Source organism: Sminthopsis crassicaudata, chromosome 3 (genome assembly GCF_048593235.1).
Source record: "Sminthopsis crassicaudata isolate SCR6 chromosome 3, ASM4859323v1, whole genome shotgun sequence".
In the NCBI taxonomy this organism is placed as follows: domain Eukaryota; kingdom Metazoa; phylum Chordata; class Mammalia; order Dasyuromorphia; family Dasyuridae; genus Sminthopsis; species Sminthopsis crassicaudata.
This window is the reverse complement of record NC_133619.1, coordinates 450,239,731-450,311,819: the sequence shown is the minus strand read 5'-3', so window position 1 is coordinate 450,311,819 and position 72,089 is coordinate 450,239,731.

Genomic DNA, 72,089 nt, shown 5'->3' with positions numbered 1-72,089 from the left:
GGGGGCTTTGGCTATAAGCTGAAGGGGCTTGTAGGTGGAGTCCTAGATTGGCTCTGGGCTGGGTTTCAGCCAGGGTTAGAACTTAAATTGAATTCAATGGGTTTCAGGACTGAGGCGACCCCACTCAGATTACAAAGATGAAACTGTGCTTAGGGTAGAGTCCCCTCCTTGAGGCAGAGTCCAAAGAGGTTTTCTCCTTTAAGGATTTTTCAGAGTTTTGGGGTTTCCTCTTCATGGAGAAGGCATGATTTGGAGGAAGATTCAACAAAAGAGAAAGAAAAGAAGTGATAAAAAACAAGTAAAGAATGATGTCCTGAAAAATCTAGAGAGAAGAGAGTATCAATGATAAAAAAGTGAACAACAGTGTCAAAAGCTGCAGACAGATCAAGAAGAATGAGGATTGAGGAACGGCCATTGTTTCTGGCAACTAAGATATCATTAGTAACTTTGAAGGGAATAGTTTTGGTTAAATGGTAAGAACAGAAGCCAGATTGTAGGGATTTAAGAAGAGAATGAGAGGAGAAAAAGGGGAGGAGACATGTAGTATAACTAACCATTTTAAGGAGTTTAGCTACAAAGGGAAGAAGACTTAAGGGATGATTGTTAACAAGGATAGAAGAATCAAGTGAGCATTATTGTATTGTTTATGTTTCTCAAAATAGGAGACAGTTGAGTTTTTAGGCAGTAGAAAATGAGACAGTAATCATGGAGATATTGAAAAGAAGTGTGAGCAGGAATGGCAAAGGAAATAATTATTTGTCAAGGGATTGGAGGTCACCGTGCTATGAAGAATAAGATTATTTAAGGAAAGGAAAAGGTGATAAAGGGATTTCAGAATTCTTGAACATCAAGATGGGGCATTTGTGGGTGGGTGATAAGCTCAAAGATGTGACTCTTTTTGTGTATAGCTGAGATGGTATAGAGGAATAGCTCAGGGAAATAAATAAATTGGGGAATTGAGTGGTTAGGATGTTTGAAGGAGAATATATATATATATATATATATATATATACATATATATATATATATATATATATATATATATATATATGTATATATATATATACATATATATATATATATACACACATATATCTCAATGTAATATAATTTTTATATTGAACTCTACCAGTATGAGGTCAAGTGTTGGGAATGAGAGTAAAATTATTAGCCAAGTTTTGAACTCATTGAGGAAGGAAGGGGAATGAATGTAATAATCAGGTGCAATAACATAAGAGAAAGAAGAAAAGAGAACCTAGGATAGAATCTTGAGACATATGATGAAAGGGCATGATTTGGAGGAGGATTCAATAAAAGAGAAAGAAAAGGAGTGATCAAAAAACTGGAAAAGAATGATGTCCTGAAAACCTAGAGAGAAGAGAGTATTAAGGAGAAAAGAGTGATTAACAGTGTTAAAGGCTGCAGAGAGATCAAGAAGAATGAGGATCAAGGAAAGCCATTGGAATTGGCATCTAAGACATCATTAATAACTTTGAAAGTTTGTTGAGTGATGGAAGGAGGGAAAGAACTTGGAAGTAGCAATGAGGAAAAAGGAATATTTTAAACTTTCTTCCCTTTGCCAAGAAGGCAAGTATTTTGAGTCATAGTTCAGTCCGTACTTGAAAGTGTATCTGAGGAGGCTGTGTCATCAAGGGAAACCAGGTTTCAGTAAAAGCTAATAGATAAAAAGAGTGAGAGATAAATAGATTTTACATGAAAGAAAGTTTGTTGTCTGTGAAATAAGAATTCTACAGAGTACAGCATGTAAAAGGCTGAAACTCTTAAAAGGTGTGTTTGAATCAGACAGCCAAACACTTAAGGCTAATTACCTATTGGACAATAACTCTGTTAGCATATGTTTGGAATTTCTCTTCTCACGGTTGGGGTTAAGAGAATTGTAGGTAAGGATTAGGGGGTGGAGTGAGAGAAGCAGAGAACTTCACTTGCCTCAGGACCAGGAGGAGAAAAGTGTGGAGATTCATGGAGATTCTGAACTCTAGAATCAAGGAAGGATCTTTGGCAAAACTCCCAGCAGTTCTTCACTTCTCCCTCTAAAGACCCTGGCTGATTCTGAGGCCTCCATGGAGCTAGCCTGGACTTCACAACAGCAAAAGAACTGGGTGAAGTTATCATGATACTTGAATAGGTTGGTTGAAGGAGATGGAAAAGAGGAATCAGATGGAAGATAGTGTGGATGATGATTTGGATGATGATCTATATGAGTCCCTGGGTTGTAAAGGGAATGATAATGTACGAGACTGTTCATTACTAATTGGAGGAAACTAATCATCTACTCTCAAAGGACAATGCAGGAGAAGATAAGAGAACTGCAATTAAAATCGAAGGCTCTTCTTTCTGTTGGCGATTATTCATGTCTAAATTGTAAGATTGAACTGACAGTAAGAGTAAAAGATGCCTTGTACTGGTACAGAGAGAAATGGTTGCTTTGCGGTATATGGTAGATGCCCAATCTGAGCTCTAGCAATATTTCCTCAAAGAACAAGTGGCATCTACCAGGAGATGGAAGGTTTAAGACAGTAGTGATTAAAGGTAATCTCACCTGAAAAAGCTAATTATAATATACCAGAAGAAAGTGGTAAACTTGAGAAGATATTGAATATCAAAAGCTGAATCAATATGTGTGGTGATAAGATTTCAGATGAGACCACTTTATTCTGGGGGTGGCATGATGTTCATTGGAATGAAAACGAGAGCTACCGAAAGTTAAGCATTATTTGTAAAGTTTGGAACCCTATGAAGGAGAAACCCTTGTTTCTCTTTCCAACCCTCCAAATAGAAGGTATTGTCAGCTGAGGGAAATGCCTCAAGATTGCTTTGGACAGAAAAAAAGGAATAATCCAAGAAGAAATCCAGGAAGTAACCAATGCAATGGTTAAATCGCTGGACTCAATATCAGGAAGATCTGATTTCAAATACTGTCTCACAAGTCTTTGTTAAATCACTTAACTTTTCTTGGACTCAGTTTCTTCAGCTGTAATATGAGAAGAGTTGGATTAGATGACCTCTAAGGTCCTTTCATGCTTTAAATCAATGATCCTATGAAACAAACAACAACAAAAAAAAGATTCTGATATGAAAAAGTGAAATCAAAATAAGTGCAGAGATTGGTTAGTGAAAAGACATGATAAAGAATAAAAGCAGACACTCAGAAGAAGCACTTTAATTCACACAATACTAAATAAAATAAAGGATCTTTAGAAAGAAAAAATGTATAACATTATGTTTGTTGATTTTCTACTAACAGGTGCACAGAGAGATGTTTGTAGAAACTTACATTATCAGGACAATATTGTCTTTCTGGAATGTGAGTACAAGATATGCTAGACAATTTATTGACAAACAAGCCCACTATTAACCATTTTCACCAATTTATACAAGAACAAAGATGCTCTGGAAAATAACTGGAGAGTGCTTCTATTGGCTTTGAAATCTTAGGTAGAAAAGAAAAGAAATAACAGAGTTATTTTAATTTCTTCTTCTAATTGAAAATGTTAAGTTTGGGAAGAAAAAAATTCTATGCAAAGTGAAAATTTTGATAACATAAAAGATATCAGAGAATATACTTTGGTTTTCTTGATAGTGGTTTAAAAAGTGTTTTTTTTTTTCTGAGGATAGTATGCATCTCATATGCCCAACAAGGAATATATCTCACTGGAGACTTCTTGATCTGATTAAAAAAGATTTAAGCTAAAAATAGGAGGGAAAGAAGAAAAATACCCTGATGAAATGATTGAACCAGATACTATGGAGATGAACAATTGTGATAGAAAGAAGAATAACAATGAACATAGCATACTGCAAATTACAGTAGAAACTATTGGGAAGTTTTTTCACAATGATATGTGTGGATTCAGATGTCTCCATACCAATAAACTGAGTATTATCACATTAAAGAATTTAAGTGCAGCTGAGCAATGGGATGGGCAGGCAGCAGCAATGAGTAATGAGGACTGCTGTAATTTCTCTTTCACTTTTAGGCTTACTTGTTGGCACTAGAATAAAAGCAAGGAGAGCCAAAATCTCTAGGATGATGTGTTAGGCTGGGTTTTCTTGCTTTGAGAATACAGAGAAAAGAAAGGAAATGGGAAAGAGATAAAGAAACCTCTTTATGATAGAATGCTATAGCTTTGATGGTTGGTGTTCTTGAGTAGCTTTTATTGTGTTTGTTTTCTCCAGTTGTGAGTGATCTTAGAGAAGTCTTAGATGATATTTGACTAAAGTCTTGGGCACAGAAACAATAAAGCATTTAGGCAAAGATGAATTTTTAGGATGATTACAATGCTTGATCCAAAGAAATTACTTAATAAATGCTTTCTATTCATTTGTTCAGTCATTCATTCATTCCTGAGATCAGTAATAGCTGTTTCCTTTGCAATACCTTAGTGTTCTTCCTGTGCTCTCAGAGTTGTTAATATGAAAGATCAAAGAATCTTGGCAATTTAAAGGTTTCTCATGAAAGATAAACATGAAGCAAATGAACTGTTGTAGGAACTATTTGGGAAGAAGGTTATTGCTTGGCATATGGTGCAACATAAATGCTCCATACAGGAAACCATGGCAGCTCTACAAGCACTTGCCATGTAAGCTTGCCTTCTTTTTCTACCCACATTATAAGAGTAGCAGAAGCAGAGATTGTTTTTTTCTGTGAATAAAATATAGACTGGTGGATAAAGTGCTGCACATGGAATAAGAGAAATCTGAGTTTCAATTCTGTCTTTCATAGGTACTTGCCGTGTATGTGTGTATGTGTATGTGAGGCTCTAAAGAGCCTCCTCATGTGCACAATGAGCATCTATCTAACAAGATTGTTGTGAGGCTCAAACAAGATCATATGGAAAGTATATATGTGTAAATGTATGTATGTAAAAAAGTGAGGATAATAAATGTTATCTCTGTACCAAAAGGGACATTTTGCATTAGACAGTTCCTTTGGAGAATGACTGTTGTTTGAAAGCTAAATTGCTGGTACTATATAGTTACTCAGGAAATTTGGTGTTGCTTTATTAATATTAGATAAATAACAGAGAAGGAGATTATTACTTACACAGATATATAAATAGATGCATGATTTTACTAGCAGAAAACAATTTTAGTGTGGTGTTAATCTTTTTTAATAAGGATTTTAAAATTTTGTACAATATTTCACAATTATATTGTTATACAATTGAAAAGAAATTCATTTATGCATATTACTTCAGATATAAATCATGGTTGAATAATACTTGCCATCCTGTACTTTTTACATCATAAGGCCTAATTCCTTACATTTAATGGAATTGAATTCAGCCCAAATTAATGTAATTTTTCAGCATTGTGAATAAACACGTAAGTCCTAAAAGGGTAAAATTATTTTAAATTAATTAATTTATTTTTAATATACAATATTTAATGAATCATATTAGGAGAGAAAAATCAGAAAGAAAGGGAAAAACCATGAGAGATTAAAAAAGAAAAAAGAATTGAGCATAGCATGTGTTGATTTACATTTGATCTCTGTAGTTCTTTTTCTGGTTTTAGATGGCATTTTCTGTTCAAAATCTATTGAGATTGCTTTGGATCACTGAACCACTGAGGAGAATCAAGTCTTTCACAGTTGATCATCACACATTCTTGCAGTTATTGTGTGCATGGTATTCCTGGTTCTGCTTGTTTTGCTCAGCATCAGTTCATATAAATCTTCCTAGGCCTTTCTAAAATTAGCTTGTTCATCATTTTATAGAAAATTTCATATGTATAGCTTATTCCCCCATTCCTGAACTGATGATCATCTATTCATTTTCTAGTTCTTTGTTACCAAAAAAAGAGCTGCTACAAACATTTTTGCACATTTGAGTCCTTTTCTCTCCATAATTTCCTTAGGATACAGACCCAGTAGTGATACAGCCGGGTCAAAGGGTATGCCCAGTTTTATAGCCCTTTGGGCATAGTTACATATTGCTCTTCATAATGGTTGAACCATTTTACAACTCCCTCAACAATATTTTAGTGACCTGATTTTTCACATCCCCTTGAACATTTATCATTGTCTTTTCCTGTCATCTTAGCCAATTTGATAGGTGTGAGGTAGTACCTCAAAGTCGTTTTAATTTGTATTTTTCTAATCAGTAATGATTTAGAGCACTTTTTCATATGACTATAGATGACTTTAATTTCATCATCTGAAAATTGTTTCTTCATATCCTTTGACCATTTATTAGTTGGGGAATGACTTGTATTCTTATAAATTTGACACAGTTTTTTTATGTATTTTAGAAATGTTCCTTTATCAAGAACACTGGCTTTAAGATTTTTTTCCAGCTTTGTACTTCCTTTTTAATTTTGTTTCTGTTGTTTCTATTTATGCAAAAACTTTTAAATTTAATATAATCAAAGATATCCATTTTGCTTTTTATAATAATCTCTAGTGCTTCTTTGATCATAAATGCATCCCTTCTCCAAAGATCTGATAAGTAAATTATCCTTTGCTCTCCTATTTTGTTTATGGTATCTTCCTTTATGTAAAATAATGTTCCCATTTTGATCTTATTTTGGTATAGAGTGTGAGATGTAGGTCTATGCTGAGTTTCTGACATTATTTTCCAGTTTTATCAGCAATTTTAGTTAAATAGTGAATTCTTATTCCAGAAGCTGAGGTAGTAAAAAGATTTTAAAAATAAAATGAAAATTAATTTTCATAAATTCCTTCAAATAGAGACTTTAATCCACTATGATACTCACTCTTAGAAATGGGGCTACTTTGTGTTTGTTTTTTCATTAACCAATTCAGTCACTCATAATGTTTACATATACTTTTGTTCACTATTTAATGTAGTCATGTTTCAGCTATACTTTTTCCTACCTATTGATCCAGGTTGTTCCATCACAGAAATAATTTTATAACTAAAGTGCTGAAGGACTACTAAGTTATTAGTGCCTACCAACTGTAGAAACTTTAATGAGTTCTTAATTGTAGGAAAAAACAAAACAGAAAAGTTTACAACAAACTTAATGCTGTGGATCTTCAAGAAAGGGTTAACTGTGGAAGTCCAAGACTGTTGTCAGGAAATTTTTTCCAAATGATCTGATGAATATCGTTGTCCAGTTGAAAACTGACTTGAAGACCAGGAAAAAAGATAAGCTTAGGACCAAAAGCAATGCAGATTGCCAAAAGACAAACCCACATACTTAAATGCCAATTGGCAATGAATGAACTTTCTGGATTAGCAATACTGAGATCAACATTACCTGTGATTTAAGTAGGGGAAATTATTATTATCTGGTGTGACACTACTGGTAAATACATGGTAGAAAAAGCAGATGGGACCCTTATAGGAAAACAGGAGAGGATTGGGACAAGACTTATAGAAATGAGCCAGGAAGCACAGCTCAGCACAGCTGCTGCTGCTGCTTGTAGAAAAAAACAAAACAAAACAAAACAAAAAAAAAAAAAAAAAAAAAAAAAAAAAACTTAGATAATCTCTTTTGCTGTAAAAGCAGATCTCAACTTTAAAAACAATGAGTAAATAAGCAAAATGAACCCTGACCATGGATAGTTTTTATGGTGAAAGAGAAGAACAGATTTCAAACCCTTAGAAGAACCTCTCCAGATGAAGGCCCAAAGGGTGATATAAATTGGTCCCTATCACACAAAGCTCTCCTAGAAGAAATGTAAAAAGTCTTAAAAGAGAGATAGAAGAAAAAAATGGGGAAAGGAAATGAAAACTTTGAAAGAGGGTTTAGAAAAGGCAACACAGAAATTATTTGAAGAAAATTCACTACAAAATAGACTTAGTGAAATGGGAAAATCATATAACTTATTAAAAGATAGATTTGATAAAATGTAAAAAGAAAACAACCCCCTGAAAAACAGAATTTGTGAAATGGAAAAAAAAATCCATAGAACAAAATAAACTCATTTAAAAATTTAATTGGAGAAATACACAAAGAAGTAAAAAAAAAAAATAAATAAAAAAAAAAAAAGGTAAATGAAGAAAATAGTTCACTAAAACTCGGAACTGAAGAAATGGAAATAAATAGCTCAATGAGAAATCAAGAATCAGTCAAGTAAAACAAAACAAAAAAACAAACAAACAAAAAAAAACCATAGAAGAAAATGTAAAATACCTACTTGGGAAAACAACTAATCTCGGAAATAGATCTAGGAGAGATAACCTAAGGGGTTATTGAATTTCCTGAAAATCATGATAAAAAAAGAGCCCAGACTCTATTTTTCAGGAAATCATCAAAGAAAACTGCACTGATATCATAGAATCAGAAGGTAAAATAGCCATTGAAAGAATTCACCGAATACCTCCTGACAGAGCCCCCAAAATTAAAACTCCAAGGAATATTGTAACTAAATTTCAGAACTAGTAGACCAAGGGAAAATATTACAAACATTCAGGAAAAAAAAACCAAAAAAACAATTCAAATACCAAGGAGCCACAATAAAGATTGCTCAGGACCTAGCAGCTTCCACATTAAAGAATCAAAGGGCCTGGAATCTAACATTTTAAAATGCAAAGAAACATGGAATTCAGTCAAGAATAAACTACTCCACTCAACTGAGCACTTTCTTTCAGGGAAAAAGATATAAATTCAACAAAAGAGGTGAATTCCATTTATTTCTGATGAAAAGACCAGAACTAAACAAAAAAATTTGACCTCCAAATATAGAACTCAAGAGAAGCATAGAAAAGTAAAAAGAAAAAAAACTCATGAGAATTGTATTTCTGTTAAGGGCATACATAGAGAGTGCATGTATAATTTGATTTTACTGTTATAATATACAAAAAAGTAGGATAAAAAGGGGATTGTATTGGAAAAAGGGGAAAGTAGAGATAGAACGAGGGAAATTACATCTCATGAAGAGGCAAAGAAAACATTATAATTGAGGGAAAGAAGGAAGGAGGGTGAGCATTGTGTGAATCTTACTCTCATCAGATTCAACTCAAAGAAAGAATATTAAACATATTTGGTTTCACAGACAAACTTCTCTCACTTTATAGAAAAGTGGAAGGGAAAGAGGAAAAAGGAAGAGATAGGCTAAATAGAAGGGAAAACAGAAATAGGAGAGGAAAGGTATAAGAAAGGGAAAGGGACACTAAACGGGGAGGGCTGCTTGAGCAAGTGGTGCTCCTAAGTGAAATTCTAGGGAGGAGAAAAAGGGAAAAAGGAAAGAGAAAAGTATAATTTGGAGTAAATAAGATGGCAGGAAACACAAAATTAGGACTTTTAAACATATATGTGAATCGGGTGGATAGCAGATTGGATTAAAAGCCAGAATCCTGCATTATATTGTTTACAAGAAACACATTTTAAAAAGAGTGATACATACAGAGTAAAGGTAAAAGGCTGGAGCAGAATCTATTACACTTCAGATGAAGTAAAAAAAGTAGGAGTAGCCATCTTGCTCTCAATCAAACAAAAGCAAAAATTGATCTAATTAAAAGATATAAAGAAGGAAACTATAGCTTGGTAAAGCAATATTAATATTAAACTTATGCACCATATGGTATAGCATCCAAATTTCTAAAGAAGTTACGAGAGCTACAAGGAGAAATAGACAGCAAAACTATCATAGTGGGAAATATCAACCTTGCTCTCTCAGAGCTAGATAAATCAAATTACGAAATAAATAAGAAAAAAGTTAAGAAGATAAATAGAATACTAGAAAAGTTAGGTATGATAGATCTTTGGGGAAAATTGAATAGAGACAGAAAGGAGTATACTTTCTTCTTGGCAGTTCATGAAACCTATATGAAAATTGACTATATATTAGGACATAAAGACCTCAAAATCAAATGCATCAAAGCAGAAATACCAAGTGCTTCTTTAAAAGATCATAATGAAATAAAAAATTACACTCAATAAAAGGCCAGGGGAAAATAGACCAAAAAGTAATTGGAAACTAAATAATCTCATCCTAAAGAATGAATGGGTAAAACAGCAAATCATAGACACAATTAATAATTTCATCCGGGAGAATGACAATAATGAGACAACATACCAAAATTTGTGGGATGCAGCCAAAGCGGTAACAGGGGGGGAATTTTATATCTGTTGGATGCTTACTTGCATAAAATAGAGAAAGAGAAGATCAACGAATTCGGCTTGCAACTAAAACATCTAGAAAAAGAACAAATTAAAAAACTCCAATCAAACACCAAACTTGAAATTCTAAAAATAAAAGGAGAGATTAATAAAATTGAAAGTAAAAAAAAAAACAACTATTGAATTCATAAATAAAACTAATAGTTGGTTTTATGAAAAAAAACCAAAATAGATAAACCTTTACTTAATTTGATAAGAAAAAGAAAAGATGAAAATCAAATTGTTAGGCTCAAAATGAAAAAAGAGAACTTTCCACCAAGAGGAAATTAGAGCAATTAATAGGGATTACTTTGCCCATGTTTATGCCAATAAATTTGATAACCTAAGAGAAATGGAGGAATACTTACAAAAATACAGATTACCCAGATTGACAGAAGAATAAATAAATTATTTAAATAGTCCCATTTTAGAAAAAGAAAGAGAACAAGCTATTAATCGACTCCCTAAGGAAAAAAAAAATCTCCAGGGCCAGATGGATTTAAATATAAATTCTACCAAACATTTAAAGAACAATTAACTCCAATACTATATAAACTATTTGAAAAAAATAAAGAAAGAAGGACTCCTACAAAATTCCTTTTATGACACAGACATGGTATTGATACCTAAACTAGGTAGGATGAAAACAGAGGAAAAAAAATTATTGACCAATTTCCCTAATGAACATTGATACAAAAATCTTAAGCAAAATATTAGCAAAGAGATTACAGAAAGTCATCCCCAGAATAATACACTATGACCAAGTAGGATTTATACCAGAAATGAAGAGCTGGTTCAATATTAGGAAAATTATTAGCAAAATTGACTATATCAATAACTAAATTAACAAAAACCATATGATTATCTCAATAGATGCAGAAAAAGCATTTGATAAAATCCAATATCCATTCCTATTAAAAACAGTAGACAGTATAGTAATAAATGGATTTTTTCTTAAAATAGTCAGTAGTACCTATTTAAAACCAAGCATCATATATAATAGAGATAAACTGGAACCATTCCAAATAAGATCAGAGGTGATACAAGGTTACCCACTATCACCATTACTATTCAGTATTTTATTAGAATTGTTAGCTTTGGCAATAAGAGAAAAAAAGAGATGAAAGGGATTAGAATAGGTAATAAGGAAATCAAAATGTCATTATTTGCAGATGATGTGATGGTATATTTAGAGAATTCTAGAGAATCAACTAAAACACTATTAGAAATAATTCACAATTTTAGCAAAGTTGCAGGATACAAAATAAAACCATGTAAATCATCAGCATTTTTATACATCACTATCAAAATCCAACAGCAAGAGACACAAAGAGAAATTCCATTAAAAATAATTGTCAGTGGTATAAAATATTTGGGAATCTACCTATCAAGGAAAAGTCAGGAACTATATGAGCAAAACTAGGAAACACTTTCCACACAAATAAAATCAGATCTAAGTAATTGGAAAAAATATTAAGTGCTCTTGGATAGGTCAAGTAAATATAATAAAGATTAGAATACTTCCTAAACTAATCTATTTATTTAGTGCTATACCAATTAAACTCCCAAGAAACTATTTTACTGACCTAGAAAAAATAAGAACAAAATTCATCTGGAAGAACAAAAGGTCAACAATTTCAAGGGACTTAATTAAAAAAAAAAAAAAAAAAAAAAATGAAGGTGGCCTAGCTGTACCAGATCTAAAACTATATTGTAAAGCAGTTGTCATCAAAACCATTTAGTCTGGCTAAAAAAGTTGATCAGTGGAATAGGTTAGTTTCACAGAACAAAATAGTCAATGACTAGAGCAATGTAGTGTTTGAGAAACTCAAAGACCCCAGCTTTTGGGATAAGAATTCACTATTTGTGGGAAAATTAGAAACTAATATAACAGAAATTAGACATTGACCCACACCTAACACTGTATACCAAGATAAGGTCGAAATGGGTTCATGATTTAGACATAAATAATGATATTATAAACAAATTAGAAGAACATAGGATAGTTTATCTCTCATATTTGTGGAGGAGGAAGGAATTTGTGACCAAAGAAGAACTAGAGATCATTATTGATCACAAAATAGATAATTTTGATTATATTAAGTTAAAAAGTTCTTGTACAAACAAAACTAATGCAAACAAGATCAGAAAGGAAGCAACAAACTGGGAAAACATTCGAAAGTTCTGATAAAGGCTTCATTTCTAAAATATATAGAGAATTGACTCAAATTTATAAGAATCCAAGCCATTCTCCAATTGATAAATATTCAAAAGATATGAACAGACAATTTTCAGAAATTGAAAAGGTGCTCTAAATCACTATTGATCACAGAAATGCAAATTAAGACAACTCTGAGATACCACTACACACCTCTCAGAATGGCTAAAATGACAGGAAAAGATAATGATGAATGTTGGAGGGAATGCAGGAAAACCGGGACATCAATACATTGTTGGTGGAGTTGTGAATGGATCCAATCATTCTGGAGAGCAATTTGGAATTATGTTCAAAAAGTTATCAAACTGTACATACCCTTTCATCCAGCAATGTGTCTATTGGGCTTATATCCCAAAGAGATCTTAAAGGAAGGAAAGGGACCCCCTTATGCAAAAATGTTTGTGGTAGCCCTTTTTGTAGTGGCAAAAAACTGGAAAATGAATGGATGCCCATCAGTTGGAGAAAGGCTGAATCAATTATGGTTATAAGAATATTATGGAATATTATTGTTCTATAAGGAATGAACAACAGGATGATTTCATAGAGGCCTGGAGAGACTTACATGAACTAATGTTAAGGGAAATAAGCAGAACCAGGAGATCATTATACACGGCAACAACAAGAATATACAATGATCAATTCTGATAGACATGGTTCTCTTCAACAATGAGATGATTCAAACCAGTTCTAATTGTTCAATGATGAAGAGAACCCTATACACCCATAGAGAGGGTGAATGTGGTTCACAACACAGAATTTTCACTCTTTTTTGTTGTTACTTGCTTTCATTTTATTTTGCTTCTATTTTTTTTTTTTTTTTTGCTGGTTAGACTTGATTCTTTTTGTGCAGCACAATAATTGTATAAATGGGTATGAATATCTTAGATTTGACATATATTTCTACCATGTTTAGCACATATTGGATTACTTGCTTGACATCTGGGGGAGTGCGTGGGAGAAGGAAAGGAAACTTGGAATACAAGGTTTTACAAGGGCTAATGTTGAAGAATTGTCCACATATATGTTTTGAAAAATAAAAAGCTTTAATAAAATAAAATGTATTTTTATAACTCTAAAAAAAAAAAAAGAAAGTACAAAGAAAGATTGAGTTATCAAAGTAGCTCTTATCACCACTCAGCCCTGTGAGAAAAAGGGAGTAAGGAAAATTTACTGATAAGATTTTGATACTACTGGACAGGAAAGCTGAGACAGCTCATACAGACTTATTTATATGAAACTGCTGGCCCTAGAAAAGAAAGCTGAACAGTAAAAGCCCATTGTAGCTATCAAAGGAGAGACCTTTGCAGTTGGAAGCATATTGTCTGTCAAGATGCCTCTGCCCCTCTAGGAAGAATCCCCACCATTCTCTAGACCTTAGGAGATAGGGACTTAAAGGGAGAATAGGGACTGGCTCATACTGTTGTCACATTAAGAGTATAAGGCATCTGACATATGGTTCAGGGAGAGATGAATTATAAGCTATGTACTCCAGTAGTCCAGAGGACTATTCTCACTTTTCTCCTATTCTGAACCTGGCTAGCCCTGAAAGCAGCAGATAAAAATAGGGAATGTCAGAACCAGAGTTGATATTCTGACTTGGACATTATCTTGTCAATTTGATTATCCTGGGGAAAATGAGAAAGAATAAGCCAAGTGAAGTTTGTCCATGGACGAGTATAGCTCTGGAGAATTTTTGTTCCCAGATATATTTATTTATGTGCCTCAGAATAATATATGTTTATTAAATTGAATTGAATTTGGCTTGGCTCAAGTGGGGGATAGAACTAGGATAGATGGGAGAGGAGTGGAATTATAAATTATAAAAAGGCAATTTAAGATAGCCCAAACTAGAATGTAATGCCTTGGAAGAAAGTAGTTTGCCTCTCACTAGGAGTCTTCCTACAAAGTGGTATCCTAATATATGAGTTTGGTGAGATGATCTCTCAAGATTCTTGCAGCTCTTTCTCTGTGTCTCTTGAAATCTACTACTTTTCTGTTAATACAATTATTTAATGTATTTTATATCATTTTCCATGTAGAATCCATCTTAAGTATGTCAACATGAGACATTATTTTCACTTTCTTATTTTCACTTTCTTCCACTTAACTAAAAATTTAGATAATTTTGATATTATGGTGTTTCATAACTCATAGTTGAATAACATCAGTAGAAGAATGTTGGTGCTAAAAAAGTCTTTGAAGTAATGAACCACTTGAAATCATTAAAAGAACTACATAATGAATGTTTCACAAATGAAACCCAGCCTAGTCCCCTAGTCTTATCCAAATCTCAGTATGGTTCCTTGTCTATCTGTAGTATCCATTCAAGATCTATGTTGTTCATTCATTTTAGTAATTTTCAACTCTTTGTGACCAGTTGGCAAGGATACTGTGGTGGCTTGCCATTTCCTTCTCCAGCTCATTTTACAGATGAGGAAACTGAGGCAAACAGAGTTAAGAGACTTGCCCAGGATCACATAGCTAGTAAGTATCTGATGTCAAATTAAAATTCAGGAAGATGAGTCTTCCTGATTCAAAGCCTAGCATTAGATATATTATGCCATCTAGCTGTCCCTCCCAGATCTAAATGCTAATGAACTAATTCCGTGGTCTGCCTTCCCAATTACATGGTATTATTTGGACAGTATGCATTTTTCATTCACTTTTTACCCCCACTATGGACAGTTAAACTAATCTCTTTTGAATGACTATGGATTTCATTGATGTGGCTTCATTGACAAGGATTTCATTGAGTGCTCCAGGGTTTATTGCAATTAATACAATGTCATCCTCAAGTAGAATCATTTCAGGAAACTTGTTTTTGATAGAATGTCCTATTTATACTATTTATAAGACATAGGATGCTAGAATCTTATATTTGGAAGGGATCTCAGAGCCATATCTGAATATGAATATATATCAAGTAGTTTTTGGTAACAACCATCAGTGAGGAAGAAACCACTATCTCCTGAGGTAATTAAATCCATTTTTAAAACTCATATATGTGTGTGTATCCATATATAAATATTTATTTATGTCTATATAACATCTACCTATCTATCAATCTATCCATCTACACATATATATGTATCTATGTCATAATGGTTATCTTCAAACAAGGAGGACAACAACCAACCTTTGGAGTTAAGTAGTTTAATACCCCCCTTTGTGACAGTCTTTCAAGACATAGCTCAGTGATACAGTAGATAGAACCATGGACTTGAAGTAGAAAAGATACTCAAGTCCAAATATGACCTCAGATACTTACATGGCCCCTTAACCTTTGTTTGCCTCAGTTTTTTTATGTGCAAAATAGAGATTGAAAATAGAAATTTCTTCACAGAATTTTTGTAAGGATCAAATAAAATAATAATTATAACTCATTTAACATATTGCCTGATATAGTAAACATTAAACAAATGTTATTATGTTATTAACATATATTGAGGTACTATCATATCCTTCTAAGCTATAACTCCTAAGTATAATTCTTGGTTTTGCACAATTTATAAATAATGTCATTTATGGGTCTTATCTAAATAAAAATTTTAAACCATCAAAGTCAATCACAGTTTCTGCAACCTCCGTGAAGTTCTTCTTACAAGTTGACATCTAAACATTAATGGCTCTGCTTTGGGCCTGGATATCTGAAAACACCTATTATCATCTGTTTTCTATAAGGATCGCATGAAGCTGCATCATCTGCTTTAATAAAATCTACATAAATTTCATCTATAAGATTTCCTTGATTTATCAATTGGACAACCCTATTGAAAAAAATTTAGTCCAATATGGTACTATCTGTTGGTAAAGAAGGCATATTGGGGTTGCCACTACTTTTCCTAGATGTTCATTGATCATCTAGCTAATAATAATATATTTTGGAGTTGTTTGAGGAATCAAAGTAAAAATAGCTTGCAGATGGCACTCTATTCCTTAACAAAAATAAAAGAATACATTTCTTTCTCCAATCCTGCAGCGTATCTCTATCATTTCATGGTCTTTTAAAAATGTATTAACTATTTTAAATAATTTGTTTTGTTTATAGATTATTTCATTTTTTATGTGTTTTCATCTCCCTTTCATCCCTAAAAAAACTATTTCTTATAACAAAAAAGGAAATTACACATACACACACACATATACACATGTATGTATAGTTCTAAAAATCTTGCACACTCAGGCTTCATCTTGAAAAAGAACGTGAAATTCATTTTTATATCTCTTTCTGTGCCATGCTTAGTTATAATGCTTACACAATTTGGAACTGTTTTTATTTGCATTGTTGTAGTAATTGAATACTTGTGCACATTGTTTTACTGGTTGTGGTTTGTATTGCTTAGTAAAAGTTTTCTCATGGTTCATTGTATTTCTCATATTTATTTACAATATAATAGGCTCATAGTAGTAGATATTCATAATTGGAAGGGATTTTAAAGATCAAGTCTAGAGGCAACTGAGGCAAAAGATTTTAAGTGACTTAACCAGTATCATACAAATAGTATCTGCAGCTGGATTTGACTTCAGATCTTCTATGCTGCCTCTTCTGTTGTCCATTCATTGAGTTGTGTCCAAATCTTCATGACCCCATGGACCACAGCACACAAGCCTTCTTAACATAATTTCAAATTATTTTCTCAAATGGCTGGACAATTTCACACAGTATATTAATATCCCTGTCTCCCCACAGTCCCTCTAACTTTACTTATACATTTCCATCATTTATTACCCTTACCATTTTGCTATGCAAGATAAAATCTCAAAATTGTTTCAGTATGCTTTCTTTTATTATTAATGACAGGAATCTATATCTGACATAATTATTAATATTTGGCAGTTATAATGAAATTTATTTTAGGAGTACATACTTAAGTGTACCTTGACTCTAGGATAGCAATTCTCTGGGGATATATATCTCTAAGTGCAAATTAGATAAGAAGGTATTCTCCAGAGAGTGCTTTACAATTTTTCATGTATATTCTCAGAGATATGCTTTTCATATGAAGATTGTCTTTCACATTCTAGAATTTTAATATATAGTCTTATCATTATCATTCTTTTTCACATAGTTATACATTGATTATGTGATTTTTTTCCTTGAATCAATTCATTGTGTAGGACATGATTTTAAAGTCTCTATTTAGACCAATATAATCTATTTGTTTTTCCAGTGTTGAGTACTATTTTTATTTATTGTTCTCTATAAATATAAGGTTAATATTTCTCCTTTTTTGTCCTTTGATTATAATTTTTTGCATCTTTGAACAAGTACTATTTTTGTATATATACCATATAATGCTGAAAAATATCCTTTTACATTCCCATTCAGAAGATGCCATAAATCATTTATCTTTAACAGTGTTATTTTGTATATTTTTGTATTGCATTGTATATTTTCTTTTAAATCTTTCTGTTAGATTTGTCTTCTTCTGAGAGAAGAACATTAAAGTCTCCCACAATTGTTGTATTAGTATGTCATTTTACAATTCAATTAGGTTTTCCCACTTTTTTGAATTGAAATGATATCATTTTGGGTGAATCAATTTAGTGCTGATAATGGTTTATTGTCTATGGATCCACCAAAAAATGTAATTTTCCTGTTCATTTCACTAATAATTTAAAAAAATTTTCCTTCATATGATGGAATCATTATTCGTCTGCTTTTTTAAAAATCCATATGATGCATAATAAATTATAACCTCTATTTTTATTCATTTGGGTATGTTGACATTTTTGAATATTTTTATGAAACAAATTGTTGAGTTTTCTTTCTTCATCTATTCTATTTCTATCCTTTATCTTATGAAGCTATACAATATATTTGTATTTAAAATTACGTACTTAAAATTGTACTTAGATTTTTATTTTCCCCATTTGTACTTTTTATTTTAATATGCTGGATTCCCTAACCATTTTAAATTGATGCTTGTCCCTGTAATTAGTTTTATTTCTATTACTTTCATGAAAGTCTACTTATATAAACTCACTCCTCTTCTCCAATCCAATTTATGTACCACATCACATTCTTTACATTTATTTGTTAATTGTTTCTCTTTTTTATTTAGGAATCCTCCTTTTTTCTCTCTCTCTCTCTTTATCCAAATAAGTGAATAATTTGAAATCTTCTTTCCTGAAATTTCCCTTCTCACTTCTTATTTTTGGCAATTTTTTTCACTGTGCCCTTTTCTTTAAAATTTTTTCTTTGCATTGTTCTCCTCCTGATTCTTATTCCCTTCCAGTCTATTCTTAATTTTATTTGCTACATTCTTATTTCTTTTTCTTCTTTATTCTCTTTTTATCCTACATGGAGGTTAGCTATTGTCCTGTTATAATACCTTTTTATTTGTTTTGCTTCAATTATAGAAATATCAATTAATAAGAGAAATGACATCAGTAAGCAGTGTAGCGTGATAGAATTTACCCTTTGCCTCAAATCAGGTAACCTGACTTTCTCCTTTCTATGATCCTTTTTCATTTTGAAAGCTTCCTCTACCTTTAAATTGTATCTAACTTGTTCAGTCCTAATAGATCCTGGGAACTCATTCATTTCTTCATTTGAGGTCAGAAAACTAGCCATTGTAGCACATTCTTCTGAATAAAGAGGCATCAAATGCACAAAATTTTCTCCAATTCCATGCTAAGAACTCCATCTTTCATCAAAGAATCACATATATTTTCTTATGGGAATGTTTCTGATATTTCAAATAACAACATTTAAATTCAAAAAAGGAAAAAAAAAGCTAACAGAAATACAAAATGGCAAAAATAAAACAATAATTGTAGGAGATTTTAATGTTTCTCTCTGAGAAGAGGACAAAAATAACAAAAAATTAAAAAGAAAATATAAAACTAAGTAAACTGTTAGGTGGTTAAATGATATCCCTATCCATCTGGAATAATATTTTCAGGGATTGTTTCTTTTTTTCTTGTTTTTAATTTATATTTTCATTTCTTAGAATAATGATTGGTACATAGTAAATATTTAACAAATGCTTATTCACTTGACTTGGAGATCTATGGCTCATCATTTCCATATGCCAGTTCTTTCTTACTCTATGATTCAGTTCATTTGGGCCAGGGGAATTGTGATTATCTAGGGCAGTAAATGATCGTTTACTATCTACTTGTTTCTCTTAACCATTAACTTCTTAATAGACTTTTGTTGTTGTTTTGTCCTTTTCAAAGATCCAAGATCATCTTCCTTTTTTAAAAGTTTTTCATTACTTTAATAATTATAATTTTTTGACAATACATATGTATGGGTAATTTTTTATAACATTATCCCTTGTACTCACTTCTGTTCTGAATTTTCCCCTCCTTCCCTCCACCCCCTTCCCTAGATGACAGGCAGACCCATACATGTTAAATGTGTTATAGTATATCCTAGATACAATATATGTGTGCAGAATCGAATTTCTTGTTGCACAGGAAGAATTGGATTCAAAAGGTAAAAATAACCTGGGAAGAATTACAAAAATGCAAACAGTTTACACTCATTTCCCAGTGTTCCTTCTTTGGGTGTAGCTGATTCTGTCCATCATTGATCAATTGGAACTGAATTAGATCTTCTCTTTGTTGAAGATATCCACTTCCACCAGAATACATCCTCATACAGTATCATTGTTGAAGTGTATAATGATCTGGTTCTGCTCATTTCACTCAGCAGCAGTTCATGTAAGTCTCTCCAAGCCTCTCTATATTCATCCTGCTGATCATTTCTTACAGAACAATAATATTCCATAACATTCATATGCCACAATTTACCCAACCATTCTCCAATTGATGGACATCCATTCATTTTCCGGTTTCTAGCCACTACAAAAAGGGCTGCCACAAACATTTTGGTACATACAGGTCCCTTTCCCTTCAAGATCATCTTCCTTAACAAAACTACAAGCAAAGTAATAGTTAAGTAACAAAACTTTCTTATTCTTATTCTTGCTTTTGTATTCCTTCTTTGAGCTTCCTTTTTAAAAAAATGAATATGGCTTTACTTAAAAAGCCCTTCTTTGTCTTTCACTTTCTTTATCTTCAGCACATTAACTTTTGTGATTTTAGTAATATAAAAATCCTCTGCTTTTAGAGGCCTTCTGATTTTTGTAACTATAATAACAATAACTAGCATTTATTTAGCACTCACTGTGTTCCAGACTCTGTGTTAAGAACGTTACAAATAATGTCTCATTTGATAAGATGGTCTTTAAATATCTCCTCTCCTTGATAGCCTTTAGCTCTCACCTGCCTTTTTACTGGACAGCTCTTACCTTAAATTTTACAAACTTTTATGTTCCATTCAGCATTGTTAATTGGTATTGTTCTGCTCTTGAGGGTCAGATTTGATTAATTTGCTATACTTGTGGCAAGCAAAAGACATGATTTTTTACTTGTGGGAACAACTTTCATTCAGGCAGATCACAAACTGGAAGTAAGTTTAACCTTAGAGAGCTGCTTGAATCTTGTCCTTGTTCAGACAGGTAATATTAAAGGTGGAATTTGAATACAGGTCTTAACTCCAAATTCAGCTGTTCCCCTGCTATACTCACACTGCCTTATTACTACCACATTTCATATACAAATTCACAAAGGATCCATGATTAAGTCAGTGTATAAAACTCCAGATGTGGAAACTCCTTCCAACAACACAGAGTTCAAATCGTTAATGATTTAGTAAACAAATCTTTGGGAGTTTTCTTGAGGGATATTGAAGTTATTCAATTTGTGCAATCAGTAAATAACTAAGGTGGAATTTAAACTAAAGTTTTTTCTGACCTAGAGTCCATCATTTTGTCAATTCTGTCATGAGTCCCCTACAATGACCATATTTTAATTTCGTGTAGTTTTTTTTTCTTTCTGTTCAACAATGAGCTCTTAAAAGGAATTCAAGTTTAACATGCTAAAATAAAAGACGAAGGAAGCTTTCATGGCATTTATCCCTCTGAGGCCTTCACAGTACTGTTAGTTTCTTATAAGCACCAAATTCAAAAATGTAAGAAAATTAAAAATAAATTATACTGTATCACACACTTTATTATATTTTTTACAGCAGCACTATCTTTGAGTGTTCCCAAAAGGGGGTATACAGGGTCAGTCTGCACATAAGCAGCAAGGTTGGAACACTATTTCAGTTTTGTTGCAATCTTCCCTTTATGGGAAAGCTAGCATCCCAATATTATTAAAAATGCAAACCAATAAGACATAAAATGGCTTGCTTATTGCTAACATTCATGCAAAACCACTTAAAATGTTCAAAATATTAATCTCCTTTGCTATCTAGCAATTAATGCTGTGCTGATGTTGACCACAAGAATAGCTTCTTCCACCGGAAAATCACCAGCAATCCACATTCTCCTACAATACTTAATTAACACAACAAAATATTTCTTTTTCTTCAAAGTCACAGGAAACTGGCATAATTGCCTAGGTGAGTTTAACTAGTCTCCAATGATGAACAGACTTGCTAAAATAAATGCAAGTAATCTGAAGTATTTTTTTTCTTCCAGAAATATATGCATTCATATTTCTGGTGCAGTACACAGTGGTCTAGAGGTCAAGGGAAGAGAATAAGAATTTTAGAATTTCTGGTCCTCCTACTGGTTTCCAATTTTCTTAATATCAGCTAGGAAAAATTCCATACCTGTCAAATGTGCAAGGAATTATGGAGATAACATTGCAACATAAGGAAATGACAATTAGAATTTGGATTCTGTTAAATGTATACTGAATTGAGACAAGATCAGGGTAAGGTTTTTGTTTTCTATGATAGACCTGAAAATCTTTGAAGGCAAAGAAGGATTGCAGTAGAAGGAATGAATAAATATGAGGATAGGAAGAATAAAAGTGAGAGAAAATAGAGTAAAATCTTTTTTTAGTTAATTATCACTAAATCTAAAGAAAATGAAATAATCAAGCTGCCTAATTTATTGTTAGTTGTCTACATATACTATGCTCTCATGAATGGATTCTGTTAAACTAGAAATACCAGCCCCTCCAGATAGTTCAACAAGAGGACATCTTAGAAGGAATTAGATCTATCAATTCTAAAATTTTCTATCCAATAGAAAAATAATATGAAAATGGTGAATAAATAAAAAGATACATTTTTGGGGTTTTGGAATTGGAAAATAGAAAAAGGGGTATGACTCAGTCAGAAATATGAAAGAGGAAAGAATGGGAGACTAATAGCATAGGAAGTTCAAGGGTGAGAGTTTTTAAAAGCTTTTAATGGAAGCTATTTTCTTTTTGAAAAACATTCTTTCAAAATACCCAGCCAAAGAAGAGCAAAAACATGGGAAAGGGATAGATTCAGACCTGGGATAGATATTGATGGGATAGATAGAAAAGATAAAGGCACAAAAAAGAATAAGCAAAGGAAATGGAGTTAAAGATACATCTTTTTGATTCAAGATTCCTTTTGCGCATGAGACCGAGATAATATCAGGGCAATATAGGGGTCAAAGTTAGGAAGGAATTAATGCCTCCCCGCCAAAAAAAGTCATTTTGAACTGAATAATCATTCTTATTCTTTTTTTTAATTCCTTATCTCTTCTTGTATTTGGTCATAAGCTTTTCAGTATTATGAACTATCCATTGTTGTCTTTGTCATCTTAAAATTTTGATAATTAAAAAACCCATCCACTGTATACTAAAGTACAATTGTAGATGACATAAAGTAAAAAAATTTTTTTTGCAAACATACTATGTCTGAGGTGCCATATTAGTTCTAATATTAGAGAACCAAAGAAAGGAAGGAAGGGAGGAAGGAAGAAAGGAAGGTAAGAAGGCAGGAAGACAGGAAGAAAGGCAGGAAGGCAGGAAGGCAGGGAGGAAGGGAGGAAGGAAGGGAGGAAGGAAGGGAGGGAGGAAGGGAAGGAGAGAGGGAGGGAGGAAAGAAAGAAGAAAAACAGAGAAAAAAATAAGAAAAAAAGGGGAGTAACTGTAGATCTTATATTTAGCAATTTAACCTCTATCAATCTTAGTTTTCTCATCTCTCAGATAAGAGTATATGTAATACATAACTCACAAATTATAGGGAAGATGCTCTGTAAATCTGTGAGTTTTGTCATTAATGATAATAACAAAGCTCTATGTTAAAGCCTACCCATAATTAATAGACAGGCTGTATTACAGTGGCCTATCTTCTTAACAAATGTTTGTTAACTTAAATTTAACTAATTTGAGTTTAATTAAATCCTCATGTGTTATCCATCAACATTGGGAGTGTTTGACTAAAGAAAAAAATTATTTAGGAATGGAAACAATTTTTAACATTGAATTGATCTCAAATTGTGAAACATTTCCCATATAATATTTAGAAAATTTGATAAGGAATGTCAGACAACAATTCAGATATCCATATGCTATTTAAAAGAATTTCAGTCTCTTTTTCAATGTGAATGACTGACTTAGAGTCTGTGAATGGAAACTTTAGGTTTTATAACTTTGCAGGCCAGATTGGGCCAGATAACATTGAAGAGTACCACAAATACATAACTTTTTCTTTTCCTCTTTCCCAAGGAATCCTAGCAAAAGTTCATGTTTTCATCAAGAGAAACTCAACTTTTTTTTTTTCCTTCTTTAAGCCCACTCAGTTAGCTGCCCACATTGGTATTAAATACAAACCACTTCTTGCAACTCTTGCCAGAAGCAAACTAGCTTACAATATTACTCCCCCATAATGAAATCATTTAAAATTATGACTTATTCTGTGGTCCAAGGCAAATAACAGTGCACTATTTTTAGCGATACCAATAGCTTTTGACATGGACATATTCGTGTGAATGGTTGTCATTCTAAATTTGTTCTTCAGAATTATATTGGAATCATATACCTAATAATTGGCATTTGTTTACCTTAATTACTAAAAATATTCCAATGGATGGAAATAAATTTTTTCTCCATACTAATGTATATTAGAATATATCATGAATGGAGAAATTCATACACAACAAGAATTTGCCCAGGGTACTTGCTTTTTTTTTTTATCATATATTTGAAAGGTTCCACTGTGGCTAATGAACCCTGGGACACCATAAATTCACCTCATTGAATTTCAAACATATTACATATATAAGGAAACTCTAAATAAATCCCAAGGTTTACTAAATTTAAATGCTTATTTTTATACATTTCTAGAATGAGACAAAGGCATTTTTCACCATCAGAGTGTAGTGTTAATGTATGAGAAGACCATTAAACTCACATCATTTAAACATGATAACTGCTTCATGTATCTACCTAATGCTTCGAAGCTATTTTTAAGCCATTTAAGCTTTTTTTCAATTTGCGCTAAATATCTACCCAGAGATTATATTTTAGAACTCAGAGCAATATTTGAAGTGATCTGCAGAACTTGGTTTTAAATAAATTTTAGAACAAAAATAATTTCTCAAGACATACCTTGTACATCTTTTTTTTTTTTTTTTTTTTTGGATCATTGACCAGGAAGAATACATTTTAGCTTTAAGGCATTAAGTATTCCTCAGAAATTCTGATAATCACACAATTTATGTAAATATGATTTAGATCTCCAGGAACTTATTCCAGATAAGATGATAAAGTAAGGAGTATTTTACCTATTTATTCCTGGCTACCCCCAAATAATTTTAAATGGCATGTATTTCATGCAATGATTTGAGAAGGACAAGATGAGCTATCCATATTTTTCAAACTGGGGCAGGAGTCACTTCCCTTTCGTAATAAAATTATTTGATCTGATGAGAGTGATTTTTATCAGTATGCTTCTATATAAAGCAATTGCTCCTTTACCAGAGAGGTGTTTGTGACCACAAGCTTCACCTGGCAGGAACAAGTGCTCACAGTAATTGGGGGTGATTAAATATCTCAACAGTGGAGGGAGAAAGCTGAGATGGAATACAGGGGATCTATTGATGATTTCCTTTGTTCTGATGGACAGAGGCCTAGAGAAAGGGGGAATGTTCTCTTATAGTATCATCCACGTGATCAAAAGTTTTACATGTTTCTAACATCAGGAAACAAAAGCCCTTTGAGGGCTGAATCAGCCCTTTGTTTTGAGCTCCTAAACTATTGCTCATTCTAATCAAATGGATTTGATTGTAGCCATTTTAATTTTTATTGCATTGACCATATGTGAAAAAAGGTGACAAAGTCTTTGAGGCAAGAGTGCTAACCCTTTCCTCTCTTTGCAACTTTATAATTATTACATGACTAGCAGGAGGCTGGGTAATGTAGGTAATAGTTTGTTGCATTTAATTCAAATCTGCTTTTTTACAGTTAAGGTTGGAAAACCATGAAAGATCTTTTTAACTTCTCTCAACCTTAGTTTCCTAATCTATATAATGGGAAAATGATAACAGCATTGATTACTTCACTGCACTTGTGAAATATAAATGAGCTAATAGGTGCAAAGTATATGTGTATGTATACATGGTAAATAGCAAGTCTTTATGTGAACATGTATATCTATAGCTACATCTGTATATGGAGTGTATAGAGTGTTTAGGAGGACTGGTACCTCTTATGTGAAGGCTTGTTCAGCCCTTTTCTGGATTGCTCATCCACCTTTGGTGTCCATCTGATTCACCCAACTCTTATCTTTAATTACCTTAGCAGATGAGCTAACCCATGTGAAGCATAATCAGTAAGCCTCAAACCCATCATTGAATTAGGGGGATTTTTATCCCAAACATATGAAGACTTCCTTGGCAGAATGAGTAGATGGGAAAATTTTGTTCCAAAGTTCATTAAAGCACCTAAGTGAGTGGTGTGGAGTGCTTAGAACTGGTCAGGTATTGAAGATACAAAGAAGATTCACTATATCCTGGGCCATCAATAATTATTTTGGCTTTTATCCTTTACTAGATTTCAATGACTTGGGAATTCTGTCTCACTGAAATCTAGTTTATGTATAAATCTACATTACATTGTAATGCCATTGGTCATCTTCAAGATGAGCAATAATACACAGTGTGTGCTTATGTATGTGTGCACATATGTGTAAATATATCTCTACATGTATGCTTACATGTTTACATGTGTGTGTAGTGTATGTGTGTATGTATTTATATTTATAATAGCTAGCTGGTATGTAGAGAACTGGTCCTAGAGTTAGGAAGACCTGGGTTCAAATCCAGCTTCAAACACTTACTAGCTGTGTGACTTGGGCAAGTTGCTTGATTATATTTGCCTCAGTTTCTTCGTCTGTATAATGACCTGGACAAAGAAATGGCAAATTCCTTATTTTTGCCAAGAAAACCCCAAACAGGGTTATGAAGGGTAAGGTACAACTAAAATGACTCAACAATAATTTACATATATATAGACATACATATATACATTTATTTATCTATCATCTATCCATTTATATATGCAACTATATATATATACATATATATATGTGTGTGTGTATATATATATATATATGCCATACAGTTTTAAGTGATAGGGATATGTATCTACCTGTCTGACTATTTATCTATCATCTATCTATATCTATCTATCTATCTATCTATCTATCTATCTATCTATCTATCTATCTTCTATCATCTATCTATACCCTTATTCCTAGTACAGTTAGGCTACCCAGTTCCTTAGCTTAAGTTCTAGAATTTAAGATTTCTAATAATGATCCTGGGTAAAAGAAAAAAAAATAAATTCTGAAGGAGTTGTCTTTCTAGGAGGCTCTAAATATATGTTTAAAATGAATGCCTAACTGCCAACATGATTCAGTCTTTTTCACTACTACAGGGGCACATTGTGAGGTGAGGAAGGAAGGATGCTCTCAGAGAGGGCCTTCTTTTTCTTTCTTTACTCTCTGTCTACTGACTGCATTTGAGGCATAAGATCCAACAGCTTGGTATGAAAAAGATTAGCTTTTGAAGCTTTGTGTGGATTGAATTAATTGAACAGGGAGGATAGGGCTTAGAATAACTGGAACCATTTAAAAAATCCCTGATTGGAGCAGCATTATTAATATGGTCACACTGAGTTAGCCAAATACAGAGAAAGGCGAATAATTTCTGCCTTTTCTGGTCTCAACTTGAAGTAGAGAAATGTAGGACTAAAAGCAAATAGCACAACCTGTTTTAATCAAAAAGAGTCTAGCAAGAAACAATCAATTAAAGAACAGTCTGATTCTCTGCGACATCAATGTATGAAAATCTGTTAGACGCCAGATTGTGTCTCAAGACACATATGATGAACTGAACAAAATGACCTGCTAATAGCTTTTACGGGTAATAAATGCATCATGTTATTGGTAATTCTGCAGATGGTAAATCAAGCTAATATCTGAGCTGAAACAAGCTACTTGTTAAATATAGTTCAAAAATGATCCTCTCGGTTATTCAAAAATTGTACTGCACAGAAAAGAAACATGATTATGACTTAGATTTTTTAAGCATTTTAAATTGAAAAACATTACCATTCCTCCATGTCGGCATTTTAATTTTTAAATCCTTAGGAGAGATCATGTCTCAAATGAACCTAAGCCTAGAAGCACTCTGTTTATTTAGATTATGGATAGGCATTAAACTGTAAAACCTGAGCTGAAATTGAAGTGTGACTCAACTGCCTACAATATGCATTAGAAGACACTTCCAATAAACCCTTAGAAAGCTGAGCTGGCAAATTTATACATTTGAGCACAATGCATAGTCTCAAGTGATAGAGGGACATAGATGCCATTCATAATTTTTACTTGTCTGAAAGGTCTGGAGTGACCAGAGAACCTTTAAGCTTCAATTTTATTGTAATAAAATATGAAGTAAGCACCAGCATAGTTATAGGAGAGCATGAGAAAATGAAAGGGAAAAGGGAGAAAGAATGGTGTCTGGAGTGCCCTCCCTTGGGATAGGAGTATTGTTTCTACCTAACATTTCTTGGCATGTTATGGGGAAATTTGATTTAATTAACTAGATATTTACAGATATAGCTATTAGATTTGCAGTTGGTATAAAAATTGTTGGTGGTGGGATGGGGTATAGAAGTACATTATCTTGTTTGAATATCTATACAAAGTACAGAAATAAAAGTCATTAATTTTAACTATATATTGGGAAAATATTTTCATTCTCTCTGTCAACCCCTTTCTACTGACACATATTTTAAAGAAGCAATTTATTATTTTGAAGAACACAAATTAATATTTTTAATATGTAAATGTACTTTTACTACTTACCTTAAGAAGTTTCAATTAGGATTGTAATGTTAAAAGTGCATTATAAGAAGAGGAAGAAATGCATTGCCCTCAGGGTGCTTACATTCTAATTGGAAATAGTTTTCTTTGGTGAAATCAGAGGGATGGTAAATGGACCATTACAACAATAAATTCTGTACTCTAATTTGGGCCTAATTCAGGTCAATCCCCTGATAGTTTGTTTAGATTTGATAGAACAAAATGTTTTGGAGGTTATTCATCAGATGATCAAAAGAGGGTTTGGGTTTAGGTTTTGTTTTTTGTTGTTGTTGTTTTGTTTTGTTTTTGTCACAGTAGAAGTATATTTAATACAGTGGACATTAAGGCTACCTCAGATTGATTCAGCTGAGCAAAATTTTCTTGCGTGCATTGTTCATGGTTGTTTGGTTGTTTAAGAATCAAGCATTAAAAAGGATGGAACTCATAAAACGCCTTCTTGTACTCAATTGATTAGAAAATGATGTCAATAAGTTTCAACCTTTAATAATTTGAGCCAATCAAACCTCTGAATGGTTTCAATATCTTTTAAGGAAAGACTAGCCAAACTTGCATAGGGGAATGATTAGGATAATGTTTCCATGACACAAAAATTTTCCAGAAACAATAACAGTAGTGATTTGATTATTGTTCCTGGGGTAGAAAGGGCAAAGGATGGTATGGTATAATTATAGCTATGAAATGAAGATGGTTAGAGTGAAGCATGAATCAAGGGGCTACAGTCTGCTAAATAAAGTGTGCTCTTACCCATTAACACAGCAGTGTTCCAGGGCAACTTAGTTCCCAAAGAAGATAGGTTAATGCTGTACCCTGGAATGTTTTATTTTTTTAACATTGTTTATTAATTCAGCAAACTGTTCACAGATAGTGAAAAAATAAACCAGTCTAGGTCAAAGTATCACTTATTCTGAATTGGTAAAATCTGTATTAATGAGCGTTTTTTATTGTAGTTGCAAATTATTCCTTTACTCTGTGATTGAAAGATAAACAAGTAAGAAACCAGTTTTCAGGTCATTTGGAATGCTTGGAATGACACTGGATATGATATTGACTATCTAAACCTTGGTCAATATTTATCAAGAGTATGGGCAAAGACACTGAGGGGCATCAAGTATAGAGAGTCTCAGAACTGGATTCCTCCTAATTCTAACTTCAGTTGTTTGTGTGATATCTTAGGAAAATCAGTTAACATCCTGAAGTTTAATTCTTTTCAGATCTGAGCAAGTCATCCATTTGCTACAGAATCAAAAGTTTACAATATCTCCAGTAAAGGAAATTTGGAAAGTCAGAAGTTTGTGCCTATTTGCTCTTTTCATGCTCCTTGGCACACATCCTTAACCTCTCTAATGACTGTCAGATTATGAAGGGACTTAAATGATAAATTAATATTTAATAAATTCTCCTGGGATATTTACATTTAAAAGGGGATTCTTGAGGACAGAATTTTTTTAAAGAAATACATTTCTAATGGTGGGAATTTCAGACACTGGGAGTATAGGATGTGGGGCAGGCAGGAATGTTTATAAATAGAACTTTTAGATTGTCTATGCACAAGACACAAAATGTGAAAATTTTATATTCTCTTCCTGAAAGTCAACATAGTATAAAAAAAAGAGTTTTGTAGTTTTAGGGACTTGAGTTTGAAGTCCACTTCAGACATTTACAAGTTGTGCAAATATGTTGTGCAAATATAGTAAAGCAATCTTTCAGAGTCTCACTTTTCTTATCTGCTAAGGAGGAATGGAGTGGTGGTGGTGATAATAATAATATTTGGTCATCTTGCTTTATTGGATTGTTCTAGAAATTTACAAATTTAAATGTATTATATAAATATTAATTAAAGCAAATAATATATGTGTATATGTATAATGAATATATGTATTAGGAGATATTTCACATATGTATGCATATTCACACACATATGCTACATATAGATAGATAGATAGACATAGATATAGATTATACAGATATATACATATGCATTTGATTTAGCATCTTTCTATCAACAATTTGGTATTTCAGTGCTTGGAATGTTGGGAATGGAATCAGGAAGACCTAAATCCAAATCTGGCCTCAGAAACTTAACAAATGTTATAATCCTGAATATGTCACTTAATCTCTATTTGCCTCAATTTCCTCGATTGTAAAATGGGGATAATAACAATACCTACTTTGCAGAGCAGATATGAGGATAAAATTAGGAATGAGATATTTTTAAAGGATCTTAGTTCCTGACACATGGTAAATATAATATAAATGCTTATATCCCTTTCCTCTTTTTTCCTCCCTATTTATGGGACTGAAATGAAGATACATATTTATGTTTGATTTTTTTTGTAAGAAAACTATGGTAAAATGCCAGAGTTTTTGCTATCTTATTTTGCTGGAGTCAATTTGAATTTTCCCTTTCTATCTGCTCAACATATGTAACTGCTGAATGGTATTAATGTAAAGTAAAACTATTTGGGTTTCTTGTTGGAGCTGATTTGTCAGGTTTAAAAAGTTAGTTAGGATCCATCATTTTTATATCTTATTAGCATTGAATAGATATGTTTTTATAATTATAATTTGAGTAAATAGTTACTCTATTATTCTAGTTAATTGATGAAACATATCTAATTGGCCTTAGATATTTGTCACATTAACTAGATCCTCATACAATTTATGACTAAGTTGTCATTGCTGGACATTGTACTGCCAGTTAAAATATATTTTCAACCAACACACCTGGAAAGTTTAAAAATGAATCAGAAGATGTTAATAAACCTTTAAGACAACACTTGAATCTACTGAATCCATAGGTAAACTATTGGAATAGATGTAAAGACAACAGGTGGAGAAAAGTAAATATGATAAGGTGAACACAGAAAGAAAGCTTTGATTTAGAGAATCCTGTGAGAATGCTTGCCATTTTTTAGACTTCTGTAAAAGCTTAATGGATCTAAGCCAAATCAATAACCTCATTCTTTCTTCTTGGTGACTTTTCCATATCTACAATCAATCTGTTACTTCTTTATTTTTTCTGTGTATGGTACCATGAGATGGGAAGAAAATATTATTGAGCTACTACAGATTTGGAATGGACAACAGGAAACCTCTGTTTAAGAAAAATTAATGAAAACACAGATTAAATAAGGAATGTAGATTTGAATCTAGAAGGGACCATAGAGACCATTTAGCCTAACCATTTTCATTTATAAATAAGGAAATTGAGATCTACAAAGGTAAAGTGTCTTATCTATGATTCACACAGGTAGGACTAGGATTTGAACTCAGATTCATTAATTCCACTTCTAGCAAGCATTGTTTCCTGTGAATTATCTTCCCAACTCAACTTAAACCTTAGTGCATTTTTGCATTTCTGGAGTAGAATTCCTTTCTAGGAGAGTAATTGCTATTTCATATAGGAGCCTTACTATAACACAAGTTGCTATTGAGGACATAAGGAAGGTTAATCTTGCTTTTTTTTTCAAGAGGATTTAGTTACTGAAATACCAGGGGGAAAAATGTGGTTTTATGTTGTTCTCACTTATAAGTTAGTTCCATATCATGGATCCAAAGGGAGTGTTATAATGGAGCCTTCAGCATTTTTATAAACTATCACTGAGATAAAAGTAATTGCTAGACATTTCACAAATCCTTGCTACATCTCTGTCAGGTAGGGAAATTAGTAATAGTGAATAAGTAATGAATAAATGAGGTTTTTATAAAGAATATTAAAAAGTACCATTCTAACTTTTGTATGTCTCCCCAACATTTTAAGACTTCCTGTCACTGACTGATGTATAGGTAACCTATTTACACAGAATCAAACTTGTTGACATTTGAGTGTCAAAAAAAGAAAAGAAGCTATCTTAGCGGGAGAAAGAATATAGGAATGACGTTCACAAGCATTTCCAGCTGTCAACAAGTCTGGTTCCTCCCTAACTGTGAGCCCTTGAAGTATTATGTTCTTTGGATAGAGTGAGAAATACTGTTACTTTCAGTTGTTTTCTTAGTGTCAGGATAGGTGTGTATGTGCTAATTAGCAAAATCCTGTAGGTCTTTTTGTTCCTATATCTAATGCACATGATTTTATCTACAACTCTACTAAATTCTGAACCAGAAAAGCACTTTCCATGTGGTTAGCAGGCAGAAGTAATGGATGATCATTCATATAAAAACCTGGGACCTCATCATCCCATAAGAAAGACTCTAATTAAAAATCTATTCTTAGTAAGTAGGTAAGTAGTACTATAAATTGTAAAATATCATGACTTCTAATAATAATAATGGAAAAAGATTAAACTACCACCCCAATTCTTTTTCTACCCGAGGAAAATATAATCTCCCATTTGGGTTTTGACAGAAGTCTGGTGACAGTTGTAAAAAGGAATTTTTGTACTGGGAGTGAGTATCACAAATGACACCTGAGGCAAGGGTATGAAGCATATGCTTATTTCTATGGATATGGATATATAAAAGAAGCCTACATCTTGGACATAAGGACAATATTTGGAAGCTGAAATGGAGTTGGGGAAATAGGTGAAATGTTTATTCAAGTTTACTATTCTGTCATTGGATAGTTTAATATTTTGACAAATTATTTTTGCTATTTAACTTTGTTGTTTGTATGATGCTGAATGAAATATTTTTAATACCATGAATGTAGACCTGATCATCCCAACATGTTTATGTCGCTAGAGAGTGGCTTTTAATTGGTAACCTATTCTTATATGAAATGATTGTTATGTGAAATGATCTGGGATAAATTATGTAGAGGAGAAAGAAGATGACAAAATCACATCTATCTTCATTGTTGCTATTTTTGTGAATGGGTTTTAGAAAGTTAGGGAATGGGAAAAAAGCAACATATTACACACCTTTCACACAGTAGAAATTTTGTAAATGTTATGGCAGAAGATGACACAATAGTTTTCTACCACATGTGATTTTGGGGGTCTAGGAGAAAGAGTCAACATAAAAATACAATTTTAAGAGATAAAATCCACAATTATTTCTAAGAGTATCTTTATTAAAGAGTATCCTCATACAAGATGTAAGCCTCTATGACTGCATTTGAGGAGGTCTCCTTTAGAAAATATTTCTGTTATTTTATTTTGATATCTAAAATCCCATCATTAAAGAATTCTTTCTCTGGGTCTAAGAGGATTTTATTTATTTATTTATTTATTTATTTTGTCTTTAAGAATCTCCTAGTAAGATGCTAGTACTTTCTTGGAGGTAATCCTTTAAGTCATTATTACACAATATAATATTACTTTAGTGATTTGGCAACACCTGATAGAGATTAGAAGGAATTTTAGAGATAATCTTGTCCAGGGTTGTCAAACACAGATATTCCAAAGCCAGTAACATAAATGTTATGTTACTCCCTAGTGCAAGCTGAACCAGATTAAAATGTAATGGAAAATATTTAAGGAAATAAATATTTAAGGAAATAAATAAAAATACAATAGATCATAGACTATGTTAACTTGTGGTTTTCTATGTCAATATGCAGTCTGCAGGGATCATACTATACAGTTTTGTAGCCATCATTTTTTATTTGAGTTTGTCACCACTGATATACTCTGGCTATCTTACTTTATGGGTGAGAGAATCAAAGTCCAGGGAGGTCAAATGGCTTGTACAATGTCATACGGCAACATAGTTGAGCAGAAAACTAGAATCTGAGAGTCCCCCAGTTCTGTAAAAACATATTATAAGCTAAGAATAAGTCCCTTCCACAAGAACAGAGGAGAGAGGACAAGAAAAAGAAGACTGTTAAAATAAGGATTGGAAAGAGTTCGAAAGAGAAACTTTTCCTAATTTGAAAATTGCCCAATTAGGTCTATTTTTCATGATTTAAGAGGTGATAAGCCACAGACATTTTCTTTTTTAAAGAATTTATTTTTAATAAAAAATAATTTATTTTTATTTTTAATTCTAAATTTTTTCCTTTCCTTCACCCATTCTCCCAGCCATTTAGAAATCAAAGAACATGATACATATGACATCATGCCAAATGCATTTCCATATTATTCATATTCTTTAAAAAAGAGAGAAATATGCTTCACTTTACATTCAGAGTCCATTTTAATCTATGTAGAAGTCAACAGTATTTAATATCACAAATCCTATTGAGTTATGACAGAATGTTGTATTAATCAGAATAACTAAGCCTCTCACAGTTATCTTTTTAATATTATTGTTATTGAATATATTGTTTTCCTGCTTCTGATTACTTCATTTGCATCAGTTCATAGTAATTTTCCCATGTTTTCTGAAATCATGCCCTTTGGTAATTATTATAGCACAATAGTTTTCCTTCACATTCATCCATCTTCAGCCATCCTCCAATTGATGGGCATTCTCTCAGTTTCCAACTTTTTGTCACTACAAATAGAGTTGCTATAAATGTTTTTTTATATGTCTAGATCCTTTTCCTTTTAACTCTTTGGGAAATAGAGGTAGTAGTAGTATCACTAGGTTGAATAGTATGCAAAATTTTATAATTCCAAATTATTTTCCAGAATGTTTGGACTAGTTCAACAGCTGTACCAACAGTGAATTATTAAATCTATTCTTTCACATCCCCTCCATCATTTATCATCTTCTTCAATCATTTTAGCCAATCTAAAGAATTTAAGATGAACTCTCAAAGTTATTTTAATTTGAATTTCTCCAACTTTAATGATTGAGAGCACTTTTTAATATGATTTTATGTCATTGATTTTGTTTTTTAGAAAAATCCTGTTCATATATTTGACTATTAATTGGGGAATGATTCCTACTTTTTGTTTTTATAAATTTGATTCAGTTTTTTAAATATATTTTTGAAATGAAACCTTTATCAAGGGAACCTAGTGCAAACATTCCCCCCCTCACCAATTTCCTGCTTTTTTCTTCTAATATTGATCATTTCAACTTTGTACAAAACATTTTTAATTGCATATAATCAGAAGTATTTTTATATCCTGTGAATCTGTCTATCTGTTTGGACATGAGTTCTTTCCCTAGACATAGATCTGACAATTTCTACTTTGCTCCCCTAATTTTCTTATGTTATCACCCTTTATGCTAAATCATGTCCTCTTTCTTATGGTGACCTTTTCTTCCTCCAAATGAATTTTATAATTTTTAAAGTAATTTGGCAGTTTGGTTAGCACTGAATAAGTAAATGAATTTAGGTAGTGTTGCCATTTTTATCATAGTGGCTTAGCCCACCCACAAGCAATTAATATTTATCTAATTATTTATATCTGTATTTGTATGAAGAGTATTTTGTAATTGTGTTCTTAAAGTTCCTATATGCATATTGGCAAACAGACTCCAAAGTATTTTATATTGTTTTCAGTTATTTTAAATAACTTTCTTCCTATACCTTTCTCTTGGGTTTTGTTGGTAATGTATAAAAATACCAATGATATTTTATTCTATAATTTTGCTAAAGTTGTTAATTTTTCAGCTAGTTTTTAGAAGTTTCTCTAGAGTCCTCTAACTATACCATCATATCATTTACAAAGAGTGATAGTTTTGTTTCCTTTATTTTTTTTTCTTTTCTCATTGCTATAGTTACCATTGCTGGTATAATATTGAATGCTAATAATGATAATGGGTATATTGGCTTCACTCCTGATATTATTGGGAATGCTATTTTTTTTAAATTTCACATAATGTTTGCTCTTGAGTTTCAGTTAAATACCCAAGTTCAATTTCATCCCCAGAAAGACAATGTGGTAGGTAGTGTAAAGTTCGTTAATTTTCTCATCAGAAGACATTGATTTATGTCCCAGCTCTAATACTTTGCTGAATTTCTTAGCCCGTACCTATAAAATTGGTAATTACGATTACACATTCTTTTGGGAACACAAACACAACGAATTAGTACAATGAGTGTGGAAGATTTCCTTGACTTGACACATTTACAAAGTAACTTCTTTTATTCAATCTACTTCTATTCCTGTATATTTCATTTCTTCTTAAGACTTCAAGTACAGGTCTGGCCCCAGATTGTGTCTTCATTTCAAGACTAGAATAACTCAGCAAAGAGAAGCTGTTACCAATAGATTGACCAATAGCTAATGAATTTTTTGACCATAAAAAAACATGCAACAAAGAAAATTTTCTTCCAGTTCTATTTACTTCCCTTTTGTTTCTATAAGCATATTTGGCAGAGGAGTAGAAAAGAAAGGAAGAAGTGCTAATAATCATAATTTTTACACTGAACAAATTTTTAGACTGTATACTAAATGGAAGATTCTAGTCAAATGACAAATAAGTTGATGTATTTGTAAGGATGAACATTTTAAGTGATGCCCTAAACTTAAGGGTCTAAATTTAGGGGTTATAAAGGTGATTTATTTCTCTCCATTTTACCAATATTTTCTAACCATTCCTTCTAAGTGGATATTTATAAAACTACTGAGCCCCAAAAAGTTTAAAGTAGCTCAATTTCATTATTGAAGTGGGGTATATTGAGGGATATAACTTAGTACATCAAACCCTAAAATGGTGAAGAATGTCACAACTCATTTGCCTCTAATGTACCTCCTTGGCCTACAATGATCTTTTTTTCTCCTCAGCTCCCATATTTGTACAGAGAAGATAATAATGAATTTTTAGCAGAAGCACTATTTGGCAGAATATGATATGAAGCTGTGTTGACCTTGTTTTGTTATAGTAAAAGGAATATCCATCAAAGTACCCTACCATGTGGACTGGGTAAGTTATTTTCCTTCAAAGTTATTGAACATATCTTTAAGATCATCTCAGGAGACTACAGACTCTGATCTTTGTAAGGGTTTCTAGATTTACTGCGTACTAAAAGCAAAAGAGAAACTCAATGAGATGTCTTGCTAAAATATCCTTCCTCTTCTTTCTTTGATTAGTTATTAGATGAACTACAAGTTTCATTCCATTCCAATCTTGAATTCAGAGTCTATGAAACTATTCTTCATTCCTGGTGTGTGTGTGTGTGTGTGTGTGTGTGTGTGTGTGTGTGTGTGTGTGTGTGTACATATCTATATATAGATACATATATGTAATCTTACTTTCTCATTTTGAATTCAACTTATTAGCAATTTTTTGCTTTTAGTCTGACTTTGAAATTTGGGGATACATTGATTGGCCAAAGTTCATACAACTAGATTCATAGAGAATCTTTCTTAACTCATTAGTCATTTGGGTTGTTCAGCTTTGACATACATTCAACATCCTCTTTCGCCTTAGACACAGGTTGTTGTTATCAGGATGTGAGGCTTGTGAAAGCAGTTTCTCATGATTAGGCTACAAAGAACACAGTCAGTAATGTTGGAAATCATCTATAAGGGATTAGAGGGGTGGCAGAAAAATCTCATAGGGTCATTGTTTGAGTGTTTCTTTTATGCATTAGTTATGGAGTTGTGAGGTGAACTAAAAGGAGCAGGTGATAATGTGTTGATTAACCCTGAGGTATGCAACCCAGATAATCTTACTTGAAGAGAGCAATGACACTTATCAAAAGCAGCAGTGGGAATTTGGCTAGGTGGTATTGGCAGGACAAAGCTTTAATAGACGGCAGTTATGAAGCTGGGTGACAAAAGCAGTGAGTCACAATCACAGAGGATAGAAGCTAAGAAGCCAGAAACAGCAGGTGCATTGGAAATCAACAAATAGTTTCCGAGGTGGCAGGCAGTGGCAGAGGATAGAATTTTGGCAGATGGCAGTCATAGGGGACCAGTGGTTAGGAAATTTCAAGACCATTATAAGGAGCTCAAGTGTCAGACGCAACAGCAGCAAATCAGCCATTTGGGAAGAGATAAAGCAAAGAAGAGGAAAAGAGGGGAGGTTTTCTCAGCCACAATCAAGTCAGACAGCACTGAGGTATAAACCTTTCACTATAAGCTATTATTGATTATGAAGAGAGAATATGGGAACACATGGTCAGTAAGATAGAGGACCAAGTTGATTCTTAGCAAAATCTCCAAAACTGTCAGTGTGACAAAATAAGAAATAAGAAAATAAGAAAAAATACATAACAATGAAAATTAAAGCAAGATAAAAAATACCACCACACAATTTATGGTAGTTCTCAAAAATAACAGTGGAAGGCTAAATAAGGAATAAGCTTTTCAGCTTCCAACTCAGTCCAGTTCAACTCCCCTACAGCCCACTATATAGGCCTCTTCAAGAAGTAGCTGCAGTGACTTCTTTTGCTCATAGTGCAGTGTTGTTGTTTGATAAGAAAGAATGAATATACTAGAATTCAAGCAAACATTAAAAGATTTGTAGGAAATGATATTAGAGAAAAATAAGTAAAACCAAGGGAATGATATATACAAAAATGAATAGAATATACATAAAAATATCCAAACTCAAAATGGTTTAAAAACATCCTGGCAAACAAAGATACTTATTTTTAAAGTGATCAAATTAACTGAAAGTGAAAAATAACATGACATAAATGTGTTTGCCAGTTGATTTAGTACCATTTAATTGAATACAATAAATGCTGTCTTAAATGCTCACTTTCCAAATGATTTCTCCCACATAGACATCTAAATCATTTATGTTTCCTTGAAAAACATAACAAAAGAGAACACTGATGACCTTTTTGCTGTTAATATCATAGATATAAATGTGAGTGTATTCACAATTGTTTACCAATATTTGAGATGTCCAGCAGAGACTCCAAATGGAAGAGAACAAGCATTTATCAAGTGCCTATTGTGAATCGGGCATTGCACTAAGTATTTTATAAATATGATGTTTGATTCCTTACACCATCCCTGTGAGGTAAGTTTTATTATTATCTTCGTTTTATAGATAGTAAAACTGAGACTCTCAGAGGTACCCAGAGTCTCATAGCTAGGAAGGACTTGACTCCAAATGTGAAAATGTCTTCTTGACTTCAGGACTAACTCTCTATCCACTGTGTTATAAAACACAAAGATTTTCAAATACTCATATTTGCAAATGAAATTGCATTCCTTTTATTCAGTCCCAGAACACTACAGAACTTTCTAAATGAGATACATTGCAGAACTTCTTAATGAGATTCACTCAAAAGAATTTAACTTTACCATTTACATAGTGTGGAAGATAAGTGAATTAGATGAAAAAGGTTTATTATCTAGTTTGCAATGTGAAACTGGAGAAAATCAATAGATTTGGTTGATACGTATATATGTTTTTGTGTACATAAATATATGTATGTGTATCTATATCTATATGTGTGTATGTATATGTACATACATTGTATATATATGTATATATAAATATAAATATATATATATTAGGCAGATTATGCATGGACAATATATGATAGCAGGAAAGAACCAAGTGGAATTATCTTTGACACTTTTTAAAGTGTTTTTAACGACCCCAACTCTTCTCTTAAAACAAATTTTTATTTTAAAAATAGTAATATTTTTCTAATGATATTGTATGATTATGATTTGTGGACTACCACTGTCTTTGAAGAATTTGTATTTCTGGCAGGCTAAAATATGATGAGGGGCAAGAGACAGGAATTGCTGCATGATGGCCATAACTGTGCTACAACTTATTACCAGCAAAGAATGCTGCAGGAGAAGTGTATTAGAGACATTAGCTGAGACATAAACCACCAAAAAATCAAGGGGATTGGTCATGTTGTGAAAGCCAGTGCACTCCACTGGTATCTACACAATATCCAGAGATTCAGAGGAAGGCCCCAGCATGTTTGGTGAATGCCCTGCCGAATTGCTGGGGGACCTGGACAACAGCTGCACAAGATGAGAAGGTGTGAATGAGTTATGATCTGCCCTGTTGGAGGGAGTGCCCTCATCACTGAGATCACAGAATGAAGGATCAAAGAATTATTGCTAAAGAAAGAGGACAGAGAAAACAGCAGTAACTACTGACCCATATTTCTATTTTCTCATCTTTCTAAGATCTTTCTGAGAATGGCCCATAGTGTACTGATGATTTTCTTCATGAAAATATGAGAAGAAAATGGGATAGATTTCATAGCTAGTGCTCTACAACAGACCACATGTTCATAGAAATGTCATCATTTTTACCATCATCACTATAACAATAATAATAACTTATATATCATGTTAAACTATATAAAATGCTTTATATATGTCATCTCATTTCACTTTCACAGCAGCCCTGAAAGTTAGGTACTATTTTTATCTTCATTTTACAGATGAGGAAACTGAGACCTGAGAGAGGTAAGTAGCTTGCTTAGAATTACGTAGTTAATAAGTATTTGAGGCAAGATTTGAGCTTGAGATTCCTTGATTTCAGGTCCACTACATTGGACATGTATTAGAGGAATATGTATGCATGTCACATTTTGGCTTTGATTATGAAAAAGTATTTGACTCACACTGAAAAAGACTTAAGGATATGGTGTCTCCCATACATAGAATACTGCTAACTTTTTAATAGATGTAAGCAGTTATGACTTCTATTTACTGATCTTCTAATCATCATCAGTGCTGTACAATGGAAAATTCACTGCTTTCTGGGTCAGAGGACTTGATTTCAATTCCTTGCTTTGCTATTTACTATCTGTGCAACACTGGGCAAGTCACTGAACTTTTCTGAGTCTTATTAGTAAAATGAAAGGAATAGATTGGATTAAGTCATCTCCAAATGTCTTTTCAGGCTTCAACTTTATAAAGCTATGATCTTTTAAACTCTACATCTATCATCTTATGCTCAAGTAAGGAATTAATTACTCAATAAGCATTTATTAACCACATAATGGCTGCCAGATACTGTGCTAATCACTGGGGATGGATAAAGATTAAAAGAAAAGAACTCTTGCCCTCAGGAGTATAAAATAATGGGAAATGCATACCCATATAACTATATACAAACTATAGGAATAAGTAATGGACCTCTGATTTCACTGAAATAGGGAATAGGGACTTTCTGCAATTCAGATTCTTACAACAGGGAGTCTTAATCTTTTTTTTTTTTTTTTTTAATCACAGGTCCCTTTGACAATTTGGTCAAGGCAAACCAAACTAACAAGCACTAGCTTGTGAAGTATTCTATGCTAGTCACTCTACTAAATATCAGTGCCAAGTCTGTTACATTTTGTTGATTCTTTCTCTGAATGATGTGTTTAAATACATGCATATACATACACTGAAAAAGGAAAACTAAAAAGGAAAAAGGAATACTAAAAAACAATTTTCAAAGTTTGTTATAAAAAAAGTTCATTGACATGAAACAGAATCCTACATAGGGTCTCAATTTTTTTTTTTTTTTTTTTAGGATCTTATCCTTTCTTCTCTTAGAAATATTAGGGAAGCGCCCCCAACAAAGAACTTTTATTTATGTGGATTATATCCATTGCTATTAATCATATTAGAAGTTAAAATGTTTAGTATTATTAAAAATAGTTTTTAATAGGTAGATCCCCTTTAGTTGTCGAATTGTATTTTGAGAACTACTGGCCTAGAATATTAAAGGTTAAGTGACTTGTCTAAGTTGTCCTGTCTCTAAAAGCAGCTTTCCTTCATCATCCTGCCTATATATACAAAGAAACACACCATAATTTGGGAAATCTGTACATTGGTCATATTTTTAAAAACCCAAACATCATATATCATTAAGAAAAGGAAAAACTGGGAAAGTAGGTGGATCAGTAATGTTGCAAGAATGAGGCATATCACATACTCCCATACACTTGATATGTTAATAGATAAATATGTATTATGTGAGAATATATCAGTAGCAATGATAGTCCAGCTTTTTTACTCAGTGATTAAAGTAAAATAGCACTCTCTCTCTCCATACACACACACACACACACATACACACATGCGTGCGCACACACACATGCACACACACATAAATATACATACATATATATATATATATATATATATATATATTTAATCTTCATCCTGATAATATTGAGCACTTAGGGTAAGGTGACTGGTTTATAATTTATTTTTATGATCAATTTTTTGATAATTTATAATAATGGACTTATAACAAAGTTAAACAAAGTTAAACGAAGTTATGTATGTTTTTATTGTCATATTTTGAATTTGATAATATTCTCACAGCAATTTCTCTTATTTATTTTATACTTAATCCCAAGAAACAGAAAATTTTATTTTAATTTTTTAAATGGAAGAGAAAAAGTCTAAATACAATGAACCACAGTATGATGAAAAATATTTCTCAGATATTTTCACACTTCTCTGAGAATCTGGGATAGAGTTGGTGGCACAAGCTCTTTACTAGGCTGTGTTTTATTCAGAAAACTGTGGCATCCTTCTATTCTCTAACCACCTTTTGGCCTTGACAATCACAGCTCTGTATACTTGGAAGGTAAACATTTCAAGGAAATGGTGAAGGAACAGCTTTAAAAGGATAAAATGAAGCTTCTTGTTGAAATATCACATTTTGTTTTCATTCAAATGAACACTGTACCCATTCACTTAATTTGAAATTTTTAAAGGGTTTTTTCTTGGCACAGACTTTTGTTTTTGTTTCTCATTATTAAACTCTATTTTCCCTAGTAAATGCCTTGATTTTAATGCTTAATCAGAAGAGAAAAATTAGTGGGTCTATCTTCAAGAGATGAACTCACAACCATTTTTAATATTCTATTTCCCCAACTACTTATCATGGACACAGGAATCCAATGAACTAGCTTACCAATTTTTATTCATATCTATCATTTCCTTAGCTCCCAAGCAGAGTACTTCCTTTTCAGTCAGCATCTTCCTTTGAGTCAGTGAGTGAACATTTACTAAGTGTCTACTACATATCATTGTACTACCTGCTGGGATGCAAAAAGAGACAAAAGATAATCCCTGCCCTCAAAGAGCTTGTGATTTAATGGAGGAGACAAACTGCAAACAAATATACTAAGCAAGTTATATACAAAATAAATAGGAAATAATTGACAGAAGGAAGGCTCTTCCTGTGGAAGATAGTTGAGATTTAATGGAAGCCAGAGAGATTAGTATTTAGAGTAAAGGAAGGAGAAAGTTCCAGACATGGGAGAGAAAATGCCTATAGCCCAGAGATAGTGTCTTGTTTGTAGAACAGCTACATGGCCAGTGTCACTTGAAGAGTACATGTCTAAAAGTAATGAGCAAGAAATACAGAAAGTAGGAGAGAACTAGGTTATTAAGGGCTTTGAATGCTAAACTGAGCATGTTAGGTTCTTACTAAGTGCTAAATTGGTACTTAACAATTCTCTAGCTCAGAATTCACACCTTTAATTCAAACCTTTAAGGGAGTTTTCATCTTTGAAAGGAATACTTTAAAAAAGCAAGTTCATTAGTTGAAGGAGTTCCCACAAGCCCCTGCAGTACCCACAAGCCCATTCTCTGGGAGGATAAAAAGAGGCAACATTGAGTCTGAAGAACAGTCTGGATTGAGTCAAAGAGAAGATATCCCGTGGATTTGCAAGTCCAGCAATCCCACACTTTTGGAGGGGAAGGCTCCAGAAGCCTCCCAAGAAACCTGCTCACAGAGGAAAAGATTATACAGAAAAGAAACCTCCTCCAGAGAAGGATTATAACTGAGAGACGACAGGACATTACATTTTGGCACCCAACTTGGGGGTGGAACTCACAACCGAGATTAAGAGTCTTATGCTCTATCGACTGAGCTAGCCGAGCCTTCACATGAGCAGATTTTGTATTTGCTTCTGGAGTCTATAGGAAATCATTTCAGTTTAACTGATTAGGTAAGATAGGGTGACATTATCAGACCTGAACTTTAAAAAAATAAAAAAGTGATTGAATGGAGGATAGATTGGAGTGTGAAGAGTCTTGAGGCAGGCAAGTTCTTAGAGCCTATATTTGTTTCCTCTAACCACATATCTTCCTTTTTTCTCTTCCTCTAAGGCAACCACAGAAAATCATATAAATCTGCAAAAGATTTTCTTGAAACAATATTGAAAACAAAGTGAAAGAAGTGCAGAGATGGCTGTTATTCCTCATCCAGGTTTCTGTGTGTGTGTGTGTGTGTGTGTGTGTGTGTGTGTGTCTTGGAGATACCATATGTTTATATGGTTGTTAGGGGTGGAATGGGAACAATCCTGGCAATATTTATGTATATTTGGAAGGGAGTAATTTGAAATAATATGGGAAAGATAATCTAGACATTGTGGAGAGCCCTACAATAAAGTAAGAGTGGAAAGAGGGAAAGATGTAAGAAGGTATTTCAAAGACAGATTTGATAAGGTGATACTGGATTGAAGGTAGTGTGAGGAAGATGTAAAACTGAAGTAGTTTCAATCCTGATTGAATGACAGAATGGCAATATTACCAATCAATTAGAAATGTTAGAAGTAATAACAGATTTAATGGTAAAAGATGATGAGATTAAGTTTGTAAAATATTTAATTTGAAGAGCCTATGGGAAATACTGGTATTGATATTTATCAAACATCGGGAAATGCTGGACTGAATCTCAGGGAAAAAGTCAAAACTGGATCTGGGTATCATCAATGCAAATGTAATAAGACAAGACATAGAAATACATGATATTACCAAAAGAGAGTAAAGAGAGATCTCTAAAATTCTTTGATTCTATGTATACATGTTTTTTTTTTTTTTTTTTTTTTTTGTGTAAATACCATTTTCTTGTTGCACATTAATTATTAGCTTCCGAAGGTATAAGTAACCTGGGTAGATAGACAGTAGTGCTAACAATTTACATTCACTTCCCAGTGTTCCTTCTCTGGGTATAGTTATTTCTGTCCATCATTGATCAACTGGAAGTGAGTTGGATCTTCTTTATGTTGAAGATTTCCACTTCCATCAGAATACATCCCCATACAGTATTGTTGTTGAAGTGTACAGTGATCTTCTGGTTCTGCTCATTTCACTCAGCATCAGTTGATTTAAGTCTCTCCAGGCCTCTCTATATTCCTCCTGCTGGTCATTTCTTACCGAGCAATAATATTCCATAACCTTCATATACCACAATTTACCCAACCATTCTCCAACTGATGGACATCCATTCATCCTCCAGTTTCTAGCTACAACAAAAAGAGCTGCCACAAACATTTTGGCACATATATGTCTCTTTCCGCTCTTTAGTATTTCTTTGGGATATAATCCCAGTAGTAGCGCTGCTGGGTCAAAGGGTATGCACAGTTTGATAACTTTTTGGGCATAATTCCAGATTGCTCTCCAGAATGGCTGGATTCTTTCACAACTCCACCAGCAATGTATTAGTGTCCCAGTTTCCCCACATCCCCTCCAACATTTGTCATTATTTGTTCCTGTCATCTTAGCCAATCTGACAGGTGTGTAGTGGTATCTCAGAGTGGTCTTAATTTGCATTTCTCTGATCAGTAGTGATTTGGAACACTCTTTCATGTGAGTGGATATAGTTTCAATTTCTTCCTCTGAGAATTGTCTGTTCATATCCTTTGACCATTTATCAATTGGAGAATGGTTCGGTTTCTTATAAATTATGGTCAGTTCTCTATATATTTTGGAAATGAGACCTTTGTCAGAACCTTTGTTTTTAAAAATATTTTCCCAATTTGTTACTTCCCTTCTAATCTTGTTTGCATTAGTATTATTTGTACAGAAACTTTTTAGTTTGATGTAATCAAAATCTTCTATTTTGTGATCAATAATGATCTCTAGTTCTCCTCTGGTCATAAATTCCTTCCTCCTCCACAAGTCTGAGAGGTAGATTATCCTCTGTTCCTCTAATCTATTTATTATCTCCCTCTTTATGCCTAAATCATGGACCCATTTTGATCTTATCTTGGTATATGGTGTTAAGTGTGGATCCATATCTAATTTCTGCCATACTAATTTCCAGTTTTCCCAACAGTTTTTTCCGAATAATGAATTTTTATCCCTAATGTTGGAATCTTTGGGTTTGTCAAAGATTAGATTGCTATAGATGTACCCTTTTTTGTCCTTTGTATCTAATCTGTTCCACTGATCTACCGGTCTATTTCGTAGCCAATACCAAATGGTTTTGGTGACTGCTGCTATATAATATAGCTTTAGATCAGGTACACTTAGACCACCTATACATGTTTTAAGTATATTTTTACTCAGATATATGAAGTTCCCTCTTCTATCCCAAAATGCATTTTTGAGTCATTGTAAAAGTATATATTACCTTCTCCCCCTTTAAATAGTCACTCTGATAACAAGTGGTATTTTTTATTTCTATTTTTGTATTTTGAAAGATCCCCCATAATATTGTGTAAACAATAGGCAGTTAAATGCTTGTTGAAATTGGTTACACACAGAATATAGCCCAGGAAGAAAGAAAACAAGGATTTATTAAGATCTATTATTATCTAAAACTGAGATAGATGTTTTATCAATTTTTAATTTGATCCTTGCAAAAATTCTGAGAAGCAGTTCTTATTATGTTCATTTTACAATTAAGGAAAGTGAGACTAACACTGATTGAGGAATTGTGTGATTTTGCCCAGAGTCACACAATTATTAAGCATCGGATATTATATTTGAATTCAGATCTTCTTGATTCCAAGATCAGTACTCTGTTCACTGTATCATCTACCTGCTAGTTACTGGGGGCAGCTATATAACTTGCCCTAACAAAAAACATAAAAAGAAGTTTACAAATTCAGAAAGTTTGTTTAAATAGGAATATATTAAATTTTTATGATTCTTCATGATTTTTTTTTGCAAATTTTTTCAAATACATTCTCATTTGTTATTCTTCATAATCCTATTAAATAGTCAATATTCTTGTTATGTACAGAATAAAATAGCCAGCAAGTGATAGAACAAAAAACAAGGCACCAGGTTTTCTGACTCTGTGATCTCTGTTTCACACCCTGCATTCTAGTACTATTATCTTCACCAATGGAGTGAAGCAGGGTCATGTTCTTGCTCCCATGCTTTTTAGCATGATGTTTCCAATGATGTTGTTAGATGCCTTCAATGAAGAAAAAAATTGGTATCAAGGTCATCGACTGCTATGAGCCAAGATTAAAGTGAAAGGAGAATTGTAGTGTGACTTTTTGTTCACAGATGATTGTTCATGGATGATACAATCTCTAAGGCTTAAATGTAACAAAGTCTGGATCTATTTTCTGCCACTTGCACTAATTTTGCCCTGACAATTACCACCAAGAAAACACAGGTTCTCTACCAGCCAGCACCATAACACCCATACATGGAATCATTGGTTGCAGCAAATGGAGAAATATTTAATCCTGTGAATAAGTTTACTTGCCTTGGTAGTATACTTTCCAGGAATGTACATATATGAGGTTGACATATGCATTGATGGAGCTAGCTCACATTTGAAAGACTCCTAAAGTAAGTATGCTATTAGACTGTTTACCAAACTTAAAGTCTACAATGCTTTTGTGCTGACCTGCCTGATTGTTGTTATGTCTGTAAAACCTGGGCAATATACCACGGACATAGAAGGAAACTGAATCTGTTGCATTTAAATTGCCTTAGGAAGATTCTGAGGATCACCTAGCAAGATAATGTGAGGTCCTTCCTTGAGCTGAAGTGCTAAGCATCCAAACTCTACTTCAAAGAGTTTTACTCCAATGGGTTGGTTCCCTTGTTCAAATGCCAAAAGTACATTTACCTAAAAGATTATTTTATGGAGAATTCACACAAGGCAAGCACTCACATGGACATTAGAAGAAGTGATAGAAGGAAATTTGCAAGATCTTTGGAATCAATTGTGAGATATGGGAGACACTGACATAGGATTGCCTAGCATGGTGTGCCCACATCAATGAAGGCACAATACTCCATGAGCAAAGCAGACTTACAGTAGCTCAAAAGAAACATGAGATGTGGACATTTACAGCCATCTCCATTCCAAATGTTCATATGGAGTATTTGTACTTGACCTCTGATAGAGCTTTCCAAACTCATATTGGTGTGATCAGTCACAGCTGGATACATTGTACCTTGATCCAACATAGTCATGTCATTTTGGTTTTCTGTGAGAATGAAAGAGAACCAACCAAGTAAACCAAGAGGCAAAAGTAATGTCAAAGTCCTTCAAGTCTGATTCCATATTGTGACAGTGATGTAGCTGTTTCCCAAAATGCATTTCCAGGTTCATCCTTTTGTACAGGAAAATATCCCATTTTTAATCTAGGTAAGATCTATTACCTTGCTTTTCATTTATAATCAATGTCTCATTTCTTTTCTTTTCACTCTCATCTTAACTCTTTATAGTCTAGATTCTGAGTTCATCATTCAACAGAAATTACACTTACTAGTTACCCATGATTTCTTAATTGCCAATTTTTAAATAAGATTTTATTTTTCCAAACAGGAAAAATAGTTTTCAACATGCATATTTTCAAAACTTTGTATTCTAATTTTTTCCCCTCTCTTTCCCCCTCCCCAGTACAACAGCCATATGAAACTGGATTTAACATGTTATTCTTTAAACATTTCCATTACTTGTCATGCTGCGCAAAAACAAAACAAAACAAAACAAAAATCAGATCAAAAAACAGGCATATAAACAACAACAAATAGTAGAAAATAATATGCTCTGATCTGCATTCAGTCTCCATAGTCCTTTCTCTGGATGTGGATAGCACTCTCCATCACAAGTCTTATGGAATTGCCTTGAATCACTTCATTGTTGAAAAAAGCCAAGTCTATAACAGTTGATCATCACATAATCTCTTGATTTTACTCACTTCACTCAGGATCAGTTCATGTAAGTCTCTCCAGGCTTTTCTGAAATCATCCTGCTGGTCATCATTTCTTACAGAACAATAATATTCATGACATTAATATACTATAACTTATTCAGTCATTCCTTGACTGATGAGCATCCACTTGATTTCTAGTTCCTTGCTGCTACAAAAAGGATTGCTACAAATATTTTTGCACATGTGGGTCCTTTTCCTTCTTATATGATCTCTTTGGGATATAGACCCAGTAGAGACATTGATACATCAAAGAGTATGCACAGATTTATAGCCCTTTGGACCTAGCTCCAAATTATTCTCCAGAATGGCTGCATCATTTCACAGTTCCACCAACAATATTTCAGTGTCCCAGTTTTCCCACATCCCCTTCAATATTCATCATTATCTTTTCCTGTCATTTTTGCCAATCTGAGAGTGGTATTAATCACCAAATTTAATGCTTTTTTTCCCTCAATTTTTATCCTCTTTGACCCATAAATAAATTTACATTGTCAATTACCATCTTCTTCATTCTAGGTTTCCATGATATGTTTTTATCCCAGCTCACCTCATACCTATCTGGCCTTTACCCAGATCTTCATCCAGATCATAACAGTAACCTTTATGTATACACCAATTCTCTCTTGTAGTCCCTCTACTATATGGGGTGGAGAACCTTTTTATCTGCTAAGAGACATTTGAATATTTATAACCTCCCTTTCTGACCATACAAAATGATTTAGGGAACTCAAGCATTAGGAGGTTGTTAGACCCAGCTTTCAACTCATCATCACCTGTGTTGCCTTAGCAACTTTCTTGATTTCTTGAGTCTTATATAGTCTATAGGTTGGAAATTCCCCAACCCTTGCTATATGTAGTTTCTCTTGGTGATTTCATCAGTTGTCTTGATTTAATTACAATCTCTATTCCAATGGTTCTCAGATCTACTTATCCTGCTCTACCCTTCCTCCTAACTTTCAGACTTTTTTTTCGGCTATCTATTGAATATCTCCAATTAAATGTCTTTTAATGTCTTAAATGTCTTAAATTCAACATATTCAAAACTGAACTCAGTATTATCTCCCTCTCACCAAACCCTCCCTACTTTTGAACTTCATCATTCTCAAGGTATATCAGCATCGTTTCAGTTCATGCAGGCTTATAAATCCTTGATTTCTCACTCTTTCTCCTCTCCCTACCATATCCAAATTATGTCCAAGTCCTACTGATTTTATGTTAATAGCATCTCTCATATATATTTACTTTTCTCTTCAACACTTTCATGGCCTTAATGGAGGCCCTGATCACTTCATATCTGAATTTTTTGCAATAGTCTCAATTCTTTCTTTGCTCCAATCTATTCTCCACTCAGCTATCAAATTGATCTTCTTAAGGTCAAAGTCTGACCATGCCAGTCCCTATTTAATAAATTCCAGTGGTTCTCTATTACCTCTAGGTCTTGCTCCCATTCAAAGAAAGAATAAAGTCACTTACATTTGTCCATGAAATGCCTTTCCTATGTAACTCTTAATTTTTTTCTGTACCAGTTTCTGCTCTCTAAAATTCACATTAGGTACAGCAAAGAGAGGATATGAACTCAGGGGCTTTAGCTTAGAATTCCCTGGACTTGAGTTTCTAGCTGTGAGGTGGGTGACTAAATTTTCTCCCAGGGCTAGAATATGCCCTAACATCTTTCCATATAGAGGAATTGAACCAGAGAGACAGAACCAAGGTAAATATGTTACTGTAGAGCCAGTTACATATTTCATTATTTTTTGTTAGAAGGGGAAGTGTTTCTTTTTCTAACTCTATAAGAAAGACCCCTGAAATATATTTTTTAATTTTTTTATTATATATATATATATATATTTTTTTTATAATATTATCCCTTGTATTCATTTTTCCAAATTACCCCCCCTCCCTCTATTCCCTCCCCCCGATGACAGGCAATCCCATACATTTTACATGTGTTACAATATAGTCTAGGTACAATACATGTGTGTGAATATCATTTTCTTGTTGCACAATAAACATTAGAATCCGAAGGTACATGCAACCTGGGCAGACAGATATTAGTGCTAACAATTTACATTCACTTCCCAGTGTTTCTTCTCTGGGTGTAGCTACCTCTGTCCATCATTGATCAACTGGAAGTGAGTTGGATCTTCTTTATGTTGAAGATATCCACTTCCATCAGAATACATCCTCATACAGTATTGTTGTTGAAGTGTATAGTGATCTTCTGGTTCTGCTCATTTCACTCAGCATCAGTTGATTTAAGTCTCTCCAGGCCTCTCTGTATTCCTCCTGCTGGTCATTTCTTACAGAGCAATAATATTCCATAACCTTCATATACCACAATTTACCCAACCATTCTCCAACTGATGGACATCCATTCATCTTCCAGTTTCTAGCTACAACAAAAAGAGCTGCCACAAACATTTTGGCACATATATGTCTCTTTCCGCTCTTTAGTATTTCTTTGGGATATAATCCCAGTAGTACCGCTGCTGGGTCAAAGGGTATGCACAGTTTGATAACTTTTTGGGCATAATTCCAGATTGCTCTCCAGAATGGCTGGATTCTTTCGCAACTCCACCAGCAATGTATTAGTGTCCCAATTTCCCCACATCCCCTCCAACATTTATCATTATTTGTTCCTGTCATCTTAGCCAATCTGACAGGTGTGTAGTGGTATCTCAGAGTGGTCTTAATTTGCATTTCTCTGATCAGTAGTGATTTGGAACACTCTTTCATGTGAGTGGATATAGTTTCAATTTCTTCCTCTGAGAATTGTCTGTTCATATCCTTTGACCATTTATCAATTGGAGAATGGTTCGGTTTCTTATAAATTAGGGTCAGTTCTCTATATATTTTGGAAATGAGACCTTTGTCAGAACCTTTGTTTTTAAAAATATTTTCCCAATTTGTTACTTCCCTTCTAATCTTGTTTGCATTAGTATTATTTGTACAGAAACTTTTTAGTTTGATGTAATCAAAATCTTCTATTTTGTGATCAATAATGATCTCTAGTTCTCCTCTGGTCATAAATTCCTTCCTCCTCCACAAGTCTGAGAGGTAGATTATCCTCTGTTCCTCTAATCTATTTATTATCTCCCTCTTTATGCCTAAATCATGGATCCATTTTGATCTTATCTTGGTATATGGTGTTAAGTGTGGATCCATATCTAATTTCTGCCATACTAATTTCCAGTTTTCCCAACAGTTTTTTCCGAATAATGAATTTTTATCCCTAATGTTGGAATCTTTGGGTTTGTCAAAGATTCGATTGCTATAGATGTACCCTTTTTTGTCCTTTGTATCTAATCTGTTCCACTGATCTACCGGTCTATTTCTTAGCCAATACCAAATGGTTTTGGTGACTGCTGCTATATAATATAGCTTTATATCAAGTACACTTAGACCACCTTCCTCTGAGTTTTTTTTCATTAGTTCCCTTGCAATTCTCGACCTTTTATTCTTCCATATGAATTTTGTTGTTATTTTTTCTAGGTCATTGAAATAGTTTCTTGGGAGTCTGATTGGTATAGCACTAAATAAATAGATTAGTTTGGGGAGTATTGTCATCTTTATTATATTCGCTCGGCCTATCCAAGAGCATTGAATGTCTTTCCAATTATTTAAATCTGATTTTATTTTTGTGGCAAGTGTTTTGTAATTTTTCTCATATAATTCCTGACTTTTCTTTGGTAGATGGATTCCCAAATACTTTATACTCTCAACATTTGTTTGGAATGGAATTTCTCTTTGTATCTCTTGCTGTTGCATTTTGTTAGTGATATATAAAAATGCCGAGGATTTATGTGGATTTATTTTGTATCCTGCCACTTTGCTGAAATTTTGAATTATTTCTAGTAGCTTTTTAGCAGAGTCTTTGGGGTTCTCTAAGTATACCATCATGTCATCTGCAAAAAGTGATAGTTTAATTTCCTCATTTCCTACTCTAATTCCTTGAATCTCTTTCTCGGCTCTTATTGCCGAGGCTAGCGTTTCTAGTACTATATTGAATAGTAATGGTGATAGTGCGCAACCTTGTTTCACTCCTGATCTTACTGGGAAAGGTTGCAGTTTATTTCTATTGCATATTATGCTTACTGAAGGTCTTAAATATATGCTCCTGATTATTCTAAGGAATAGTCCATTTACTCCTATACTCTCAAGAGTTTTTAGTAGGAATGGATGTTGGATTTTGTCAAATGCTTTTTCTGCATCTACTGAGATGATCATATTGTTCTTATTAATTTGATTATTAATATGGTCAATTATATTAATAGTTTTCCTAATATTTAACCAGCCCTGCATTCCTGGAATAAATCCTACTTGATCATAGTGTATTATCTTGGAGATGATTTTCTGAAGTCTTTTTGCTAATATCTTATTTAAGATTTTAGCATCAATATTCATTAAGGAGATTGGTCTATAATTTTCTTTCTCAGTTTTCGATCTACCTGGTTTAGGTATCAGTACCATGTCTGTGTCATAAAAGGAGTTTGGTAGGACTCCTTCATCCCCTATTTTTTCAAATAATTTATATAACATTGGGGCTAATTGTTCTTTAAATGTTTGGTAGAATTCACATGTGAATCCATCTGGCCCTGGGGATTTTTTCCTGGGGAGTTGATTAATAGCTTGTTCTATTTCTTTTTCTGAAATGGGACTATTTAAGCAATTTATCTCCTCCTCTGTTAATCTAGGGAGCCTATATTTTTGGAGAAAGTCATCCATTTCACTTAAGTTATCAAATTTATTGGCATAAAGTTGGGCAAAGTAACTCCTTATTATTTCTCTAATTTCCTCTTCATTGGTGGAAAGATCCCCCTTTTCATTTGTAAGACTATCAATTTGATTTTCCTCTTTCTTTTTTTTGATCAAATTTACCAAAGGTTTATCTATTTTATTGGCTTTTTCATAAAACCAACTCTTGGTTTTATTTATTAATTCAATAGTTTTTTTTTACTTTCAATATTATTGATTTCTCCTTTTAATTTTTGTATTTCAAGTTTAATTTTTGGTTGGGGGTTTATAATTTGGTCTTTTTCTAGCCTTTTAAGTTGCAAGCCCAATTCGTTAATCTTCTCTTTCTCTATTTTCTTCAAATAAGCCTCTAAAGATATAAAATTTCCCCTTATTACTGCTTTAGCTGCATCCCAAAGATTTTGATATGATGTCTCATCATTGTCATTATCTTGGGTGAAATTGTTAATTGTTTCTATAATTTGCTCTTTCACCCAGTCATTCTTTAAGATGAGATTATTCAGTTTCCAATTACTTTTTGGTCTATTTACCCCTAACTTTTTACTGAATGTAGCTTTTATTGCATTGTGATCTGAGAAGAAGGCATTTATTATGCCTTCCTACATTTAATTTTGAGATCTTTATGTCCTAATATATGGTCTATTTTTGTATAAGATCCATGAACTGCTGAGAAGAAAGTATATTCCTTCCTATTGCCATTCAGTTTTCTCCAAAGGTCTATCATACCTAGTTTTTCTAATGTTCTATTTACTTTTTTAATTTCTTTCTTGTTTGTTTTGTGGTTTGATTTGTCTAAATCTGAGAGTGCAAGGTTGAGATCTCCCACTATTATAGTTTTACTGTCTATTTCTTCTTGCAGTTCTCTTAACTTTTCCTTTAGAAAGTTAGATGCTATACCACTTGGTGCATATATGTTTAGTATTGATATGGCTTCATTATTTATGCTACCTTTCAGCAGGATATAGTTTCCTTCCTTATCTTTTTTAACGAGATCTACTTCTGCTTTTGGTTGATCTGAGATAAGGATAGCTACCCCTGCTTTTTTGGCTTTACCTGAAGCATAATAGGCTCTGTTCCAACCTTTTACCTTTATTCTGTATGTATCTCCCTGCTTTAAGTGTGTTTCCTGTAGACAACATATTGTAGGGTTCTGCTTTTTGATCCAATCTGCTATCCGTCTCCGTTTGATGGGATCGTTCATCCCATTTACATTTACAGTTAAAATTACTAATTCTGTATTTCCTGCCATCGTATTATCCCCAGATTATGCTTTTATCCCTTGACCCCCCTGATCCCCCTCCCCGATATTTAATTTACAGACCCCCCTTGTGACGCGCAACCCTCCCTCTTTTTTTTTTTTTTTTTTTTTAGGATCCCTCCCCCCTCCCTCCAAGTCCCTTCACTTATTCTCCTTTTCCTTTTCCCTCTTCCTCTCCCCCCTTTTAATGAGGTGAGAGAAAATTCTCTGAAAAACAAATATGTTAATTATTTACTCTTTGAGCCTCTCCTGATGAGAGTAAGATTCACACAATGATTCTCCCCCTCACTAAGTTCCCTCAGATATGGTGTATTTTCTATGCCTCTTCCTGGGATGTAGTTTCCCTCTTTTTATCATTCCTTCCCCTTTTTCTGAACCGACCTCCTTCCCTTTACTATACCCCCTTTTTTTTCTTTTATATCAGTAAAATCAAATTATCCTTGAGTATTTTTTATATACCCACAACAGAGTTACAGTTCTCAAGAGTTCTGTGTACCTTTTTCTGTTTCTCTTCAGTCTTGTGGATGTAGATCAAATTTTTTGTTTAAGTCTGGTTTTTTTCTTAGAAACATATAGAATTCCTCTGTTTCATTGAATGACCATCTTCTTCCATGGAAAAAGATGCTAAACTTAGCTGGGTAGTTCATTCTTGGTTGCAGTCCTTGATCTTTTGCCTTACGGAATATCAGGTTCCAGGCCCTTCTATCTTTTAATGTAGAGGCAGCCAGATCTTGGGTGACCCTTATTGTGGCACCTTGGTATTTAAATTGTTTTTTTCTAGCTGCTTGCAGGATTTTCTCCTTTGTGTGGTAATTCTGCAGCTTAGCCACTATATTCCGTGGTGTTCTTTTTTTAGGGTCTATTTCAGAAGGAGTTCGATGAATTCTTTCCACATCTACTTTCCCTTCTGTTTCTATTATCTCTGGACAGTTCTCTTTGATAATTTCCTGTAAAATAGAATCTAGGCTCTTTTTTTGGTCATAGTTTTCTGGAAGTCCAATAATCCGCAGATTATCTCTCCTAGATCTATTTTCCAGGTCTATAGATTTTCCCAGTAAGTATTTGACGTTGTTCTCCAGCTTCTCATTTTTTTTGTTTTGTTTGACTGATTCTTGGGTTCTCTGTGAATCATTCATTTCTATTTGTTCCATCCTGAGTTTTAAGGAGTTATTTTCTTCTTTCACAGTTTTTAGTTCTTTTTGTAAATGCCCAATTTCGTTTTTAAATGAATTATTTTGCTCTATTGAATTTTTTTCCATTTCCCTAATTTTTTTTTGAGAATTATTTTCTTTTTCCAATTCAGAAATTCTATTTTCTTGAGACTTTTTTATCTTTTCCAATTCAGAAATCCTACTTTCCTGTGTTTTTTTAACCTTTTCTAATTCATAAATTTTGTTTCCCTGCATCTCCTGTGAATTCTTTATTTTTTCCAACTCCAATTTCAGGACGTTGTTATTCTCTATCATAGCTTCCCTTTCCTTTCCCCATTTTTCTTCAATCTCCCTTAATTTTTTAAGAGTTTCTTCTAGGAGAGAGTTATGTGATGGGGGGCAGGAATCGTTCCCCTTTAGGTTGTTATCTGCTGTCTCTCTGCTGTTAACTTCCTCGGGGTTGGATACCCGCTCTTTCTCTGTATAGAAGGAATCTATGGTTTTTCTTGGCTTTTTGCTCATACTTAAAAAATCTTTTGGGGTCTGTCCCTGGAGTAGGAAATTATTTACTTCTTTACCAGCTTCCTCCCAGACCGGATGGATGCAGCGGCTCCTGCGCCTGAGCTAAGAGAGAGCTCTGGGAGAGAGTTCCCCACCCCCTCGCTGGAAGTGCCTCAGAGGTGATTAGCACTGCTGTGCTTTGAGGGCGTTGAGTAGTAAGGACAGCACAAAGCCCAGCCTATGTGTCCGGGTGGGGAGTGGATGTCTGCAGCAGGTGACGTGAGAAGCCCCTGTGCTCAAACTGGAAGTGTCTGCCAGAAACCACGGTCCCTAGTTCAAAGGTTCTGCTTCTCTGGGACTTCCTGGAGCTGAGTTCCACTCCCTCCAGCTAAACTAGGCAGTGTGTGTTGCCTTGGGCCGTATCCACCCACTTGTCAATCTCTTAACTATTCTCAGGAGGTAGCTGAGGCCACGCCCCCTGGTGCCGAGATCTGCTGAGTCACCTCCAGGGTCCAGGGAAAATCTAATCTGAGTTTTAAAATATTTTGGCTTTCTCTTCTGAACTGCTAAATAATTAGCAGAGAAGAGCTAACAGCCTGTGCCAGATTCCTTTACCTCAGTGGCTTCTCTGATCCCAGAGCCCTTCCCAGTGCGATGGGCGCAGTATGCGAGCACCCAGCCGTCTGTGCTGGCCTCTCTTCTTCCTCCCCTGGGAACTGACCTTTCCTGTTGAAACTCCAGATTCTCTTCAGCTGGTAAGTCTTGCTTCCAGTCCTTGTGGTATCTATCAGTGCTGGGCTAATTCTGAGACTTAATTTATCTAATTGGTTGTGAGGGAGTGAGGACGTTCACAGAGTCGTGTGTTTCTTCTCCGCCATCTTGGCTCCGCCCCGACCCCTGAAATATTTTTCAATATAAGAAATAAGAAAAGTTTCTGATATAATTAGCCTTTCAATAAATCAAAGGAAGAGAACTTAGTGAACTAGACCAGGCAAGTAAGATATGTGGAACTTTTAGAAGAAGGTAAGGAGTTTAAGGTGAGATAACTAGATAAAAAAAGACATTTGCCTAAGAAAATTTGACAGGATAGAACTTGGCAGATGGTGAGTTTAAAGTATTGTGACATAACCTGAGAGTATAGTCAGGTCTGGTGATAGGTCTTACAAACTGAAATCCAGGAATTTTATCCTGAGTCCAAATACCTATAAGGTTAAATAATGGGTGATATGATCAAAACATCAGATATAGATGTCAATTTAGCACTTTTATTTTTATTTCATTTATATTTTATTCTGTTGAGTATTTCTCAACTACACACAAAATTTTAACTTTATTTTTAAAAATTTTCAATTGTAAATTCTCTGTCTTCCCCATCTCTCCTCAATCCCTTAAAAAGGCAAGCAATATGATATTAAGTATGCATGTGAAATCATGCAAAGCATATCTTCTTTTCATCCATGTTTTTAGCATGCTTATTGAAGATTCTCTGAAGTATTGTATTGTTCGGGCCCTGTTCACAATATGGAAATCTAAGATTAGGATGCAGAACTGCTCTTGCACTTATCAGAAGACTTCATACTTTTATGAATGGCATTTTTAGAGCCACTTTCACTCAATAAACCACTCTTGAATATTTTAAATGCAATTAGTGATTTGATACTCAGTTATAAATTTCCTGGAATACAATTGGATTTAATCAGCATGGTCTAAAACTTTGGCCTTTCACATTTATAAATGATGTTCATTATAATGTAGGTTGAAGCCATTTGGTCAATATGGTATACTCAATGGATGAATTTTTATTCATTTACCTTGGCCAAGGAAATGAATCCAGGGACAAATTTACTAGAGACTACCATGAACTTTCACCAAATTTCACTATTTTATTTATCCAGATCCTTTATGGGGTAGTTTCAATATTTATGTTACAAACTGGGCATAATTAGATATAATTAAATCATTTCAGCTACTTTGACTTTAAAAAAAATTACGTATAAATACATCCTCTCTTTATGACCATTTACATATTCATTTTTAATGGAACAAATATTTATTAGAAACTTTCTATTTTAGTGCTATAGATGATTTTGAATGACATTGGATTGTAATGATTATGACAAATCAAAAAGCTTTGGTACAAAAATGTGATTTTGAGAACTATTTTGGAAAAATGATGAGTTTTAAGGGGATTTTTCACATTCTGGTTGACTGAATTTTCATAAATTAAGAGATATAATATATAACAGCAATTTTAACTTTTTCAGCCTAAGAAATTCTTAATTCACCATTCCTTAAATGTCTTTTCAAATGCAATCAAATATTTATTGAAACCTAATATTTGTTCAACATTATGCCATGGTATTATAGGCTGAGTCTCACTTAGGCCAGACCTCTGGGAAGTATAGGTTTGATACTGGAACAAAAGGAAACATTAATAGGCAATCCAAGTTAATAACAGGAAATTTATGTAGCCATAGCAGGAAATGATATTGAATAAGATAGACAATTGAGATTATCCCTTGAGAATAGTTTACCTATTAGATCTTTGGAGAAAGGAGGTATTGATGACCAAGAAATAAATAGAGAACATTATAAAGTGCAAAATGAATAATTTTGATTATGTTAAATTAGAAAAAAAATTGCACAAACCAAACCAATGCAGCCAAAGAAATAAAAAAGCTGGGAAATAATTTTTATAGCTAGTATTTCGATAAAGTCCTCATTCTAAAATATATAGAGAACTGAGTCATTTTTTTAAGAATACAAGTCAATCCCCAATTGATAAATGGTCAAAGGATATGAACAGGTAGTTTTCAGATGAAGAAATTAAAGTTATTTATAGTGATATGAAAAAAAATTCTAATTCACTATTGACTACAGAAATGCAAATTAAATAACTCTGAAGTACCATCTCACACCTATCATATTGGCTAAGAAAAATAAAATGACAAACATTGGAGGGATGTGAGAAAACTGGGACATTAATGAAGTTTTGGTGGAGTTATGAACTAATCTTTCATTCTGGAGAGTAATTTGGATCTATGTATAAAGAATAATTAAACTGTGCATATCATTTGATCTAACAGTATTAATATTGCATCTTTATCCTAAAGAGATCATAAAAGAGGGAAAAGGACCCACATGTAAAAAAAATATTTGTAACAGTTCTTTTTCTTGTGGTAAGGAATTGGAAATTGAGGGTATGCCTATCAATTGGGAATAGCTGAATAAGTTGTGGTGTATCGATTGTAATACTATTGTTTCATAAGAAGTGATAAGCAGGCAGATTTCAGAAAAACCTGGAAAGAATTAGATGAACTGATGCTGAGTGAAGTAAGGGTCAAGAGAATATTGTACACAGAAACAGCAAAAGTGTATGATGATAAACTATGGTAGACTTAGCTCTTCACAACAATACAATGATCCAAGACAATTCTAATAGACTTGTTATGGAAAATACATTCACATCCAGAGAAAGAATTATGAAGACTGAATGCAAATTGAAGCATACTAGTTTCACTTTTAAGTTGTTTTTTTTTTCTTTCACAAAAATGACTAATATGGAAATATGTTTAAAATGATTGTATATATTTAACCTATATCATATTGCTAGCTCTTTTGGGAAGGGAGAAGAAAAGAAAGGGGGGAGAAATATTTGGAATTCAAAATCTTACAAAAAATCAAGTTGAAAAATCATCTTTCCTTGCAGTTAGAATAAAAAATAAAATACTATTAAGTGGAGAGGCAGAGAGAGAGAGAGACAAAGAAACAGAGAGCCCACCTCTTAAATTGATACAGCTGAGTAAAGCTCCTATCATGATTCATCAGCCAAACTTTTGTAAGTCTTTTCAGGTCCCAGTATATGCTTTGTACTGAGGGGAAAAAAGGTGATATTAACAGTCTAAGTCCTTAGTCCTAAGATAATTGAGTTTCTAGACAAATCTCAATAACTTTATGACAAATAAAATTGTCTAATATGTATTGGGGTAGATATTGGGGTACTACTCATATATACCATTGTCCTCAAGGAACCTATAATCAAACTAGAAAACAAAAACTAAGACACATGCAATCATTAGAAAGTAATACAAAATACTGTATAATTAAATATTCAGTTTATGTACAGATTATAACAATTGCTCTTAGTTGAGGCAGCTGGTAGTGCAATGGATGAAGCATTGAGTCTAGAATCAAGCTGTCTTGTATTTAAATTCAGTCTCACATGTTTATCAGCAGGATGATCCTAAACAAGTCACTTGATTTTTGTTTGCCTCAATTTCTTCTATTGTAAAATGGGGATAGTACTAATACCTATGTTCTGAGGATCAAATAGAATAATATTTATAAACATTGCTTAGCACAGTGCCTGGCACATAGTAGATATTACATGAATACTTGTTCCCTTTCCACCTTCCCCAGAGCAAAGCTTTTAAAACTGTTAGTCATGACCTCATATAGCATCACATAAGTGCATGTGGAAAAATCACAAAATTATGACTTATTATCACAAAATGTTTAATTTGTATACTTATGTATTTGTTGTAATGTAAAAATTTTTCAGGCAAAAAAGGGTTATGACTGGAAAAAGTTTAAGAGCATACAATGAGTATTTCTTATAGCTGTCTCTTATTTAAGCCTGAATAATGAAGAGAAAGAAAGGAGAACATTTCAAGCAGTAAGAACAACATCAATAAAGATAGAGGTAAGAAAGAATATGATAGATGTAGAATAATTGGAAAATCTGTGTAATAGTATATTGAAAAGTAGATATAATTGACAAATTAAAATAGATTCTTAATAATTAGAAAAAATATGATTTGAAGATGAACCTCTATTAGTTGAACTATGCTTATTGTAACATCTTAAACATCTTGTATGTGACAACTAGGACACAGCAATGGTGGCACTTTGACATAAACAATACAAGCTAGCTTTTGTGCTACTTCCTGAAGGCTATAGAATGAGAGTATTTCACTATTCAGTGAGAATGAAAACCTTCAATCTCTGACTTATAGTGCTCCCTTTTAGCCACCAGTTCAGTAGCCATCCGTACAAGTCATCTTTGGTATATGTTTGAGATAGACTATCAAAGGTTGCACATATTCCCTGGCCTCTGAAAGAAAACATTTTGCAAGTATTTAGTCTATTCTACCAGCATGATGATACAGTTCTTAAACAGTGGCATTGAGCAGTTTAACCATATGGTAAATGATTTTGGAATTTAGTCAAGGGATGATATACAATATTGCTGAAAGTATCACACTGACGTCTATACCTTTAGAGGCCTTAGCCCACATCTGAAATCTACCTTCTTTCTTTTCCCTGAGCCATTCCTCTCCATTCAGATCAGTCAACTACTCAGCATACTATGCCACCATCCTTCTTGCTATTTCTTTCACATGATATTCTACATCTTCAATTCCGGAAGCTTTCATGCTTGAAGCATGGAATTTTCCATCTCTCTCCTCATCTCCATCATCTAGTTTCATTGGGTTCCTTCAAGTCTCAGCTAAAGCTCCATATTTTACAAGAAGCTTTTCTCAGTCCCTCTTCACCTTTCTGTCTTTTCTCTGAGATTCCTTCCAATTTAACCTTTCTCTATCTTGCTTGCACATAGTTGTTTGCATGTTGTTTCACCCATTAGACTGACTTCTTTGAAAACAGATGTAATTTTTTACCTTTCTTTGTATCCCTAATGCTTAGCACAGTCCCTTGAACATACTAGATGCTTATCAAATGTTAACTAATTGGATAAATGTTTTTCTGAATATAGCTCAAATGGAAAGGGAAAAATTGTATTTTTCTCAAACTGTCTTCATCTGTCTCTCAAACTTCTTTGCATTTGTTCTCTCAGTTCTAGGGGGATAGCTGTAAGAAATTCATGAATACCTACACTAACAAACTCTAAAAAACAAATGGGAGAGAATGTGTATCTTAAGTCTTTAACTCTACATCACAGACTATTCTAGGGAAAATCAGAAGAAAAATGTTAAAAAAAAAACAATCTTTTCCACTTTGCTCATATATTAACAGGTTCTCAAATTATTGCTATTCTATAGACTTTGGATCATCTCCTCCTTTTGCTTCATTTCTCACTTGTCTTCCCAAATTTGGATAACCTTCACATTTTGCTCTCCAATAGACTTTATTTGAGATTCTCTCACATATAACTCTCTCATTAATATCTATATTTCATACTCAATCCCATACCCATTCAATCTGTTAGTCTGGTATTAATTATTTCTTGCCTTATAATCTTGTTTGCATTAGTTTTGTTTGTATAACACCTTTTTAACTTAATACAATCAAAATTGTCTATTTTGTGATCAATAATGGTCTCTAGTTCTTCTTTTTTCACAAATTCCTTCTTCCTCCACAGGTCTGAATAGTAAACTATCCTATGTTTTTCTAATTTGTTTATAATATCATTCTTTATGTCCAGAACATGAACTCATTTCGACCTTATCTTGGTATACTGTGCTAGAACTGCCTATCATTACAGTTCCCTGCATAGAGATCAGGAAATACAAAAAGAGAAGGTGGTCCAATTTCCTTTTTTTATTTTATGGGGCTTCCTACATGTTGCAAGCATGTGTGGGTCCATAAACATTCTGTGCCTCCCAAATTCTAATATCCTTGTGGAAACTTTGAGGTCTCCATAGAAATGAATCAGCACTACAGAAAAACATGCAACATTCTGATTTACCAATATTTATTACCTAGAATGTTTATTAAGTAAGCAGACTAGACTCAGAATCAAAAATCTGGGTTCTTATACCAGCTGTGCCATAAATTAGTTGTATGACCTTGAGTCATAATTTCTTTAGTTTTCAAGTTTCTCATCTGTAAAGTTGGGGTTATATTAAATTATCTCTAACTTTGCCACCAGTTTGAAATTCTCTGTCTATGATTTAATCTGCATTTGGATATTAATAAGATTTTGTTAACACCATTTTAGTCTTTGTGTAATCTCTCCTGACTCTTTTTTTTTGCTTGTTTTTTGTTTGTTTGTTTTAAGGATTTTCCTATCCAGTAAACAGAATCAATGGGTTTGTAGATAGCTAAACAAAAAAATAGAGGAAACTATTTATACTGAGGTGTTTGATAATAGAGTATGATATAGTTCATATTTTATAAGTTTTTTTAAAGACATAAGGAAGTAGAAATTTCAGAATAGTCCCGATATTTTTACAATATCAGAACAAGAGTCAGCATTGGATAAAGATGACTCAGAAAGTTATGTGCTTTGCAAATGAAGGTGGCCTAGCTGTACCAGATCTAAAACAATATTATAAAGCAGCAGACATCAAAACCATTTGGTCTGGCTAAAAAAGTTGATCAGTGGAATAGGTTAGTTTCACAGAACAAAATAATCAATAACTATAGCAATCTATTGTTTGACAAACACAAAGACACAGCTTTTGGGATAAGAATTAACTATTTGACAAAAACTTCTGGGAAAACTGGAAACTAGTATTGCAGAAACTAGGTATTGATCCACATCTAATATTGTATACCAAGATAAGGTTGAAATGAGTTCATGAGCTAGATAATATTATAAACAAATTAGAAGAATATAGTTTACTTCTCAGACCTGTGAAGGAGGGAGGAATTTGTGACCAAAGAACTAGAGACCATTATTGATCACAAAATAGATAATTTTGATTATATTAAGTTAAAAAGTTTTTGTACAAACAAAACTAATGCAGACAAGATTAGAAGGGAAGCAATAAGCTGGGAAAACATTCTACATTCAGAGGTTCTGATAAAGGCCTCATTTCTAAAATATATAGAGAATTGACTCAAATTTATAAGAAATTAAGCCATTCTCCAATTGATAAATGGTCAAAGTATATGAACAGACAATTTTCAGATGAAGAAATTTAAATTGTTTCTAGTCATATGAAAAGAGGCTCCAAATCACTGTTGATCAGAGAAATAAAAATTAAGACTACTCTGATATAGCACTACACACCTCAGATTGGCTAAGATGACAGGAAAAGATAACAAATGTTGGAGGGGATGTGGAAAAACTGGGATACTGATACATTGTTGGTGGAATTGTGAATAGATCCTACCATTCTGGAGAGCAATTTGGAACTATGCTCAAAAAGTTATCAAACTGTACATACCCTTTCATCCAGCAGTGTTTCTATTGAACTTATATCTCAAAGAGATCTTAAAGGAGATAAAGGGACACATGAGCAAAAATGTTTGTGGCAGCCCTTTTTTTTAGTGGTAAGAAACTGAAAACTGAATGGATGCCCATCAATTGGAGAATGGCTGAATCAATCATGGTATATGAATGTTATGGAATCTTATTGTTCTATAAGAAATGATCAGCAGACTGATTTCAGAGAAGCCTGGAGAGACTTACATGAACTGATGCTAAGTGAAATGAGCAGAACCAGGAGATCTTTATACATGGCAACAAGACTATACAATGTTCAGTTTTGATGGACATGGCTCTCTTCAACAAGAGATGATTCAAACCAGTTCCAATTGTCCAGTGATGAAGAGAACCATCTATACCCAGAAAAAGGACTGTGGGAACTGAGTGTGGACTACAACATAGCATTTTCACTCTTTCCTGTTACTTGCATTTTGTTTCATTCCTTCATGAACTGATTTTTCTTATGCAGCAAGATAACTGTATAAATATGTATACATATATTGGATTTAACATATATTTTAACATATTTAACATGTAATTGGACTATCTGCCGTCTAGTGGAAGGGGTAGGGGTAAGGATGGGGAAATTTAGCACAGAAACTTTTCCAATGGTCAATGTTGAAAAATTACCCATGCATATGTTTTGTAAATTAAAAAGTTTTAATAAGTTATGTGCTTTCTGTGTGATGTTTTATTCTTAACTAATTAATTTACTTATATTACACATTGCTTTATGAATCATATTGGGAAAGAAAAATCAGAAAAAAAGGGGAAAAAACATGGGAGAGAAAAAAAAAAAGAAAAAAAGAAGTGAACACAGCATGTATTGATTTACATTCAGTCTCCATACTTCTTTTTGTGCATGCAGATGGCATTTTCTATCTAAAGTCTATTGGAATTACTTTGGATCATTGAACCTATTGGAAAAAAGAGTTTTCATAGTTGATCATCACACTTTCTTGCTGTTCTTGTATACAATGTATTGTTGGTTTTGCTTCTTTCACTCAGCATCAGTTAATGTAACTCTTTCCAGGCCTTTATATAATCAGCTTTTTTATTATTTATTATTATTAATTTCTTTTTATTGACAGAACATATGCATGGGTAATTTTTTACAACATTATCCCTTGTACTCACTTCTGTTCCAACTTTCCCCTTCCATCCATCTACCCCCTCACCTAGATGACAGGCAGTCTTATACATGTTAAATATGTTCTAGTATATTCTAGATACAATATATGTGTGCAGAACCATACAGTTCTCTTATTGCACAAGAAGAATTGGATTCAGAAGGTAAAAATAACCTGGGAAGAAAAACAAAAATGCAACAGTTTATACTCATTTCCCAGTGTTCCTTCTCTGGGTATAGCTGATTCTGTCCATCATTGATCAAGTGGAACTGAATTAGATTTTCTCTTTGTTGAAGATACCCAATTCCATCAGAATACATCCTCATTCAGTATTGTTGTTGAAGAGTATAATGATCTCCTGGTTCTGCTCATTTCACTCAGTATCAGTTCATGTAAATCTCTCCAGGCCTTTCTGAAATTACCATGCTGGTCATTTCTTACAGAACAATAATATTCCATAACATTCATATACCACAATTTATTCAGCCATTCTCCAATTGATGGGCATCCACTCAGTTTCCAGTTTCTGGCCACTACAAAGAGGCCTAATACAAACATTCTTGTACATACATGTCCCTTTCCCTTCGTTAAGATATCTTTGGGATATAAGCCAAGTAGTAACACTGCTGGATCAACTTGATAACTTTTGGGGCATAATTCCAGATTGCTTTCCAGAATGGTTGGATTCTTTCACAACTCCACCAACAATGTATTAGTGTCCCAGTTTTCCCACAGCCCCTCCAACATTCTTCATCATTTTTTTTCCTGTCATCTTAGCCTATCTGACAGGAGTCTAGTGGTATCTCAGAGTTGTCTTAATTTGCATTTTTCTGATCAACAGTGATTTGGAACACTCTTTCATATGAGTGGAAATAGTTTCAGTTTCATCATCTGAAAATTGTCTGTTCATATCCTTTGACCATTTATCAATTGGAGAATGGCTTGATTTCTTTAAATTAGAGTAAATTCTTTATATATTTTGGAAATGAGGCCTTTATCAGAACCTATAACTGTAAAAAATGTTTTCCCAGTTTATTGCTTCCCTTCTAATCTTGTTTGCATTAGTTTTGTTTGTACAAAGACTTTTTACTTTTATATAATCAAAATTTTTTATTTTGTGATCAATAATGATCTCTAGTTCTTCTTTGGTCATAAATTCTTTCCTCCTTCACAAGTCTGAGAGGTAAACTATCATATGTTCCTCTAATTTATTTATAATCTCATTCTTTATGCCTAAATCATGGACCCATTTTGATCTTATCTTTGTGTATGGTGTTAAGTGTGGGTCTATGTCTAATTTATGCCATACTAATTTCCAATTTTCCTAGCAGTTTTTGTCAAATAATGAATTTTTATCCCAAAAGTTGGGATTTTGGGGTTTGTCAAACACTATATTGCTATAGTTATTGACTATTTTGTCCTGTGAGCCTAACCTATTCCACTGATCAACTAATCTATTTCTTAGCCAATACCAAATGATTTTGGTAACCTCTGCTTTATAATATAGTTTTAGATCAGGTACAGCTAGGCTACCTTCATTTGATTTTTTTTTTCATTAATTCCCTTAAAATTCTTGATCTTTTGTTCTTCCATATGAATTTTGTTATTTTTTTTAGTTCATTAAAGTTTTTTGTTATTATTTTTTCTAGTTCATATAGTTTCTTGGGAGTCTGATTGGTATAGCACTAAATAAATCGATTAGTTTAAGGAGTATTGTCATCTTTATTATATTCACTTGGCCTATCCAAGAGCACTTTTCCAGTTATTTTAATCTGACTTTATTTATGTGGAAAGTATTTTGTAATTTTGCTCATATAATTCCTGACTTCCCTTTGGTAGATAAATTCCCAAATATTTTAGGCTATCAACAGTTATTTTGAATGGGATTTCTGTTTGTATCTCTTGCTGTTGGATTTTGTTGGTGATGAATAAAAATGCTGAGAATATATGTAGATTTATTTTGTATCCTGCAACTTTATTAAAGTTGTGAATTATTTCTAATAGCTTTTTTATTAGAATCTCTGGAGTTCTCTAAGTATATCATCATATTATCTACAAAGAGTGATAATTTGGTTGCCTCATTACCTACTCTAATTCCTTTAATCTCTTTCTCAACTCTTCTTACTGAGGCTAGCATTTCTAATACAATATTGAATAATAATGGTGATTGTTTAACTCCTGATCTCATCCCCATTACATATGATGCTTACTGACAGTTTAAATATATGTTCCTGACTATTTTAAGGAAAAGTCCATTTATTCCCATATTCTTGAGTGTTTTTATTAGGAATGGATATTGGATTTTATCAAATGCTTTTTCTGCATCTATTGAGATGATCATATAGTTTTTGTTAATTTGATTACTGATATAGTCGATTATGCTAATAGTTTTCCTAATATTGAACCAGCCCTACATTCCTGATATAAATCCTACTTGGTTATAGTATTTTATCCTGGGGATGATTTTCTGTAATCTTTTTGCTAATATTTTATTTAATATTTTAGCATCAATATTCGTTAGGGAGATTGGTTTAGGTATCAGTACCATGTTTGTGTCATAAAAGGAATTTGGTAGGATTCCTTCAATTCATTTTTTTTTCAAATAATTTAAATAAGATTGTAGTTAATTGTTCTTTAAATGTTTGGTAGAATTCACATATAAATCCATCTGGTCCTGGGGATTTTTTCTTAGGGAGTTGATTAATAGCTTGTTATATTTCTGTTTCTAAGATAGGACTGTTTAACCAATTTATTTCTTCCTCTGTTAATCTGGGCAAGCTATATTTTGAAGGTATTCTTCCATTTCATTTAAGTTATCAAATTCATTGGCATAAAGCTGGGCAAAATAACTCCTAATTACTGTTCTATAAATCTCTTAATTAATGGCAAGTTCTCCCTTTTTATTAAGAATAACAATTTGATTTTTCTCTTTCCTTTTTTTAATCAGATTTACTAAGGGATTATCTATTTTGTTGGTTTTTTCATAGATACAATTCATTTTTATTAATTAATTCAATACTTTTTTTTTTACTTTCAATTTTATTAATCTCTCCTTTTATTTTTAGAATTTTTAGTTTAGTGTTTTTAATTTGTTCCTTTTCTAGCATTTTTAGTTGCAAGCCCAATTCATTGACCTTTTCTTTCTCTATTTTATGCAAGTAGGCCTCTAGAGATATAAAATTTCCCCCTATTACCACTTTGGCTGCATCCCACACATTTTGGTACCATGTCTCATTATTGTCATTTTCTTGGGTGAAGTTATTAATTATGTCTATGATTTGCTATTTCACACAATTATTCTTTAGTATGAGATTATTTAGTTTCTAATTATTTTTGGTCTATTTTCCCCTGACTTTTTATTGAATGTAATTTTCATTTCATCATGGTTTGAAAAGGATGTATTTACTATTTCTGCCTTACTGCATTTGAATTTGAGGTTTTTATGTCCTAATATATGGTCAGTTTTTGTATAGGCTCCATGAGCTGCTGAGAAGAAAGTGTACTCCTTTCTGATATCTAACTTTTTAACTCTTTGACTTCTTTCTTATTTATTTTGTGGTGTGATTTATCTAATTCTGAAAGTACAAGGTTCAGATCTCCTACTATTATAGTTTTGCTGTCCATTTCTTCTTGCAGCTCTCTTAATTTCTCTTTTAAGAATTTAGATGCTATACCATTTGGTGCATATATGTTTTATATTGATATTGCTTTATTATCTATGCTACGTTTTAGCAAGATATAGTGCCCTTCTTTGTCTCTTTTAATTAGATCAATTTTTGCTTTTGCTTGAGCTGAGATGAGGATGGCTACCCCTGCTTTTTTGGCTTCACCTGAAGCATAGTAGATTCTGACCCAACCTTTTACCTTTACTTTGTATGTATTGCCCTGCTTCAAGTGTGTTTCCTGTAAACAACATATTGTAGGATTCTGGCTTTTAATCCAGTCTGCTAACCACTTCCTCTTTATTGAGGGAGTTTACCCCATTCACAGTTATGGTTAAAGTTACTAATTCTGTATTACTTGCTGTCTTGTTAACCCCTGCTTATACTTTTCTCCTTTCCTTCCCCCTTCCCCCCCTTCCCAGTATTAAACTTGTGAGGACCACTTGCTTCTCATAGCCCTCCATTTTTAGTATCTCTCTCCCCACCTTACAGTTCCTCCCCCTATTTTACCCCTTTTCCTCACAATTTCTTTATTCTCTTCAGCTTAGCTTACTCCTTCCCTTTTCATTTTTCCCCTCCCACTTCTCAATGAGGTGGGGGAAGTTTCACCATAAATTGAATATGTCTAATATTTTTCTCTTTAAGCCCTTCTCCAAAACCTCAAACAAAAAACAGGTGAGTCATGGTGGTAGCCGAGGTTACCACCAGAGAGTTTTTAGAAGTTCAAAACTCTGATATGATCAATCACCAGAAAAACAATCAGATGGCAGAAAGGCATTACAATTGGGGTGAATGCAGACTTTTTAATCACTTACAGAAGGGCAGTATCCAGTGCAAGCAGCTCCAATGTAATTGTCATGTGACGTGGAGAAATCTAGAAAGTGGTAAAATAAAAGGGGCTAGATAGGTTAATTGCTTGGGAGAAAGGGTTTGCTTGTATCTCTACAGATGGAAAAGGAATCAGATGAGTGGCAATGAGCACTTTGAGAGAGAAAGAAAAAAGAGAAAAGCCTCAAAACGAAGGAGAAGACCTAAGAAACATCTGACACTGAAAGAGCATGGCTGATAATGAGACTGCTACAGAACTTCAAAACCAGCAGGAATAATTGGATTCCCTGAGATAAGATGAGACTGATACAGGACTTTAAAACCAGCAGGAATCATGGGATTCTCTGACACATGATGAGACCATTGCAGGACTTCAAAAGTTGCAGGGATCATTGGATTTCCTGAGATGAAAAATTGTTGATGAGACTATTGCAGGATTTCAAAACTTGCAGGAATCATTGAATTCCTTAAACACATAAAGTAATGAACAATAGATTTCTTTTGGATTATTTCTAGGACTTATGGACATGTATAATTCCTCATGTTGATTCATGCTATTTGTCACATCACTACTGGCCTGTGTTATATTGCTATGTGCTTATGTAATTTATGTAATTATGTGTAATACCTCCCATGATGATGGATTTATGTATACCTGTTTCAAGTGAGACCCTTCAGAAACCCACTAATTTGATTTGATTTCCCATTTCCTTTGGTGTTTAATCTCCCTTTCTGAGATGTCAGAGAGGGGGTGATCACTCCTTTTATGGTGTTTTCACCCCTTTTTTGAGTAATCAGGGAAGGTGTGATCACCTCCTTTTTTGGAGTTCTCACCTCCTTGAGAAGTCAGGGCATCATGACCACCTATGTTCTAAAACAAAAGAAAGTAGGATATAAAAAATATAATGTTCTTTGGTTCGGTTTTCTTGGGTCTCTGGAAGCAGCCTTCATTTCAGTTCAGTAATCTCCAAAAGATTAGCCAGGGGTTAAAGTCCAAATGCCTGGGCAGCTTTCTTAGAAGCCTTCTGGAGTCTTGGTTTCAGTGGAGAAAATGCAGGAGGACAGGCCTGCCACCACAAGCCTGATCCAAGATGGAATGAATCTCCAGTCCTTGATGGCTCTTATATACTCCATTATCATAGGTCTGAATCTTGTGGAACTATATTAAGTACTAAGTACATGTGTACTGAACTACAGAACTATTAAGCACCATGCTAAACTAGATAACCATTGTCTCATCAATTCCACTTAGTTAGTAACTTGTAAGCATCCTTGTTTCAAGTTCAGAGTTCTGGCCCACAACATCTATAAACATTTAGCATTATTTTTTCCTGTCATCTTAGCCAGAGATGGTGAGAGGTGTGAGGTAGTATTTCAGAGTTGTTTTAATTTGCATTTTTCTAATCAATAGTGATTTAGAGCATTTTTTCATATGACTATAATTGACTAATTTCATCATTTGAAAATTGTTTGTTCATATCCTTTGGCCATTTATCAACTGGGGAA